Consider the following 72,089-nt stretch of genomic DNA (forward strand, 5'->3'; position numbering starts at 1 on the left):
TTTGGAAGGTGAGGAACCCCAACCCACAAAAATTCACATTATTTTTGCATGCCCCACCCACACCTAGTCTAGGCTAGACTATATCCCGGTGGACAAGACTCAGACGTAATATATGTTAGTAGTGACACCGTCTGACCATTCACCAGTCCAAATGGATTACTCGATTTTCAGGTTTAGTACATGTATTCCAACTTGGCAACTGCCGGTGTTTGCCTTGCGTGATCCAGAGTTCTGTCAAACCCACAGGGTATCCATTACAAATTATGTTGCCATAAATGCAGGTACTATTAGCACTAGAGGCGTTGAATGGGACGCCTTGAAAGGTGACGAGGGACATAGAGAGCTCCCCGTCAACAAGAGGATAACCTTCAAGCTCCTCATTCATGCACACAAAGCTCTTCACAACACCGGCCCAGCATACCTCAACAGAAGACTCAGTTTCTACACCCCCACCCGCCAGCTCCGCTCCGCCAGCCTCTCCCTCGCCACAGTCCCCCACATCCGAAGAACAACCGCCGGCAGCAGATCCTTCTCCCACCTCGCCGCCAAGACCTGGAACACCCTCCTCACCAACCTACGGCAGACCCAAGACCTACTGACCTTCAGAAGACTCCTCAAGACCGGGCTCTTCGATCAGTAGCAGCACCCCTCCCCCCAGCGCCTTGAGACCCTCACGGGTATGTCAATTTGTGATTCTCTAATTGGTAATCGCAAATTGAGAATGCCTTCCCATTCATTCCTATGGGCCTCCTAGCCCATAGGAATGAATGGGAAGGTATTCCTTATTTGCAAATCTCAATTTGCGATTCGCAAATAAGTAATATGTAGGATTCGCAACATTTTTAGCAAATCCTACATACATTGCATTTTGCGCAAAACTATTTTTTGATATAAATGGCCCTTGAACTTGAATAAAATTCCAGGACCGGACGGCCTTCCGGGTGAATTGTACCACACTTATAGTGATCCATCAGCGGAGAAACAGCTACAGGTCTACCAAGAAGCACTGCAGGAAGGAATAATCCTGCATTCGACTTGAGAGGCTGTGATCATAGTTTTTTTTTTTTTTTTACTTTATTTATCAAGTTTTACAGGTTGCATCTCCAGCACAGTAAATCCAAAAAGGTACAATCATACATTATAAGTGCTCTTGCCATAAAAAAATCATCACAGCAATATTATCAAACAGTCAGTTGCATAATAGTTATGAGGATAATATGGTCCCCAACAGTCCCTTGTGTAGTCACTGTGTCGTTGCTTGCCGCATTAGCTTTATTGAACTCCATTAAACTCCCAGAACCCCCCTCCCGTCCCCCCACCCTAACCTTCAACTTCACCCTGTCCCTATATCCCCCTCCTGCCGAGATTTACACCCTCCCCTGTGTGGTCTGTGTTCCTTACATTTAATTCAACAGGAATAATTAAAAACTTTTAACATCGGGTCTCTGCAACTAGTTCCTCATAGTGGGTCACCTGATGTCGTGATGTCTTGGGGTCGAATCTCTTCTCGTCCCAAATCTACCAGTTCCGGGCTATTTTGCGTCAGAGGGGTATCCAATCCCACCAGCTCTTGGATCATGACCCCAGGCCTGGAGAACCTCGGGCAGCTTCCCATCCCTCCTTGTGCGTCTTATATGGTCTTCTTCTGCTAGCGCCCATTCCCTCAAGTCAGTCTTCCATTTCTGCAGCATCTGACCCTGTGGGGACAACCAGTGTATTGCAATGCGGCGTCGAGCCGTAACCAGGCCCAATACCAAAAACCGCCTGCTCACCTTTCATTTGGGGTCCCGAGGGATTAAGCCCAGGAGGCAGGGGCGGGGGTCCAACTCTACTACCCATCCCGACACCTTCACCAAAACCTCCAGGACCGACACCCAGTATGTTTGGAGAACCGGACACACCCACACCATATGCACAAAGTCTGCCATTGGGCTGCGGCATCTCGGGCAGTGTGCATCCCTGGTGTTGTCTATGGTCTGGAGGCGCCTAGGGGAAGGTAGGTCATATGTATAATATTGTACTGAATTAATTTGAATCGGTTGCTAACTGACACCTTCCTCACACTTTCATGAATTTTTTCCCATTCACGGGAAGTGATCTCTTGTGAACACGCCCGCTGCCACCTATCCTCTATTGTCAAGGGCCGCAATTTCTTATCCTCCCTTAAGGCCCTATAAAGGTGAGTTACCAATTTCCGACCCCCTGCCATCGCCAACATTGTGACCAGTATATGGGTGTGTGCCGGGGCCTCCGGGAATGTTGGCCAAAGGTGCCGCGCGGTCGCCGATATTTTTGCGTATTGGAGGAATTGTCCTGGGCGAAGCTCAAAGGAGGTAACCGCCTCCTGATAGGATATAAATTGGTCATTCGGATACAGGTCCGCTAGCATCAGGCACCCTCCCCCTGTCCATTTATCTATGGACATGACCCGCGCAATCCGGGCAAAGGGTGGCAATAGCCACAGATCTAAGTCCGGGGCGAAGGGTTTGCTGTGGAGGAGGCATCGAGTCACCCGATCCCAGACTGCAGCCATCAACCGCGCCAGTGGAGGGGCATGATCCCGCTGTCCCCCCAACCGCCAAAGCATCGTCCCCAGTTGCTCATTTCCATACGTCCCCTCCATTAAGGATTGTTCCCACGAGGGGTCCGTATCCAGCCATGCGATCGCGTGTTGTAGTTGTGAGGCAAAATAATACATCTCCAGGTCGGGAACTTCTAAACCACCAGCTCCCCATCTGCGTTTTAGGACCTCCAAACTCACCCTGCATTTCTTCCCATTCCATAATAGTAGGATGAGTAGAGAGTCCAGCTCTCGAAAAACCCGATGTGGTATCTCATAGAAGGACCCCTGCATAGTGTATAGACAATGTGGGAGGATCACCATTTTATTAGGGCTATCTTTCCCATCAGGGAAAGCTTAAGGGTGTTCCAGAAGGCGATGCTTCCCTTTAGACCTCGGATTATCCGTCCCATGTTATGCTGGAAAAAAGTGGCTGAATTTCAGCTTATCCATACCCCCAGGTAGCGCAGCGTGTCATCCATCCACGGGAGTCCCATTTCTGGGCGCTGAACCCCCTCCCACTCTGCCTGCTCCCCAATCGCATACAACTGGGATTTTGCTTTGTTGACTGCCAAGCCGGAGGCGGCTGTAAACTGCGTTAGTGCGGCCATCAGGAACAGCAGTGAGTGCGTCGGCTGGCGTAGGTAGATCAATGCTTCATCCGCATATAGGGACACCACGTGTTCCGTCGCCCCTACTCGAATGCCCTGGTCTCTAAGTACCGAACGGAGGTGACATGCCAGCGGCTCCATTGCCAGGGCAAAGAGCAGGGGGGGAGAGAGGGCACCTCTGGCGAGTACCCCTCAAAATGGGTATCTCACCTGAGACACATCTGCCCGTGCGGACTCTGGCCACCGGTCTGGTATAGAGCAGTTGAACCCACCTTACGAATCCTTCTCCCAATCCCAGTTTTAAAAGCACCTTCCATAAATAGGGCCAACAAACCGAATCGAATGCTTGTTCGATGTCCAGGAAAACCAGTGTATTCTGCCCAGCCTGACCCTCCAAGGTCTGCATAACGTGGGCCAAGCGGCGGATATTCCGCAAGGTGTTTAGGCCCGGAATAAACCCAGATTGGTCATAATTGACCAGGCGTCGAAGATATGGAAGGATTCTAGAGGCGAGGACCTGACTGATTATTTTTAAATCCACATTTAACATGGATATGGGTCTATAGGATCCTGGGAGGAGGGGGTCCTTCCCCGGTTTGGGGATTATAACTATCTTTGCTGTTCGCATGGAGTCCGGGAGCAAGCCCCGATCGTATGCCTCCGATGCCACTTCCCAGAGCTTCGGGACCAAAACGTTATTGAAATCTTTATAGAGTTCAGCTGCGAGGCCGTCCAACTCTGGGGATTTAGCCGTCTGTAAATGGGCTATCGCTGCACGTATTTCCTCCTCTCGGAGTGGCCCACCTAAGTCCTCTTGACTCTCAGCATCGATACCTGGTAGTTGTACCCCCTCCAGATATAGTTCCATGTCCTCTATGCTAACTAGGGGCTGTGATTCCGAGTATGTTCTAGATAGATGGGATCGGAACACCTCATTGATCGCCTGCTGAGTGTATACTAACTGGCCCAGGTCATCTCTCAACGCCAAAATCGGGTGTGGTTGAGTTTCTGCTCGAATCAAACGTGCCAGGAATCTCCCAGCCTTGTCGTCCTCTGTGTGCCAACGCTTCCTACTGGCAGTCTTGTTAAATTTGTCAGGGGAGGCCCAAGTGTCTCCTAGGTGTTGTCGCGTGGCCTTTGCTCCTTATCAGTGGGAAAGTTTCTCTCTAGTTCTGCCAGACAGTCCTCGTGTCGCCTAAGCTCCCTTTCTAATACCCGCTTGACCCCTACTTCTGTGGAGAGGCAGATACCCTGGACAACCACCTTCATGGCGTCCCATTCAATCGCCCTGGTACTGGCCGACCCCAGTTCACATCTAAATATGCCTCAAGTCCTTGCGACATAGCCTCCCTGTATATGGGATCAGCTAAAGCCTCAATATTAAGCCTCCAGAGTGGGACCTTGGGCCGAGGACCACCCACCAGGTATGTAAGCAAAAGCGGAGAGTGATCCGATAGGTAGCGCGCCAAATAGTGAATGTCCTCCACCCGACCGGTGACCCTGCCCTGGAGAAAGAAATAGTGCAGTCTACTGTGGGTGTTGGCAGTAGGCGTGTAGCACGAGTATACCCGCCTAACCGGGTTACGATGCCTCCAAACATCTAACAGGTCATAGCTACGGAGCATCTGGGTCAGTGCTTCTCTCATTTTAGGCTTCGCGTCTAATTTGGGGGGGCACCTATCTAAATCACCCTCCAGTGCACAATTAAAATCTCCAGCTATAAGGAGCTTCGTGTCAGGGTCAATATCCAACTGTCCCAACACTCGACCTAGGAACTCACCATCATCCACATTCGGGGCGTACACATTCACCAGGCGTACATTACGGCCATCCAGAGTGCCCACCACTATAACAAATCTGCCTTCTGGGTCTATCTTTGAGAAAACAGCTTTAAAAGGGACCCCCGGAGCTACCCAAATAAGGGCCCCCTGGCGAACCCGGAGTAAGAAGTAGCAAAGAACTGACCCCGCCACCTACGCTGGACATATTTAAGGCAGTCCCCCCAGAGGTGCGTTTCCTGAAGGAAAGCAATACTGACATTATAAAGGCGAAGATAGGTGGCCACCCTGATTTGCTTGATCGTATTATTGAGCCCTCTGACATTCCATGTGATGAGCTTATATTTACATGTGTCACCTGTCATGATAGCTGAGTGTGTGACAGAACGACCCCCAGCGGTAGGTCCTCTGAGTCCCTACCACAGTATGACATGACCCCACAGTAGTTGAACCTTTTAGGCATTTCAGAGCACACGACCCTCCGTTAGGTAAACATCCCTGACATTGGAAAACAGGATAATAAAAAGTCTCGGCAGCACCCCTCCCTAACCCCAACATGAAACTGCAGCAACACCCACACTCAGGCGGTAGCATCGCATCTCCCAATCTGGAAGCGGTCGGGAGACCTCGAACCCCGCCCCAAAGAAATACCCCCCTCAGATCCCCCCCTTCAACTTGAAATTAGTGAATTAAACTAGGTTATCACAACAATTGAGTACTTAGTAGTCCTGAAGTGTCCCTTTCCCTTGTAGTTGGATCTTCAGCCGACTGCCTGGTACCACGCAGCCCTGCCCGGCCGAGGCCTAGCTGGTCATTGTGGCACACTACAATGGCCACCTAAGTGGAAGTTGGCACAATAGTAAAGTCGCTGTATAGGAACAGGTTTATCGCCCCCGTCCTCCCATCCTTCCTCTCCCATCACTTCATAAAATCGCCTCCGCGCCACTCTGTCAAACTGCAGTGTCCCCTCCAGATTAAGATAGGAAAATACTCACAGTGTCCAAGACCCTCTGTCTTACATTTGGATCACCTGATGTACCAGTCAATCGTTCTGCACATGTTCAACTGCTGGACTCGTTGCTCCCCCTGAGTCCGACTGGGTTTCCTGTACCAGGCATAAGGGGGAAAATTGGTTCTGGGTTGGGACCGCCGGTAGTTCCGTCTGAAGGGTGCCATCCGGTCCCACCGTGATGCGTCCACTTTCTGCGATGGCTTGTGCCCTCGGAGGTTGATTGCTCTCACCGCGTCGCCGGCTCAGCCGTCGTGCACTTCATCGTCGCTGTTCCTGCCACCCCTGTGTGTGGTCGTTGCCCGCCAGTCCCAGTGCGTCCATCCACCCCTCCGCGTCCGAAGGGTGGTCAAAGAAGTGTGTCCTATCGTCATGTTGCACTCGGAGCCGGGCTGGGAAAAGCAGACTGTACTTGACGGTGTGGGCTCGCATTCGTCTTTTGATCTGCAAAAAGTCATTTCAGAGGTCCTGTACCTTCCTAGTATAGTCTGAGAAGATGTGAATGTCATGGTTTTCGAACCTGGGTGGGCCAGTCCTGCGGATATGTTGAAGAATCAGATCACGGTCCCTAAAATTAAAGAACCGGGTTATTATGGCCCTAGGTGGAGAGCCAAGTTTCGGGGGCGGTCCCAGGGTTCTATGGGCCCTCTCGATTGCGAATAGCTTGGATAAGCGCAGGTTTGGGAAGACTTTGCCTATCCAGTCCTCATGAAACAGGTCTGCCGCCGGGTGTTCTACCCGCTCCGGGAAACCTAAAAAACTGAGATTGTTCCTCCGGGACCGCCCTTCTGCATCCTCTGCCCGTTCCTCTAACCGGGCCGTATGGTCCTGGAGGGCTGCAATCGTGTCCTTCAACTGTTGGACTTCGGTTTGAAGTACCGTTAGATCTCCCTCTGTGGTGGTGACCCTGTCCGCCACCTTTCTAAGGTCCAGGCGCAGGTGGTTGATGTCCATAGCCATTCCATCCATCTTGTTCTCTAGTGCTACCCTGGAGTCGCGGATCGCTGCCAAGATATCTGCTTTGTCTCGTGCCGCCGCCTCAGTGTGGGCCTCCATCCTCTGCCCTATTCCAGGGCGTTCCACCGCAGTGGGCCCCAGGACTGTATACTGGACGATCTTGTTAGCCTGCGCACCCCTCGTTGTCGCTCGGTCCTTCCCCATAATACTGTGTACTCCAAGGGTAGTCCGTCAGGCTTCTCCCGGGGGGTGCCGCCCGGTTCTCACTACCGCTGGAGCGTCAGCAGCACTCCTGGACCCCAACCAGGACTGGGGCGGGGGAGGGAAAATCAGGTTTGCCCCGAAGTGGCCCGATCTCTGTAGTCACCCCCTCCGTCAGCCGTCTTCTCAGTGGTTCAGGGCCCGGCGACCATTATGGGGGGCCTCACCGTCGCGGCCGCCCTCTCCTCGCGTTCCCTCGCCGACGTTATTGTACGGAATCCACCCTACGCCCGGTCTGTTCCACCGCAGGTGCACCAACCAAGTTCATGGGCCCCAATCAGGATGTGGGGGGGGAAACACCCCCAGGGGGCCCAGACTCGTCAAGCACCCCAAGACGACAGACCGCAAGGCCCTTCGGTGGATATGGGGGCCTCCCCGCCTTGGCCGCTCTTACTTGTAGGTCCCTCGCCGGGGTCACTGCGCGGCCTCCGCCGCCCGTTTCGCTCCGCTTGTTTTTTACCCCCTGGGATCCCTGAGGATCACGGCAGTCCCCACAGCACCTCCACGAGGCCCCGGGCCGTTCCTGGTAGGCCGGTTCGCCTCACTGGTGCTCCCCGTTCAAATTTGCTGCCGGACCGGGGAGGGTGGGGGGGAGACCCCCCTGAGTGTCTGCAGGTCCCTCCCCAGCCCCTCTGATGGTAACTGGGGGCTGAGGAGTGCTCCGTATGTGGAGGATTATGCTGCAGGGTCCGCGGTGGCACCTCACACCTCCGCACCGCAGGCCTCTGGAGCGCTCCGGCGGCTGTGCTGTCTGCCTGGGCAACGCGCCCCACCGCAATCCCCAGCGAGGGACGCCCAGCCGCACCGGCAGGTCTCCTGGATCCTGCGACCTCAGAGTGGGGCGGCCGCCATTTGCTGGTAGTGCGGGCAGGTCCGTGATGGGCCGTTGGGTCCCCCGCCACCTCCAGCGTAGTAATCAGTCCCTGGTTGCGGCGGCCTGGGTCCGGGGGGGCTCCTCACCTCAGGAGCATCGTGACGCTCTTGTTACTTCATGTCTTGTTTGGGCACCCCCACCGCACCTCTAGCCTCAGCGAGGGATGCCGTGCCGCGCCGTGCCAGTGGAACTCCCGGCTATGATTACCTTTGGACGAGGCGGCCGCCATTTGCCGTCAGCGCGAGCAGGTCCGCGGCAGGCCGTCGGGTCGCCTGCCTCGTCCGGTGAAGCGGTGAGTCTCAAACTGCGGCATTTCAGGTCCGGGGGGGCTCCTCACCTCGGGAGCACCGTGTTGTTTGCTAAATGTGCCAGGATAGTAAAGGATTTATTTCTTTAGGGCAGGAGCTGGGCTGAAATACGTCTAGCCGGCCATTTTGGTTAAGCCACGCCCTCCGGCTGTGATCATAGTTATACGAAAAACGACAGCTATGCCAGGATATTCTTGGGCACCATGTATGAGTGGCATGACCTTCCTGCAATGCTTGTGGTGAACCACTCCCAAGTGTCAACACTATCCATCCGCAGCACCTCATTAGATCAGATCAGTGCAGTAGGGCTCTGTGGAGGTCCTTGGTGTAAGTCTGTATTAGGGAAATAAAGCTATCTCAAGGGTTCTATAGAAGTGCCATGACCTTCCTGTAGTTCTCAATGATGAACTGCACTGGTTCTGCAGCATGCTGTGGTACCCATGCCTCACTAGGGTGCATTAGGGCAGTACAGTGACGCTCTACCGTGGTACTTAGTGCAAGCAGGCACTTAAGAAGTTAAACCATCACAAGGGTTCTACATAAGGATGTTGTGACCATCCTATGGACCTCCATAGTGAACCGTCACCAAGCTACAGCAGGCAATGGCATCACGGCCGCACTAGACCGCATCAGATCAGTGCAATAAGACTCTGTGGTGGTTCTGGGTGCAAGGCTACATCAGAGAAGTGAACCTACCATTTAAGTAAGTATGTCATGACCTTTCTGCGGACCCTCATGGTGACCCATCAGCAGCTACAACACTCTCAAGCAGCACCTCACTAGGGTTCTTCATGTCCCTGCACTAAGGTTCTGCGGTGATCCCGGGTGTAAGGCTTCATTTGGGAGGTGAGGATATCTCACGGAGTACATACTGTATACATAAGGGTGCCATGATCTTCCTGCAGCCCCCCAGGCAGCAGCATGGTCTGGCAGCATGGCCCCACTAGGCCGCATCAGACTAGTGCAATAAAGCACTGTGTTGGTCCTGGAAGCAAGGATCCTTCAAGAGGTGATGCTATTTTAGTGCCCCGACCTTCCTACTGCCCTCATTGATGTACAGCAGCCAGACTGGCAGCACAGCCTCACTTTACCCCTCAGAGCAGTGCACCGAAAGCCTGCGGTGCTACTCGGGGCAAGGCTGCGCTAGAATGACAAAGAGTCGCACCTCCCTCTGATGTTGGGACCTTCCACTTCTCCACAGCTCCCAGCGGAGGGGGTGGGGGGGGGGGGTTGTTATAGGGTGAGACGTCTCGGTGACGAGGACGCGCAGAGTTCTTGTCTGCGCAGGTGTCAGCTGACGGGGCCCTGCCTCCCCTCTAAGTGCTCAGCAGATGTCTCACTTTCAATTGTCGGTGACAGTATAATGAGCAGCCTTAGCCTGGCAGGTATGGTGGGCGAGTGAGCGCGCGAGCCCAGAACCCGAGGCGGGAAAGTGCCTCGAGACAGCGAGCTAAGCAAGCTTCACGTCAGGAGATACAGTCACACACGGAGTCACAGCGCCCGTCGTACATTCACACACACGGAGGAGAGGGCATTTTTTTAGCCGGCGCGCGAGCCGGGCTGGTCTCGTCGCGAGAGCGGGAGTTTTTTTTGTCAGGCCTCGTGCCTTGGAAGAAGCTGTCGGTGTTCTGTCTGTCAGAGACATTGCTGTGTGGGCACATTAGCCTATAATTTATTCTGCCTCGGGCTAATTCTGAGTGTTTTTGGCTCTTCTAGAGAATTTGACTCCTTCTAAATATAATGTCTTCTAACTTGGTATTTGAATTCCAAACTTTCACACTCTAAGCATGGTGGTTCACTTTCAGGCCTTTATGGGCAAAACATGCCAAGACCCTGCACACTTTTGGTAAAACCTTGGTAGTGGAATCTCTGTAATTACTCTGTGAACTACCTGTCATAGATTTGATTGGTTATCACCTGGATCCACAGTTATCTATTTAAACAGTAGAATACACCTCCCATCAGCCAGTGCTTAATTTCTGAAAAACACTGCCCATAGTTTTTCTTACAGACTCATCTCTGACATTGCCCTGTTTTGATTCCACCCCAAGCCTCTTTCTTCCAGCACTCTACCCCTCCTGTCTCTTGATCTTTCTCATGCAAGTTTTTTTGCCATTCCTTCCTGCCCCCTGCCATTTTGTTTCTATATTTGTTTTCCTCAATTTTTCTCCCTTCTCAGATTTTCCTTCTATTGATCTGTCCAAAGATTAATGGTGAAAAATAAGTTCCAGTCCACCTCAAACATGGATGCTCACAACCTGCAACCACCAGCACAAATAAAAGAATTCTCCCAATAAATGATGAGAATTTTTTTAAAAACATTCTTTTTGACCATGCTGGCAGTAACTAAGCCTATCGCCCCATTTCCACCATCACATCATTGCTTCCTAGTGTTATTGCATTGGCAGGCGACCCTTGGAGAAGTGTGGCTCACTGTTTAGAGGATGCAGACCTGGAAGCAGAGGTCAGCCCGGGACCAGGGTTCAATTCCCATCTCGGCGGGGTCTTGAGTCCTAAAATGTCCATAGACTCGACAATTCTCGCTCCGGTGCCTACTCGATTCATGGGTTCACACTCTGCGACTCTGGGCAATAGCTTGCTTAATCTCCACAACGGCCCCTCGCGGCGGGATGCCTGGCTTTCACCTTGCGGATACCCTGCCGGGGTTATCTCACAGGGGAATACCAGGACGGGTTCCCTAAGCAAGCGCTTAGAAACCGCTTGGTGATTTGCGCTATATAAATTCCTGTACATTTACATTCCGCCGGACCCTGAAGAGAGCTGCATCTGCACTCCTTTGGACTTATTGATTTTAAGCCTATTGACGTGGTGATCTGAAACTTTGGAAGTTGCTGGAATAGAATTTTACTGGTGACTGACTCTTCTCCAGCTCTGCTGGCCTTGTAGAAGCACAAGCCATAAGTTTTTTGCCACCTTTGCTTGGGTATGATCATTTGAATTTCTAGAATTGTAATCCATCTTTTGGCAACTAATGACCCAGAGGGACCCAAACATAACAGGCTGTGAGGTGGCAACAAGCAAACAACCTTCAAGTGCTAGAAACTCCCTAGTCTAAGATTTCTCCTAACTTTAGCCAAGTAATCCAGTTTTTTCTAGATGGTATGTCTATTTAACTACATAAATTTGATGCTTTTAGCGAATGCGTTCAGGCCAGGTGTATACTTCAATAGCGAAGGAGGATAGCCGAGAGGGTCTTCGGGTGCTGGGATGTGCTGGTTCATCCCAGTAGGCATGGTTGGATGTGAAGACATTACCATGTTAGATTTGGAATTTCCCACAGCTGGTACAATCTGCCTGCCCTTCCAATCTATGCGAGATGACGTAATTATAGGAAAGAAAATGGAAGTGAGTAAGTGAGGTCAGATATGAGCAAGAAAGAAAGAGCAACAGAGAAAGGACTTGTTATCATTCTGATGTGAAAAATTTGGACGGTAAAACTGCCCATGCAAATAATGTTACAGCAGCTTGGGCATGGTTTTACCTCCCGAATCTGAGTTTTGTAGGTCAGAATGGGGATAACATGGGGTACTGTTTTTCCACATTGAATGCTTTCTCTTAGTTCGACTATTTTTCTCTGTGCCAGTTCCTCCAATTAATACACTGATGGATATGTTCAGGGTCTGAGTGGTCTATAGGGCAAGCAGGCAGTGCCCAAATGGGCTGGTCTGACAGATACCTGTATGGGCAGGTTTTTTAGTAGTTTGTGGGCCCATTTAATGACTAGATGGGCCGTTTTTTACTGTTGATTTTCCTGATATTACCAAAAACATTGCCTGCAGTAAACACAAAATCCATGCAGTCTTCCATACCTTGCAAAGTACCCGCTTGCTTTTGGTATCTAGGTCTTTTTTTGGTTCCATTCCAATCCTGGATACGTGTATAGAAACCCCAGAGCCTATGTGCAATTTAGAATCCATATTTCGGTGCCAACGCTCTCAGAGCGTGATTTTACATTTACCATCCAACTCGGAATAAGAGGGCAACATTCTCTTCCCAACACCTTTGATGAGTTTAGCTAGACACTGCTGCCTTTTGCTTGTGGCCTATATCCTATTAATTTCCTCTTTATTTTCTTGGGATGCCATCTTATATGTTACAGTGAGACCTTGACACATACTCCAGCAATATCAAACACTTTTAAAACTATGAGTGCAGGCTGGCTATGTAGAGCATGTGACTTATTTGCGAGTTTTCAGGGAACTGGAAGAGTAATTGCTGTGTTCAGTATAGTAGTTATCCTTTTTTATGTTTGTTATATAATGATTCCTGAGTCAATTAATGGTGAATATATTGTATTGTTGCATACATAGAAAGGATGCAACCACTAGGCGGTTAGTGGTATCTATAATACTTTCAGGTATATTTACATACATTCTAGTACCACGAAGTTCAATAAGGACAGTTTTGATTTGATCAAGAAAATATACAAGTCTTTCTTGTTGAAAACTATTTTTAATGCAGCTGAAGAGCTTGTGGTCTTACATTAAGACAGCCTTCATCCTGTTTCAAAGCTTATAGTCTTGAGGTTTTGCAGCCAATACATGTTTCGGCCCGTAATCGGTGCACAGTCCTCGGGCTTTTTTCAAGGCTAAACTGATTTGTAGTTGTGCAAAGTTTGAGAGTCACCATGCTTTCAATCAGGATACATTAAGGAGCTAAACCTTACTGGCATAGTGGTTCCCTTAAAATAAGTCTAGCAGGGCTAATTAGGCCTTATAAGCATGATGGCCCCTTTATAGTAAGGCTAGTTATGGCATAATAAGGGAACATGGTTATACTCTCCGTGAGAGGGGAGGGTAGCATTTGGTATGGGTGTCTTGATTAATAAGTCAGCTACAAGTCATTATGGAGACTGGTTAAATTTTTTATTTTTATTTTAATCAATATGGGATTCAATTTCTGAATGGGAAAAGCTGGACCGGACATGGCCCTCTCTCATTATGGCAACCAATACCGCTCCCTGCCCCTATGGAGAGTTTCCTCCATCACCCAACACAGTAGCTGGCTCCTCTCCTCAGGGTTACAAAGCCAGCACTATGCGGTAACAGCATATTATGGGGTTACTAGCATCCGCATCTTTACTGTAAATGGACCACCTTGGTAACTATTCTTCCTAGACCTACTATTAGGGAACCAGTACACTAATACGCTTCAGCCTCTCTAAAGGATCCCGATCAAAAAGATGGTGTCTCTCAAACTTTGCACAAACTACAAATCAGGTGAGCCTTGAAAACACCCCAAGCCTGTTTGGGGAATACTGGGTGAAATGTGTTGGCTGCTAAACCACAATATTATAAACTTAAAACTGGACAAAGGGTGTCTAGTACAACGTCACAAGATCTTCAACTAGATTAAAGAGCATTCCCCACAAGAAATAACAGTATTATGTTTTGTCACTCAAATCCAAGCCGTAATTAGTGAAATTTGTACTACTGGAGTATGTAATGTTATCCAAAACTATTGTGGTTGCCACTAACGATCTTGTGGTTACAGTCTTTTGATGCACTTTGAATTTACTAGGAGTGATGTCTTACCAGAACGGATACACACTCATGGCAATTATTGACCTTTAATTGTGTAACAGATTACGGCTATTAAGTGTGGAAGGAGGACTTCAGAGTTCTACATATTCCCTTTTTTTTATTGTAGACCTAGTGGAAGGGACTTTGTTTCTGCCTCTTTAAGCTATTGGCTTCTTCTGCTCTGGAATCATCAGTCTTTGGATTGATACTCTGCCAATCACATCTTGGGTCAGTCCACAAGAGTATTTTAGTCTCGCCTTCTTTTTATTGGTTGTTTGGATGTATCCTTCCACCTCCACTGGAATTCAAGAGTGATTATTTTACATCTGAAAACGACTTTCTCTCGTCAAATATTCAATGATTTATCTAATCCATCATTGTATATACAGTGGAATCTTTTTAACGTGGAGGTCGAGTTACTTCTGTACAAAAAAATGGGCATCTTCACTGGCAATAGCCATCACGCAACATGGAAGTCAAGTTACTTCTATAGAAGTGACGGGCGACTTCACCTGTAATACCCACCAAATGACACGCAAGGTGAGAAACTTCCGTACGAATAAATGGGTGCCCTCAATAGCAGTACCCAACAGGTAAATGCTACAAACAGCAGGTAACAATGAAGGTGAATTACTTTTGTAGAAATTAACGGATGGACTCACCTGCAGTAACCATCAGATAACGAGGAAGTTGAGTTGACCCAACTGATGCCTTGCTTAAGATTCGTATTCAAAGTAAACCCTTCAGAACAAATGTTATGCGATCACAACCATCCATGGGCAAACCAAATACATGTTGTAAGTTTGCAGCAATTACAGGTTTGGGATAAGAATTTCACATGATAAACCTCTTTTTCCTAGCTTGCACATGGTTTTGCACTAGATTTTACGAAATGGGAGATCAGGCCATTTTTGTAGATATTTGCTTGAAATCTTACAGGTGTTTGCACTGTTCCCTTAAGCATAGATTATAGGGGAACTGGTGCTCTGCAGCGCAAAGGGATTTTGCACTAAACTCATCAACTTTCAGAGAAATAGAATGAGTTGATCAGCTCTGCCATTTGTGCTACAAAGCATCACCATGTGTCGCTCGTGCAAACTTATTGCAAATCTGGGCCCTTTTGTCGAAAAGATCAAAGTGTGGTGTGCATAGGCAGATAGGATGGATCACATTGTTAGTTTTTTTTGTTTGTTCTGTTGTATTGGCTTTTTGAGAGATTCTACATATTTCAAGCTTAAGTGGTTATCAAGGGAGCATAACATCACAGAGATACCTTTTATATATGTTATGGATCACATTGTTATGCAGCTGAACTGTTTCACAATAAAGAAAACTTGATTCGGCCTAATATCAAAATGGCAAAGCAGAAATAAGGAAAGTAATAAGAATCCGCTGTTATGGGGAGTAGAAAATGACAATTCGTCATAGTCTAATGAAACAGAGCAATCCAAACCTGTGTAAACGAGTAAATAATGCATTTCTAAATGCATTGCTCTTTAGTTGGAAGACACTTCTATAATCCATTAGTGTCTTTGTTTGTTTAACATTTTCTTTTTTATAAGATGGACGCTTTTCTGTTTCTTTTATTTCCTCTATATTAAACAGACATCTCAACAGCAGCTAGTTAACCGCCTGGACTATTATTTTTTTAAACCGGATCTTAAGGTGATGATGGATATGCTATGATTATAGCACTGACCGCAGGCAGAGAGAGAGCACATTTTTGCCTTGATTTTTGATGTGTACTCATTTTAGGAAGTAGCAAACGACGGGGGTGGATAGTAAAAAAGATGTTTGGTTTTGAACACATGGTGGGCTGGAGAGCATATGTTGTAGGATTTGGAGGGCAGCCTACAGGGGGGTGACCATCTTACTCAAGGCCATTAAGGACACCGTCTCCACTCCTGAACTTTTCAGCTATGAATCATTGATTAAAAAGATGTTTGGTTTTGAACACATGGTGGGCTGGAGCACACATGTGGCAGGATTTGGAGGGCAGCCTAGAGGAGGATTACTATCTTACACAATGTCATTACGGACACTGTCTCCATTCCTGAACTTTCCACCTATGAATCATTGTTTTCAGGCCTGTGAACCTAATTAGAAGCAAAAGAGGACTCCAATCCCCGAAAGCACCTTAGGTTCTTACATGAAAGTCTAGGACAGAAAATAGTACGGTAATGGCCCAGAAGTAGGTGATTAGAAGGCGATAAAGGGCATATTTGTGAAGGGATTTGGACAATAAGTCATAGCTAAGCAAATTTTAGGCTGGTATGGAGCCATCTGGAGGGAAAGTGATTTTTGAGTAACCCTGGGCGGTGAACTACGCTCCGCTCGTGGAGTTTGCGGAGTTTCCCGCCTCCGCGGAGTTCTGAAAAACTCTGCTTCGTGTAGCGGAGCGGAGCTTTTTCCCTGGCTTGCGATCGTCAACATCAAGTTGGCGGCCGCGAGCGAGGCAAATTAACCTCCCAGCAAGATTTTTCCTCGTTCGCGATCGTCGACATCAAGTTGGCCAGCGCGAGGGTGGAAAATAAACATCCCAGCAAGATTTCTCAACGCGGGGTGGTCAGGTTTCTCATTGCGACTGGTCGTGTATGTGCGCAATGAGAAACTGCTTGTTTACGTTGAGAAAGCTGCCGCTCGAGTAAAAATCTACTCGAGCGGCAGAAAAGGGAAAGAAGGGACTGCTTGCACTGTGCAAGGTGCAGTTCGCGATGATTGCACAGTGCAGACAAACATCCCCCTGTGCAATCACCGCGAACAGCATTTTTCTATGGAACTCGGCCGCTTGCGGAGCTCCGTGTAGCGCGGCGGAGTTTTTTTGCTACTTCGTAGAGTTCCGCATAGCGCAACTCCGCAAACTACGCCCAGGCTTATTTTTGAGTAGATCTGTGGCATGATCTAGAGTCATGTGTACAGGAAGCGGCATTTGAACACATCTGTTAGCTGGGGTCAGGGTTCTACGGGCATGTTGCGACAGTGAAGCAAACCTTTGGATGGATTTAGAAACCTGTGGACAGAAAGTGGTGCTGAAACTCTTCTGTTGCACGATTTGGAGAGTGCTGAACAATATACGGTATTGCAGCATTCTGCTTGCTGGAATTAGAGCCATGTATGAAGAAAGCAGTATTGCAGAACATCTTTGCTGGAATTTGGTGGTGTGTGCCCGTAATGGCACTAGAGCAAACTGGTAGACGTCTGTAGACAGTAGGCTGCATTAGACCACATTGGTGGCTGGATTTGAAGGCGATTGGGTAGCGGTGGAGCACTTCTGTGACTTGATTTGGAGGTCAGGGGATAGAAAGCACTAATTCTACACTTTTTGTTGGGCAAATTAAGACACTTAGGCATAGGTAGCGGTATAAAATTACATATTTGCCTTAATTTGGAGGCCTGAACACAGGAGCCATTTACATTTGGATTTGTAGGCCTGTGTACAAAAGTGCATTGTGGCTGTATTAGGACGACTGTGGACAGGAAGCAGTATTTGAGGCACATTTGTGGTGGAATTGGAGTCTGTGTACAACAGTGCTACTGGAACATCGTTATGACTGTATTTAGAGGACAGGAAGAGGTATTGCAGCACTACTTCGGATGGATTTATAGACCTGTATTTAACCTCTTCGACGCTGATGACGGAACTGCTCCGTCATCAGCCGCGGTAGCGCTGTGCTTGATGACAGAGCGGTTCCATCATGGCCCGCCCGACGCGCCTGCGCAGCGCTGATTTCGCGCCTGCGCAGTGCGTTCTATTGAGCGGGCGGGGCCATGACGGAACCGCTCCGTCATCAGCACAGCTCACCCAAGGCTGGTGACGGAGCGGTTCCGTCACCAGCGTGTGAGCGCCGCGCGCCCCCCGCCCCCTTAGCGCTGCAGCGGAATAGCCGCCGCAGCGAAGGTGTTATAGACTAGCCTCACAGCATTTGTTTACCTACATTCTTAAGGACTGCATGCAGAAGAGGTAGCAGAGCACATTGTTGTTGTATTTGGAGGCTTGTATATAAGAAGAGGTATTGGAGCAACTGTGTGGCAGTATTTGAATGCCTGTGTACCAACAGGGGTACTGGAGTGTATATGTGTTGTATTTGGAGGCCTCTAGACAAGAAGCAGTGTTTGATAACATTCCAGGCTGTATTTGGAGGCCTTTGTACAGGAGAGGGAGCACATTTCTGGTTGTATTTGGAGCGCCGTGGGCAGGAAGTGGTTCTGAAGATCATTTGTGGTTGTAGTGGGAGGCGTGTATGCAGAAGGAGCACTAGAACATATCTATAGTTGTATTTGTGTACAGTGTATGTGTACAGAAGAGGTATTGGAGAATTTCTTGGCCTAGTTGGGGTCCTGTGGGCAGTAAGCAGGTTAGCAGCCCTTTTTTTTGCCTGGAAGCCTGTGTACATAAAGTGGTATTGGGTGACATTTAAGCTGTATTTGGAGGCCTGGGTACAGAAAGTGGTACTGTTGCGCATTTGTTGTATTTGTGAGTAAGAAGTAGTATAAATGCATAGGTGTGATTGTATTTGAAGAGCTATGGAAAGGAGTGGTATTAATGTTTCATGTATGTTTTTTTGCACATGAATGATGATTGTTGTTGAAGGTCTGTAAATAGAAGGTAGTATTAATGCCCATAGAGGATTCTATTTGGAAGCCTGTGTACGTAAAGTGGTATATATGTACATGTTTGATTGTATTTGAGACCTGTGACACGAAGCGGTATTAATGCACATGTATGGTTGTATTAGAGCCCTGTGGGACAGACCGCAGTATGAATTCACATGTGTGGTAGTATTTGGGGGCTGTGCACAGAGAGCGGTACTTGAGCCCGTTTGTAGTAGTATTTGTAGGCGTGTGGACAAGAAGCAGTATTAATGTACATGTGTGGTAGTATTTGGGGTCTGTGCACAGAGAGTGGTACTTGAGCCCGTTTGTGGTTCTATTTGTAGGCGTGTGGACAGGAAGCGGTATTAATGCCATGTATTGTTGTATTAAAGCCCTGTGGGACAGACCGCAGTATGAATTCACATGTGTGGTAGTATTTGGTGTCTGTGCACTTAGAGTGGTACTAGAGCCCTTTGTGGTTGTATTTGTAGGCGTGTGCACAGGAAGCAGTATTAATGCACATGAGTGGTAGTATTTTGGGGTATGTGCACAGAGAGTGGTACTTGTGCCCGTTTGTGGTTGTATTTGTAGGCGTGTGGACAGGAGGCGGTACTTTCTCCTCCTGTATTTTGCCAGCACGTACTCCAGCAGAGGCAGACGAGCGTCCAGGCTGTTGCTAAACCGAGGCCCCTGTGCTGCGCGCTGCCTGCTCTGCGCACTGCCGCGCGTCCACGCAGGCATGCCTTCCGCTCCAGACTCGCCTCCCCTGGGGGCGAATAATGAAATTCAATCCAGTGTCCCTGGAAGTGAGGAGCTTAATAGCGGGGAACTGCCGGCTAACACGCACGCTCCCACCGTGTCTGCCAGTTGCGAGTCAGACAATTTCCTCGCGAGTTCCTTCCTGAGTGATGTAATTAGGGTGCCTTCTGGAGGCTAATCCTGCTCAGGAGCGTACAGCGCCCCGAGCATGTCTAATGAGCGCCTTCGCGCACCCCCTGTCAAGGCGCAGAGACGGGAGCGGGCGTGACGGAGAGGAGAGAGAGATGCTCCGACCGCCGCTAATATATTCACATTTAACAACCTGTCTACCTGATGATGGGTCTGCGCGCTGTCTGTGGGGCTGCCGCTGACTGAGCTGTTGATGCAAACTGCCTGCGTCTGTCTCCTGGACTGTGCTGTCTATGGCTTGCCTGATCCATCCATCACCTATTGACACAGATGCCTGTCGATGTCTGCCTGTGTCTGTCTCTTGGTCTATGCTGTCTATGGTTTGCCTGTGCATATATACATGCATCCACCCATCTATCCACCCATCCATCCACCACCCACCCGTCCGTCCGTCCGTCCCTCCATCCATCCATCCATCCATCCATCCATCCATCCACCCATCCATCCACCCACCCGTCCGTCCGTCCATCCATCCATCCATCCATCCATCCATCCATCCATCCATCCATCCATCCATCCATCTATCCATCCATCCATCACCTATTGGCATAGATGCCTATCGATGTCTACCTGGGTCTGTCTCCTGGTCTGTGCTATCTATGGCTTGCCTGTGCATGTATGCATGCATCCACTCACTGACCCATCCATCCGCCCATGCTTACCCACCCATCCATCCATCCAGCCATCCATCACCTATTGGCATAGATGCCTATCGATGTCTGCCTGTATCTGTCTCCTGGTCTGTGCTGTCTATGGTTTGCCTGTGCATATATACATGCATCCACCCACTGACCCATCCATCCGCCCATGCTTACCCACCCATCCATCCATCCAGCCATCCATCACCTATTGGCATAGATGCCTATCGATGTCTGCCTGTATCTGTCTCCTGGTCTGTGCTGTCTATGGTTTGCCTGTGCATATATACATGCATCCACCCACCCATCCATCAACCACCCACCCATCCATCCGTCCGTCCGTCTGTCCATCCATCCATCCATCCATCCATCCATCCATCCATCCATCCATCCATCCATCACCTATTGGCATAGATGCCTATCGATGTCTACCTGGCTCTGTCTCCTGGTCTGTGCTGTCTATGGTTTGCCTGTGCATGCATGCATGCATCCACCCACTGACCCATCCATCCGCCCTGCCCACCCACCCATCCATCATTCCATCCATCAGCTATTGACATTGCCTATCGATCTGCCAGTCTGCCTGTCTGTTCCAGAAAGCTTAGTAAGGAGGCAACCATGATTATATACACAAGTGATATGTTCCTGTATTACTTTTAATTTGTTCAGCGCCAAGAGCTGCGTTGGGTGGTAGTGTGCTATGTAAATCAGTTGACAACATAACATGAATATCTGGTTGCCATGAAAACACTGATGGCAAACACAAAGAGGCCTCTGTGTTAACTAGTATTGTTCAGCCGCAGGGGAGAGGACTTCAGCTCTTTAGATCCTGTAGGAGTAGATGTTGGTCTTCTGAGCTCAACGCTCATACAGTCACATGGGAGGTCTTCTGAGCTCTACACTCATACAGTCATATGGGAGGTCTTCAGATCTCTACACTCATACAGACAGTCCTATGGGAGGTCTTCTGAGCTCTACACTCATACAGTCATATGGGAGGTCCTTAGATCTCTACACTCATACAGTCATACGGGAGGTCTTCAGATCTCTACACTCACACAGACAGTCATATGGGAGGTCTTCTGAGCTCTACACTCATACAGTCATACGGGAGGTCTTCAGATCTGTACACTCATACAGTCATATGGGAGGTCCTTAGATCTCTACACTCATACAGTCATACGGGAGGTCTTCAGATCTCCACACTCATACAGTCATATGTGAGGTCCTCAGATCTCTGAACTCATACAGTCATATGGGAGGACTTCAGATCTGTACACTCATACAGTCTTCAGATCTCTACACTCATACAGTCATATGGGAGGTCTTCTGAGCTCTACAGTCATACAGTCATATGGGAGGTCTTCAGATCTGTACACTCATACAGTCATACGGGAGGTCTTCAGATCTGTACAGTCATATGGGAGGTCCTCAGATCCCTACACTCATACAGTCATATGGGAGGTCTTCTGAGCTCTACACTCATACAGTCATATGGGAGGCTTCAGCTCTCTACACTCATACAGTCATATGGGAGGTCTTCAGCTCTCTACACTCATACAGTCATATGGGAGGTCTTCTGAGCTCTACACTCATACAGTCATATGGGAGGTCTTCAGCTCTCTACACTCATACAGTCATATGGGAGGTCTTCTGAGCTCTACACTCATATAGTCATATGGGAGGTCTTCAGATCTGTACACTCATACAGTCACATGGGAGGTCTTCTGACCTCTACATTCATACAGTCATATGGGTGTCTTCAGATCTGTACACTCATACAGTCATATGTGAGGTCCTCAGATCTCTGAACTCATACAGTCATATGGGAGGTCTTCAGATCTGTACACTCATACAGTCATATGGGAGGTCCTCAGATCCCTACACTCATACAGTCACATGGGAGGTCTTCTGACCTCTACATTCATACAGTCATATGGGAGGTCTTCAGATCTGTACACTCATACAGTCATATGGGAGGTCCTCAGATCCTACACTCATACAGTCATATGGGAGGTCCTCAGATCCTACACTCATACAGTCATATGGGAGGTCTTCAGATCTGTACACTCATACAGTCATACGGGAGGTCTTCAGATCTGTACACTCATACAGTCATATGGGAGGTCCTCAGATCCTTCACTCATACAGTCATATGGGAGGTCTTCAGCTCTCTACACTCATACAGTCATATGGGAGGTCTTCTGAGCTCTACATTCATACAGTCACATGGGAGGTCTTCTGAGCTCTACATTCATACAGTCATATGGGAGGTCTTCTGAGCTCTACATTCATACAGTCATATGGGAGGTCTTCAGATCTGTACACTCATACAGTCATGCGGGAGGTCCTCAGATCTCTACACTCATACAGTCATATGGGAGGTCTTCCGATCTGTACACTCATACAGTCATACGGGAGGTCTTCAGATCTGTACACTCATACAGTCATATGGGAGGTCCTCAGATCCCTACACTCATACAGTCACATGGGAGGTCTTCTGACCTCTACATTCATACAGTCATATGGGAGGTCTTCAGATCTGTACACTCATACAGTCATATGGGAGGTCCTCAGATCCTACACTCATACAGTCATATGGGAGGTCCTCAGATCCTACACTCATACAGTCATATGGGAGGTCTTCAGATCTGTACACTCATACAGTCATACGGGAGGTCTTCAGATCTGTACACTCATATAGTCATATGGGAGGTCTTCAGATCTGTACACTCATACAGTCATATGGGAGGTCCTCAGATCCTACACTCATACAGTCATATGGGAGGTCCTCAGATCCTACACTCATACAGTCATATGGGAGGTCTTCAGCTCTCTACACTCATACAGTCATATGGGAGGTCTTCTGAGCTCTACATTCATACAGTCATATGGGAGGTCTTCTGAGCTCTACATTCATACAGTCATATGGGAGGTCTTCAGATCTGTACACTCATACAGTCATGCGGGAGGTCCTCAGATCTCTACACTCATACAGTCATACGGGAGGTCTTCAGATCTGTACACTCATAGTCATATGGGAGGTCTTCTGAGCTCTGCACTCATACAGTCATACGGGAGGTCCTCAGATCTCTACACTCATACAGTCATATGGGAGGTCTTCAGATCTGTACACTCATACAGTCATATGGGAGGTCTTCCGATCTGTACACTCATACAGTCATACGGGAGGTCTTCAGATCTGTACACTCATACAGTCATATGGGAGGTCCTCAGATCCCTACACTCATACAGTCACATGGGAGGTCTTCTGACCTCTACATTCATACAGTCATATGGGAGGTCTTCCGATCTGTACACTCATACAGTCATACGGGAGGTCTTCAGATCTGTACACTCATACAGTCATATGGGAGGTCCTCAGATCCCTACACTCATACAGTCACATGGGAGGTCTTCTGACCTCTACATTCATACAGTCATATGGGAGGTCTTCAGATCTGTACACTCATACAGTCATATGGGAGGTCCTCAGATCCTACACTCATACAGTCATATGGGAGGTCCTCAGATCCTACACTCATACAGTCATATGGGAGGTCTTCAGATCTGTACACTCATACAGTCATATGGGAGGTCCTCAGATCCTACACTCATACAGTCATATGGGAGGTCTTCAGCTCTCTACACTCATACAGTCATATGGGAGGTCTTCTGAGCTCTACATTCATACAGTCACATGGGAGGTCTTCTGAGCTCTACATTCATACAGTCATACGGGAGGTCTTCAGATCTGTACACTCATACAGTCATATGGGAGGTCCTCAGATCCTACACTCATACAGTCATATGGGAGGTCCTCAGATCCTACACTCATACAGTCATATGGGAGGTCTTCAGCTCTCTACACTCATACAGTCATATGGGAGGTCTTCTGAGCTCTACATTCATACAGTCATATGGGAGGTCTTCTGAGCTCTACATTCATACAGTCATATGGGAGGTCTTCAGATCTGTACACTCATACAGTCATATGGGAGGTCCTCAGATCCCTACACTCATACAGTCACATGGGAGGTCTTCTGACCTCTACATTCATACAGTCATATGGGAGGTCTTCAGATCTGTACACTCATACAGTCATATGGGAGGTCCTCAGATCCTACACTCATACAGTCATATGGGAGGTCCTCAGATCCTACACTCATACAGTCATATGGGAGGTCTTCAGATCTGTACACTCATACAGTCATACGGGAGGTCTTCAGATCTGTACACTCATACAGTCATATGGGAGGTCTTCAGATCTGTACACTCATACAGTCATATGGGAGGTCCTCAGATCCTACACTCATACAGTCATATGGGAGGTCCTCAGATCCTACACTCATACAGTCATATGGGAGGTCTTCTGAGCTCTACATTCATACAGTCATATGGGAGGTCTTCTGAGCTCTACATTCATACAGTCATATGGGAGGTCTTCAGATCTGTACACTCATACAGTCATGCGGGAGGTCCTCAGATCTCTACACTCATACAGTCATACGGGAGGTCTTCAGATCTGTACACTCATAGTCATATGGGAGGTCTTCTGAGCTCTGCACTCATACAGTCATACGGGAGGTCCTCAGATCTCTACACTCATACAGTCATATGGGAGGTCTTCAGATCTGTACACTCATACAGTCATATGGGAGGTCTTCCGATCTGTACACTCATACAGTCATACGGGAGGTCTTCAGATCTGTACACTCATACAGTCATATGGGAGGTCCTCAGATCCCTACACTCATACAGTCACATGGGAGGTCTTCTGACCTCTACATTCATACAGTCATATGGGAGGTCTTCCGATCTGTACACTCATACAGTCATACGGGAGGTCTTCAGATCTGTACACTCATACAGTCATATGGGAGGTCCTCAGATCCCTACACTCATACAGTCACATGGGAGGTCTTCTGACCTCTACATTCATACAGTCATATGGGAGGTCTTCAGATCTGTACACTCATACAGTCATATGGGAGGTCCTCAGATCCTACACTCATACAGTCATATGGGAGGTCCTCAGATCCTACACTCATACAGTCATATGGGAGGTCTTCAGATCTGTACACTCATACAGTCATATGGGAGGTCCTCAGATCCTACACTCATACAGTCATATGGGAGGTCTTCAGCTCTCTACACTCATACAGTCATATGGGAGGTCTTCTGAGCTCTACATTCATACAGTCACATGGGAGGTCTTCTGAGCTCTACATTCATACAGTCATACGGGAGGTCTTCAGATCTGTACACTCATACAGTCATATGGGAGGTCCTCAGATCCTACACTCATACAGTCATATGGGAGGTCTTCAGCTCTCTACACTCATACAGTCATATGGGAGGTCTTCTGAGCTCTACATTCATACAGTCATATGGGAGGTCTTCTGAGCTCTACATTCATACAGTCATATGGGAGGTCTTCAGATCTGTACACTCATACAGTCATATGGGAGGTCTTCTGAGCTCTACACTCATACAGTCATACGGGAGGTCCTCAGATCTCTACACTCATACAGTCATATGGGAGGTCTTCTGAGCTCTACACTCATACAGTCATATGGGAGGTCTTCAGCTCTTTTGATTCGTCCCAGGGATAATGAGAGTTCATTCCGTTCTTTAAGCTGTAGATACAGTATTTATTCGGATCGATATATTCTTTGCAGCACTAGGGAGGTCTTCAGTCCATCAGACTCTGCAGGAATGAGAGTCTTTAGTTTGTATATACTTTGCAGCACTGGTGAAGGTCCTTAGCCAATTGGACCCTGGACAAACAAGCATCTTTAATTTGTGCATTCTTTGAAGGACTAGGGCAGGTCTTCAGACCCTGGGTCTATAAAGGAAGGAGGGTCTTAAGTTTGTGCATTCTTCGCAGCACTGGGGGACGTCTTCAGATTGTCGCGAACAGCGTCTTCAGATCTTTAAATTTATCTCAGCCCTACGAGAGGTCTTCAGATTGTTGGGGTCTGCTGAAATGAAGATCTTCAGATTCTTTTATCCTTTGCAGGGCGGGTTGCAGCAGATCTTCAGATCAGATGCGGGTGGGAAGACAGTACCACAGGGTCCTCTACAGGGGCCTTAACACATTGGAGGATGTGGCATCTCACACCAGTGAATACCGGTCCAAATGTAAAGCTAAGCCTTTGCAAAGAATGACCTGATGGTCACAAAGCCCCTTTGAATCCAGACTAAGCAGCCATTTGAGAAGCATTTTCAAAAGCCTCTAGCAAGTCTGAATGGAAGTAGTTACAGATAGATAGCAAATATTTCCCCCAGGTCAATTGGCTTGGCGCTTCTTCCAAGACAGAACCCAGATGTCCGGTGTCCCCACAGGGTCCAGGTCTTGGCTGTGTGTTTGCTGAATTCACTGTGATGTCATAGATGCATGGGATGTTCAATGTGAGTGAAAGCTGTTTGGATCCTTGTGGTCAAAAACCGTAATTATTAGGGTACTAACTTTACTACTCCTCAACTGAGAAAAATCCTAACTTTAAGACTTTCGGTATGCACAAAAGGCATTTAGGAGTCCTAAAGTTAGGACTCCTAACTTCTGCGAATACCGAAATGAGTAAGTGCCTCCTGTGAATACCAAAATGAGTAAGTGCCTTCTGCGAATACCAAAATGGTCGTATGTTTAGGATTTTGTCTTAAATTAGTTCTGTGAATCGGGCCCATAGTGTGTAGCCTACATCCCGTAAAATGAAAAATCGTAAATCCTGCAAGGACACAGCCTAGTATACCGAGAGAGCTTAGAGAGAGGCTTGCAATAGTTGATGACAACATTGGTTAATCATCTACTCACATTTTTTTTGGCCCAGTAACAAATACTTTTAGGGGTGTTGTGCTTTTTCTCCAGATGCCATTGGTGGTGGGGGACCTGAACAGTTTCAAAGGTGATCTATCTGCACTCCAGTGATCTAGTCACTGCAACTGATACTTGTCCATGCTGGCCTTTCCTCCAAACAGCACACCGGACTGTCATTGGTGTCAGTTTATAAAGATAAAGACACACATATCCATCAACTCAATTACAATCGAAGAGGCTTGCCCAGTGCAATTTTCACTTTTTTACCCATGGGTTCAAATACAAGAGGCTCAGACATCTCACTCACCTACTGGCAGCAGATGGAATGCCCAGGTTAAAATTAGGCCCTGAAACATGGGAAAACACTGAATGGCGCAGGAGCACTCATTCTGCATTATCAATACTTCTAGGTGTGGGAATACTGATGAGGCAGTTCTGCACCAGTTGTAAATATGGCCTTGATTATTTGAAACATTTTCTATGTTTTATTTTGTCTCTAACTAAGGTCTGCTCTTATCTCTTTAGAGGCTTCCCTGACAAGAACAATGTCCCAATTCAAGTCAATGTCAGGAGATTCTGAGCCAATCAGAGAGATTCTTAGAGGGCTTATCTTTAATTTGTTTGTCCTTTGTTGTGTTTTATTGCACTTTGAGTCCACCTAGTCCTTGTGGCCTCCTATACCTTCATGATGAGTGGCCCACTAATTCCAGTGGGCCCTGTAAGGAGAGCCCCCACGCCCATCTAAATTATGACTTTAGCAGGTGCATCTCGGATCAGAGATATCTCACCTGAAGATTTCACCTACTGCAAGCAGTGAACATCTCCAGGGGGAATACAAAGGAAAACATGTGAGACTCTGTACGGTAAGTTCCATTTCTGTATGTCATTCCACAAAAACTCATGATCCCTGTAATTCCCCCTCTCTGAAATTATCGGGACCTCATAACACTAAATCACAGTGTTGGAATTTAAGGGTATTTTTTTATACGCCACTTGCAGTAAGGTTCTTGGTATCATTGCCTTTGTGGATCATGGTAGGTTGAAGGCTCGAGAGTGCTTGACAGCTATTGTTCACAACACTGGTCCCAGTGTACACAGGTATCTATTTGGACCTCTATCCCATGGAGTGTGTCCCTTAATGGATACAGTATACTGCAGAACACACTTCTAGCACAGTGGCGGCTCCTCCGTTAAGATGGAGGAGTGTCGCCCCACTACTCAAAAGGAAAACTAAAATGATAATAACGTATCATTATTATCATTTTAGTGTTCAGTGCCTCTCGGGGTGGGGTGGGTGGGGGGGGCTGGGCTGAGCAGGGAGAGGAGTGGTTGGCACTTCTTAAGTGCCCATGACTGCTTAGCCGGTTGTCTTGAGCTAGCCTAACAGTCATGCACACTTTGCATCTTCCCCATCAGGCTGCATTAGACAGCCTGGTGAGGAACATGCAAAGGCTCCCTGTCCCCAACTGAGCGCCGATCCATAGCGTTCAGACCAATCAACACGTTGCAGCATTGTGATTGGCTCAGGGGAGCCTGGGAGCCCGGGTGCTTTCTCCTGCTTCCTGCTGCTGAACTGAGACAGGAAGAAGAGGACGGAGGAGAGGCGGCGGCCGGCGAGCACAGGTCCGGTAGGAGCTGCTACTGTTGCTGACAAGGCAGATGCCCTGTGGAAGGGATGCCCAAGACGGAGTGAGGAGTCTCTCTTAGACGCTCCAGGAGTTAGCACCTCCACGAGCAATATTTGCGACGGGTACTGATCAGTAACATGGGAATCGGTTTCCTCTGCATGCTCACAGAATTGCCAATTATTTTTTCTTCAGGTTTTGATTTTCAGGTGGTCGGGCAGTTGAACAGTAAGTGTTACCCTTCGTGGGGGGTGTGAGATAATATATCTAGTTCGGGTATCGCAATTATCATTCACAATAAATACTCTGTCCTTCCGAGCACTCAAAAGTCAATAATACAAAATCAGTATAAAAGAAGTATCTTCCTTCAGTTATAGGTTCGGTCGGCACAGTTTCCATGGTTTATTAATTCCAACTGTTGTCTCCCTGGCTATGTACTACCGTGCTGTGTTTCTTTTATCATATGATCTACTGAATAATTAGCTGTGTTCTTTATATTTTATGATGCATCTATAACTATGTGTCGTCTGTAAACATCATATGGATCCGATTTATACATAACAGTACTTGTTGTGTTTACCTTATATCCGTTTACATTTTTATTATGACCTTCATTCTGTATGAACTTTGTGATTGTAGGGCATTGAATATGTATATACCTTGATTATTGTACTGTTGTTAACAATGGACTATTGAGAACTGTGTCTAGGGATGTAATGTTGACTCTATCTTATTTTTCTTTAGGAGTTGACAACATTTCTTGTTATGTTTACTTTATATTTATTTATTTACCTTATTATTAAGACATTTATTCTGTATGAACTTTGTGATTGTAGGGCATTGAATATGTATATACATTGGATTATTGTACTGATGTTAATAATGGATTATTGAGGACTATGTCTAGGGGTGTATTGTTGACTCTATCTTATTTATTTTAGGAGTTGACTAATTTTCCTGCTATCGTCTCCCTCTTACTACTCTTCCACTAATAATACTTATCTATACAGGGGGCACTACTGATTGTGAATTACGCGTTCAATGATTTGTAACTTGTGGTCGCGGTGGACCAATAAGGGTGTGTTTGAGGCAAACAGTTACATATTGTAGTCCGTGCACTCCTACAGACAGAGCGGGCATCTGTACTATATGGCAGATTTCTGATTAGACTGACTTATATGTTGCTCCATTTACCTGCTTCGATAATTATTCAGAGTAGAGGACATGTGTGGCCAAGACTATGGTCTTGACAGTACTGGGACGGTATACATTTACCTGTAATTGACGATATCCCAGAGTGCTTATTTTGAGATAACCAGCGTCCCCTTACTTTACTTATAATTGACGATAGCCTTGTCTGCTTGCACATAGCCTGGTAGCGTAGGTTCGATTTATGTCCTTTTGTTTATTGTAGATTTTGCTTTCTTACTCCGATGGGATTTTGTTGGTATGCACAGGATACGAACGATTGATTTTGGTTTGATGTCAACATTGATGTGTTTATGCAAGATGTTGTGAGAGTGGATAGTTTGTGGTAGTCTGACGTGTGTTACTGTTTACTACGTGACGTTATTGGACAAGGGAACTACAGAACGAGACTTGCATCTGTAGTATTACGGATCTCGCGGGAATTAGTGTTGGGACGCTGTGTGTACTTAGTCAGTGTCCCTTTCTAATACATAAAGGGGCTGTTATTGAGACTTGGTATAATTACAGGCATCTCTGGGGACTGTATAAATAATTTTGAGTACTAGGAGAAGCGTTATGAGTTTTATTGTAATTCTGACCATTCCAACATGGCGCCCTCGTAGAAAGCGTATAAACAGCCATTCAAAGATGGCGCATACGCAGGACGCCGGATTTACTAGCGAGATGTTGCTATGGAGTCGAGGTGAGTATACAGCACGCAGGGTCTCTGATACAAGGTTTTTTCTTATGTCGTAGCCGTTTACATAGAGTGTTTGATGTTACAGATCACGTACACGTGGAGTAGCGAGTGGATAATTGGGTGTTGTTCGAGTTGAAAACTGTAATTCGAGCACAGCGTGGACAACTGGAGGTGAGTGTGACACTGATATAGAGCGCAGTATTGACAGGAACAAACGCCAAATAGATGTTGTAATATGACACTACTTGGTAATTTATAGGGATTTCTCGTGGACTTTTGGTTGTGGAGCACAGAGGACTGAATCTAATTTTCGGATTCTTACTGAAGATTGTACATTAGGTGAGCAACTTTATTTACAGTTGTAGACTCTGATATTGACTTTATAATTAGCCGCATAGCAGGTTGCTAGCTTTGTTAGGTAGGTGGTGCCCGTCTTCTCGTATTTAACTAGTGTTACTTATTATATATTATGGTGTAATGGGACATTGGGACATTGTTGGATGTGTCCATGGCAGATACACTAGCCTATGTGTAGACCAGTTATTGTTAGCTAACTTTGCAGTGTCTTGTTTAATAGAGGTGTTGATTACACGTCTTTCTACTTATGTCTTTGCAGTTACTTTTGTTTGACTGGGATATACATTATCTATGATTTGAACTTGCAATGTGATGAAACATTGTAGCACTTTTTGGGTGATTTCTTGTTGGGGAACTTGGCTGGCTCTTCCTCTCTATTCTGTGTGCACTGGTTGGCTTGTGGGTGTATACTCATCCCTTATTTTACTGTAATGATTTCTAGTCTAGAACAGTACTGTGGATGTTGTGTAAATATTGTTAGGTGTTGCTGTTTTCTTATATGTTGTTATTTGGGTTGCAGCCCTGAAGAAGTCTATTGCCTTGTACTGGCAAGACGAAACACGTGTTGACTGTGCATATTGCTTGTGAATTGGAATACATACTTCTATGGCATTGGAACTGAATTTCCTTTCAACAATTGGAATTAATAAACCTTGGAAACTGTGCCGACCGAACCTATAACTGAAGGAAGATACTTCTTTTATACTGATTTTGTATTATTGACTTTTGAGTGCTCGGAAGGACGTTCTTGTTCTAATTAATATCCCACCTGTGGGGATATACTTGGGGTTGTGGTAACCAACCCCGGATCTTCCTGGAGCACCATCTGTGAACACTTCACTTTGATACATTTCCCTGAATTGCTGTGTGCCTGTTTTTGCCTTAACTGGTTACCAATTCTTGTATATAAACACTCTGTCCTAGTGGTGTCATTCAGTTAAAACACAATACGCCATTATTTATATTAAGATGGCAACCTCAATAACTTTAATATGTCCGATAGCATAATTTTTCATTTGAACACGAATATAGGTACTAATGAGATTCTATTTTCTTCCAATAACTGTCAAGCCAGGATAGTGTTTTAAGGCCATGTCTGTGCTATTGCCAAGTGCAGCATCTGTGTTTGAGTGGTCTCGCCAGCACAGTTTGACACCTGCTTCAGTCTGTATCACTGGGGTATATATGGCTTGTACCATTCAGCTCTGGAAGAATGGGACAATATTTACATAATTCAGTGGCCTCCGGCTGGAGGGAGAAGAGGCAGTTGGCAGGGAAGACACATGTACCTTTGAGGTGGTGCAACCTCTCGGCAGGGGACTCACGCCCTGGTGCATTCCTGTCCCTAGAGCCTGGAGGGCACATCATTCAGATGAACCTAGTGGCTCCCACGGTCATCCACATCCCCACACCTAGAGCCCACCCTAATGGTTCTGAGTACTTAAAGTGTCATATCTTCACTCAGCACTCTGCTCCCAGATCCCACAGGGCAAGGCCTACTTCTACACGCAGTAGGTTCTCCCCTTCCGGTAAAGCTGCTAGGTACTGAGTGTTTGCAAATCAAAACAAATCTTGCAAGCTGGATGGCAAACCCTACCGTGTTATGAAATGTTTTGATTTGCAAACACCAGAGTGCAAGTCTGGTTTATTTTGTTGAAAATTGGATTTCGACAGGTGTGTACGTGCATGGACTGGCGGTTGGTGTGTCTTTGCCCCCCACGTGCCATGCCATCCATACTTTTATTCTAGAGTGCAGGATGTTAAACTGGCTAGGATATTTCTGAACCTTGCATGCAGAAGAATGACCCATGGCTCCACCAGCACTCATTTTTGGAGAACGCCATCTATTTTTCTCATCAGACTTTGACCTAGAGGAAGAGAGAGAAAAACAAAAAGGAGAGGAGGAAGGAGGTAGAGAAATTTGAAAAAACCATGACAAAGGGAAAAAGCAGAATCATACAAGAGTGCGATAAAGAGGCAGGGAGTGCCTGGTGGTGAATGAAAGAGCAGTGGAGAGGAATCAAGATCACACACACTTGTTATTCAGCATTCTGACATCCAATAGCGCCAACCACGGCTGTCTGAGGAAAACATTGGGCCTTATTCTTTACAAATTAAGCAATACTACCATGCCCGGACTGGCCGTTGCGGGCTCAGGGCAATCCCCTGGTGCGCCGCACGGGTGGGGGCCGGTTTTGGGCCCCTCGGGCCATTTTTGCTACAGGACGTTTTTTGCAGCATAGCTGTAAAAATGGCCCTGTAACAAAATCGTCCAAAAACCGGCCCTGGCAAAGAGCACGGTCACACCCCCAACCCCCCCTCCGGGGAGGAGGGGCCGGCCGAGCACTTTGCCAGGGCTGGTTTCGGTTCCCAGTCCAGCCCTGAATACTACCGCAGCAACACATTTCAAATTACCTCAGCCAATCAGATTACAGCTCACTAAACGGCTCTAATGTAATGCAAATTGAGTACCTCAAAAGGTAGCAATCTCATACACTGTGTAATGACCAACAGAGTATAAACTTTACGGTTTGTGGCTTAGCTCCAACAATTTATGTACCTGGACATGCCCGATGGAAAACTTATCTTCTGGACAAATCAGATTTGGATTTACTTTCGTTAAAATGTGGCTCACAAATCAGTTCTATGGGTCCCACAGTCGAGGTGTCTCTATTAATTCTTTTTTTGAATGTCTCAAAATTCCTGAACATATTTATATTCAAAGGGGTTACATTCCTGTTCATGCTCTTGGTTCATGTGAGGTTGGGCGTAAATCTGCTCGTCAGTTGCCGCTATAGCAGAGTAAAAGTGTCAATCAGAGTTTGAATGGAGTTTTCAACTTTTTGGGTCCGCACATATAACTCTCGTCCCCTGTGATTCGTGCAAAGGTGGGAATGAAGAATTAGAGGTAAATGTTCTATGTCTCTTCCTTTGGCCATGCCATCTGCCTTCTTGCCCTGCCTCTATAGACTTTTATACCACATCTGCCTACTGTCTCGCCTCTACAGCCTTTTACCTTCATCTGCCTGCTCCTCCTGCCTCTACAGCCTTTTACCCTTCATCTGTTTGCTCGACCTGCCTCTAAATGCTTTTATGAACCGTCTGCTTGCTCTTCCTGCCCATGGATATCGATTCACCACAATGCCAGGGGTAGCGGAAGTGACGTCACATGCATTTTGACCCACACTGATGATGCCACAGGAAGTGACATCTAAAGTCCTTTGACTTTTTGCCATTACAGGAAGTGACTTCATGTTATCTTTGGACCACGTAACATAACAAGAAGTGACAGTGCAGTGTTTTGACTCAGTGCCATTAAAGGAAGTGACGTAAATGACATTTGGGCAGACACACCAAACAAAAAGTATGGAACATCTCAAATCCTATCGAAAATGCTTCAACATACATTGTTGGTATCAGACAATATTTTCAGATACAGGGTTGAGGTATGCAACATGGTTTAAAAATCTTTTAAACATTGTATAAGGATGGAAAATATGCTGTTGAAATCACCCAATATCACATTAGTGTTTAGTAATGGGAAGGTCAATGGGCATATAATAATTAGCACAAGTTTACTTTGCCATTTGTTTTAGAAATTAGGAATACCATTGAATGAAAGTTCAGTCTTGGAAAGTAGGTCACAGTGATATTCAATTCAGGTCATTTTCTCCCAGAAACCTTCCTTTCCTCGACGTGGTATACATCTTTTTCCACGTGAATAGCCATTGCACCTTTTGAGTTTTACTGTAACTAGTTTCTTCTACAAATGAAAAGGAACATCACCAGTAGAGTGCTTGTGTCAGTCAATAATATGCTGGTTCCCTATTTAGTGTACCGACAATATTTTATAGTGTTAAGAAAAGGTGGGACCAAGAATGAGTGGGAGGGTGTTGGCTTCAGATTTAGGCGTTGACTAGCAGGTAGAAAGGCTGATGTTAATCATACAGAGATATTGGCAACCACGCGAATGATGCATGCATATTGAGAAGAGACAAGTGAGTGTCAATTAGTACTTTGATGGCTGGAAATCAAAACACTGACCGATATAGCTATTATGAAGCTGCTGCTTGGCTTCTTCCAAAAGGAGACTGAGGAGATGGTACATTATTGCCTGGGTGACAGTTAACAAAGAGAGCAAGAGTTCAGGTGTTCCCAGATCGAATATTGTCTGCTGCCATAAGTAGCCATGGTTCTGATTTTTATTTGGCCTCCTGATGCGAATAGAATGACCTGAGGGTATATAGGTACTTAACTAGGATTAAATCAAGGAGGTGGCTAACAGGGCAGCATATATGGCTTACATAGATCTGAAAAGGATACTGATGTCTATAAAGAATAGTTGCTGTATTTATGCTTAGCAGTTTGAAGAGAAAAAAGATTCCGAACACCACAAGTTTGGCTTGGCCGGCAGGAAATCGAGAGGAGACCTCAAGTGCTTGACAGCCTGGTCGGTGCTGCCTTCATGTACCTGCATAGGGTATTGACTTCGGCAATCACTGACTTAGGTGGTCATTCAGCATACGCTTCAAGTTGCAAACAGACTGGCTGGAGAACATTTGTTGTTTGCTCTGCATTCATTGTTGACAATATAGCTCATTGAGTTCAACTCCTGCTGCAGAAATCTGTGTTCTATCTACAGTCATAGGTTCAAACTCCAGTGACTCTCCTCAGCCTCACATCCTTTAGAAGTCAATGAAATCTCAATCATTGAGTTGGGTAACAAAAAATACAAGCACTACCTCAGCTGCAAGGAGTTTTCTTGTGGTCTATAAGTATTCGAAAATAGCAAGGACCCCCTGATAGTTCCAATTCCTAGGACAGGGTAATAGGTATTTGCACAATTTACATGTAATGAATGAATAAATAATAAAAGATATATATATTTTTACATTTTTTATCCTTTTCTGTTAAGTGTAGTTACATTGACTAGAGACACATATTTAGCATTTGCTTTTTATCTGTAATTTTTAATTGCCTAGGAAGCTACTTTTCATTGTGGTCTATAAGTGCCTGTTAAAGCAGGGTGTTATGTAAAGAGATGAAGTACGGTAGTGAAGGTATTGCCAGGTATCTCAGAGGTACACACAACTTTATATTCACAGAAATCCTCATCAGTTGCTGGAAACTATATACTGAACGTACTGTACACCGTATATACTGTAACTGCCTGATTAAAGATAATTACAGTGTAGACCAGCAATAGAGCATTGTATCATGTTCAAATGGTTACTCTTTTACTTACTTTTACTACTGCTATTAGCCTTTAACAAATTTATATCCAACACGCTGATCACCACAATATGGTAAACTGGAATTACACGAGTATGGAATGTAGGGGGTAGAAGAAATGCACACCATCAGAATAAAAAAAGTGCCCCTTATACATACATAATCAGGACCGGATAAGAAATCCCCATAGACTAATGGATTCATTGTTGAGATCTGTGTGTAAGTTGACATTGACAGGTTTGAATACTGATGGGTCTACTTAGACTTTCATTCTTCTGAGGTCAATATATGAGTAAAATTAAGTTGAGTAATAATAGTAAACATCTGTTGTCAATGTTGAAAGGCCAGAACACTAGTAAATAGCACATCATACAATTGTATTAATTAATTGTAGTTGTCGGTATACAGCAAGCTGCCTCATAGGTTCATGCCCACATAAAGGCAGACTAGGTCATGGTATTTCTTTGCAGGTTGCAATATGCAAGTTATTTCTGGTTACATTACCCCAGTCACACTGGACTGGCACTGTGCTTATAAATATAAATATAACGAAAACAAAAGTAACAAAGGACATGCATGGCAAGATTTGGGATAAGCCAAGAGAAAAAAATAATTTCTCAATTGAACAGCAGAGTTTTCATAACTGCAGCATGCTAAAATAAACCTTTTTTTGCTAAAAACATGGGAGATCTCCGGTTTAAATCAGGAATGGGATTCATTAAGTGAAACAGATGGCAGGTATGGATTTTAAAATAGAAGCATCATGAGAATAATGAGTGTACTGTGCTTTTGTTAACTCTTCTCTCAGACAGTTGTTTTTTAATTAAATGAAGGTAAAGATCTAAATTGACTCTTCAAACCTCTGTCTAAGTAGCTGTTTTTTATTTGCACTAGGTAATCTTTAAAGAGAGGCATTTTTAATTATATTTTGTTATAGTTTTTATTAAAAGGAATCCTACGGTGCAGTATATGCCTATGTGCCTGAGGTTCAACACAATGAAATACGAATTTTTAAAGCAGCAATCTACAACCTTAATAAAAACAGTTTTTGTTCACAGGTAAAAATACAAAAAAAGCAAAAAACAAACTATCATGTGACCCACGCTTTCTTTAGTAGCAAAGCACACGCCAGTTTGTATTTCTTTGGAACGTTCAGTGATCTTGCAAGTGCCTTTTTTCTGTCAGTAGCACTGGACTGGGTGTCAGCGACCTCCCTCTGCTGTGAGATCCCATGGACCAGACTGGGAACCAAAAGCTGCCCTGGAAAGTTTTGTCATATAATCCTCCATGCTGCATGGAACAAGCAATCCTACCACTGAATGGAGTTTAAGGAGGGGTCTGACACGAGACTTTGTAACAAATGGCATCATTTAGAACACACATAGAAGATCTAAGTTATCAATAAGCTCTCAATAAGGACTACAAGAATGTTTGAACATTAGGGAGGAAGGGTCAAACACTGAGAAGGAACACATGCTCCAACGAGGTAGTAGCACAGGCCCAGCAGCTCAAGTACAGGGCAGAATGAGGCACACCATATGACCTTGAGGCAGCCAAAGCCCCAAACCATCACCATAAACACGGTAAAAGGTGTAGCTAGATGGCTGCTCTAAGGGGCAGATTTACAAGCCCCTTGCACCGGTATTGCGTCAATTTTTTTTACGCAACTGGGGCACAAACAATGCGGCCAATTTACAATGTGACACATATCGGGAGATGTATCACGTTGTAAAGCCCTGCGTCACATTATACCTGCACCAGGTATAATGAATGTAGGGTGAGTGTTCCCACGCAAAAAGCCATGTAGAACTGAGGAAGTGAAATGTACAACATTTCACTGCATCACTCTACTCCTTCACTGCGTCAAAATCCCTAAGCCTGCTCAGACCAGGCATAAAGAATGACACAGGGTTTTTTGTATGAGACTCACCTACCTGTTATGGCACATTGCTGGAGTTGCTTCACTTTCATGAGCAACTTTAGCGATGCATCACATTTGTGCCAACAGATGCGTCAGTATTTCTAACGCCTCTGTTAATCCTTGAGCCATGAAACACAGTATTGTAAATACAGCGCATCCATGGTGGCGCAAGGACATTTGGCACTAGCGCAAAGAAACTAACACATCTATGCAGATGCGTCAGTTCCTTGTAGATTTGCCCCTAAGTATGCTATGATTTTACGAAATTTACAAAGCAGAAGTGAGTGGGTGGCTCAAATTAAGGTAATTGAAACACATTTCAGGCATGCAAAACAGCTCCTCGAGTGAACACAGGCTGCTTTCACATCGTCTATCTTTCCATGCAGGCACAAATTACACCAAATCAGCCAATTCATAATAGTGCAATCTATCAAATAATGGTTCCCTCTGAGGTTGTCCAAACAGACAAATAGCCATAAAACACAACAACCCTGTTTAAACCCACTACTATCAAGACTATATAATATCCAAGAGCAGTGCAGAAATACTCCTTCCAAACATTGCAAGCCCATACCAGTGGCAGATGTGTACTATACAAATATCAATGCAATAAGAGGGCAGTGGAGCTAGAGCTGTTGGTGATGGAAGTATTGCCAGACCATGAGCAACAGGGTACTTAAGAGGAAATTGCTTCCTTACACTTTGCGTCACATTGCATCTTTACAAACGTTACCTCCCCACTCCATAAATAGTTTGAGAACTAATAGGACAGAATAAATGAGAGTAAAGGAGAAATGTGGGACAGAGCCAGCGAGAGGAGAATGTGAGTGGAACATCTGGAAGCAGATAATGAAGGAAAAAAATAGGAACAGAAAACCCTAGAGAAGAAATGAGGGGGTCAGAAGTGACACAGTGAAAGAAGGTAAGGAAGATTAAATGAGGAAGCTGCAGAAGGACGATATATGAAGGAAAAGAAAAGGAAGAAAGAAAAATTCAGAAAGTAGGTATGAACAAGGGACAAATAGAGTGATTGCAAGAAACAATGATAGACTAAGAAGAAGAGGAGGAGAATCAGTGAAATATAAATAATGATTGGGAACAGCAAGCTCAAAAAAAGATAAGCAGTGAGTGAGACTGAAAAAACAATGGAGTGAACAAACTTTGAGACAAACGTTCCAGAAAGTAGAACATATGGACAAATGAGGAGTGGAGAGCAACATAGAACGGAATGGTAAAAGAAAGAATGGGGTTGGGAGACAGGAGTGAAAGGAGATGAGTTAAAAGAAAGGAAGTGTGTATGGTGACAGAAACAGAAAGCATGACAAATCATGGATAAACAAAGAAAGAAGAAGGGATAAGAAACAGAATGGAGGTAAGATCTGTGAGAATGCAAGAGAGAAAATGGGAGAATGACTAAAGAGCCAGAAAGAAAACAGAGAGGAAGGAGAAAGAAAATGCGCAGTGACGCTTGAGAGGGGCTGAATATATGGGCTATAGAAGTTGAGAGTGAAAGGCAGATGGAAAGGGTGAGACAGAATGCTATAATATCACACCCTCTCAGATTCTGCAAATCTAATGTTTTTGCATCTCTGGACCCTTGTAAAATGAAACTAAAGGACATGTGTACTTCATTTGGAGAGTGGGACTCGAATTTTCCCCCAAAGAAGAATTATGTTGCTTGAGGTGTTGAAGAGTGTTTAAGGTCTGGAAGGGAGGGGGCATTCTTTTTATCTGAGGCAGATGCACCTATTCTCTCAACCAGCTTCCAAGCTTTCAGCTTCCTTATTTGTAACATCCATATTGCAGACGGAGGGCAGCAGTGTCACTGCCACATTCTGTGATGCCCAAAACGTTCAATTGGGAAATTATAATTCTCCATTTCACCGATAGCTCTGAGAGGGCTGATAGTTAGCCAGAGTGCAATACTTCAAGAGAAACAATCCTGCAAATACTTTTTCAGCATTTAGTAGCAAAACAAATGCACATAGTGAATGTGCACAAAAGTCATCTTACTGAAGCTGATTCCCAGATAAAATCAATACATGTTTATGAAGGTCTTTAATAACAGACTACAGGAGGTAGCCCATATACCCTAAGGAGACTAGGGCAAACATCTGTTACATACAACAATGTCTTGAAAGGGTGTCAATAGGAGGTCAATTATAAATAGCACAATTAATTGCTGGGAGATAAATCAGGAAGGAGAGAAAACCAGGGAGAAGAGATTATTTGCAATACAAATTGTATTGGTGATTTTACATATTTGACATATTAAACTTCATATGACCAAATGTATGGAAGGGTTGCACTACGTTACATTGAATGCCATGTAACATGTTGGATACTGTGCACAAGTGCTCGTGAAGGATTGTGATGGAGCAAGTGACACGTGAAGTGGTATGTACAGCGATGGTGATGGGCGCAACGAAGAACAAGTGAGGATTACAATTATACAGAGTAAGGATAACCGAACAGTAAATGATAATGAATACAAAAATAATCAAGTGGTGTATCCTTTGGGATTCCGCTGTATAAGCCGACGGCTTTTCGGACTGTAGGGTTGTAGGCCACCATCAGGACCAGGTTACGATAATTTAAATGGCAGTGGCAAGGGGACGCACTGTCATAAGTCCAGGAAGGGCAGGATCCGGGGCATTGGAGAATTTGCCAAGGTGAAGTTATGAGGGACGGAGTGAAGGTCCCAAATGATTGAGGAGGGCGCTCTGTTGCATTCAATAGGGAGGGAACCACGGCTGCTGGTGGAGAAACTTGGGGTCAGCTTGGCACATGACAGGGACGTATCAGGATGCCGGCAATAGTCAGGTCTTTAAGCAGTCACTGATGGTCTGGGCTGTATAGAAATTACTGCATTCTGAGGCAAAACCTTGCCCTGCATGAGTCGTATGTTTCAAAACTTTAGTAGAACAGGATGGGTACTGTGCTTCCCTGCAGGCACTCAGAGCTGTCGGGGGTGAGTGAGAAGAGAGAGGGACAGTAAATGCCCTAATGCACCACAATCTCTATGGCTCAGACCCTGAACTGGAAAACTGTTGCTAAGCCTGAGCGCTGCAACCTCTTTTTAAACTAAAAAGATACATTCTTATCAAGCTCCCTTCGTCAAACATGTTGTTTTAAAGTATAGTGCTGGGTCAAGTGTGTCTAGCTGTATGCCCTGCACAAAGGCTATGAACACGAGACTGAACAAAGTGAATGTGTGTGCTATAGCCTTGCTGTGACACACACCAAGAGCCTAGCCTTTACACAATAGGGTCCAAATCAGTATGCTCCACCAACCAGATGGACTGGAAGTATCCTTCGAGATCAACGAGTTTGGACGGGCTGGATTATCATTTGTGTACTTGCGACCCTCTAACCCACTTCCTTATTCATGACCAAAAGACAACAACCGTTTTAGTTACCTTGTGATTTCATACCACCATTTACATTCCTTCCAATTCTCCTACATAAAGCATTTCTTCAGTCCACCTGCACGTACAATAAGCCTTAATCCGTTGAGTGCGATTATACAGGGGGGTAGGGGTACCTAAAAGGGACATGGCCAAAGAAGCATAATCAGGGATCCTTTCCAACCACCATGGTCCCTGTAATTTAAGGCATGGCTAAATATATGTGAACTAGAATCCTGTACTTCACACAGTGGGTGGCCTGTCCAATATTTGGGGGTTCTCTGTGAGTCTGCTGCCATTGCACCCAGACATATGACAACAATGGACCTAGGCCTAGAACAAGCCTGTTGCCAATGGTTGTTATCAATATTCAAATAAAGAGGAACAACATATTTGCTGTGAAAATGTTTCAATTCTGAAAAAAGATCTATGCATTAAGCATTATTAAGGTCTGTGGAAGGAGTAGTGGTCTTTGGAGTTTCTCGGTCATTATTATTTTCCCCAAATACAATTTTCCTCTGCAGTCCCTCAATTGTTGCCTTTTCCTCCCCTCATCTTTTTGAAATCCTTTATCTCAATTTCTCACACATTAGCTCTTTCCTTTTCGGCAGTGTCTTTTTACACTCTCCTTCTCATGGTACTTACTTTCATCTCTTCCACTTTTCCATTCTCCAGGCAGACAACCCACGCACTCACCTGCTGGCATAGCATTTTCTTTTCCTTTGATGTTGTCCATATCTCTACAGTTATATACCTCTTGTACACACTTTCCCAGATTTACAATTGGCTTACATGTGCCCATCAGTCTGTGCACTCTTCAGAGAGGCCAAGGATTGGATGTGTATGTAGCCTTTATGATCCAATGACAGACAAATTGACAAACTTGAATTGGATTCATGCTGCTCAATGACTCTCACCCAGACATCTGAAGATGACTCGGTTCAAAGTATGCACTATACAGAAGGCATATATTGCATAACATGCAGCTACTGAAACCTAGTCAGAGAAAGCAAATGCTTTTAGAAAATGCAAGGAGAAGTAAAACGTGAAATGTGAAGAGGGACTGCCTCTTTGCTCTTAATCACCTTGTTATAGTCACTGTGGGGAAATTAATTAGTGCTTATGCCTATCAAGTTCAGGATATGAAGATAGGGCTTGAAATGGAACCTGAGGCCCATTTCAAAACTGTACCACTTAAGTCCTGCAAGAAGGAATGGAGGGCTGTATAAAGGGACATTATGGAGTGTAACATGTTCCTTACATTCACAGCTAAGCCCCCGCACTGTGTGCAGCGTGATCTCGGATTCTAAACTGGGACAGGCATGCTTTTAGACATATGGGGCTACTTGTTGTGTGCATGCTTAAATATTGCTTTAAAAAGAAGCATGCTAACTCATACTCAAAATGAATCTATCTAAACACTAATTACATTATTTCATATTTTCTTAGCTAGCAATACTGTCTTGTTCTTGGATTGTGGCAACATGAGACAAGAACACCCACCCCATATAAATGTGTATTTTGACTTCCAAACATTAAACCTGCAGCATGTAAAACACTCAGACATTACTTTAAGGGCATTTCTAACAATCGGGATACTGAAAATTGTGAGGTTTCAATTCAACTTTAATCTGAAGCAGGGACTTTATTCAGTTCTATAGGTTTTTCCTCCCTCGCGGCTTACCTATGTGCACATTAGCAGCATGGCGTGGCCTCCAGGGCTGGATGCAGGGACCCTTCTTAAGAGCCAGAATGGGACACACACACCACATCAACATCACCACCGTGCTCCAACTCTAAAAGCACTGCAAATGATAAGCAAGGCCTGAGATAGCACAGCAGATCCCCATCTCACTTCACTAACAGTAATTTGTAATAGTGCCCGAGCTGAAGATGCTCTGGTGGCCTCCTCGCCCGTGGAGGCACATGCGCACATGTAAGTGCATGGTGCAAGCGCACCCCACAGAGCTGCCATGCTCATGTTGGCGCAGCCTCCTGCCCCCAAGTTTGAGGCAATCCCATGTAACAATTACATTTATGGCAAAGGAGCCAAATAATGCATATTATTTTTTTGAGGCCAATACACTTACCCAATGTCCTAGTAATTGTTAATTGGGCTCAGGGGTCGCAAGGAAAGCACCAGGGGTCACAATGGGTTTCTGAAGGGTCGCAGTTTCGACCCCTGGTGACCCCTAATTGACGTCCATGATCCTGCCTCCACATGCTTTTATGCCCCACTCACGTGCTTATCCTGCCTATACAGCCTTTTCCTTTGGGCCTCTTCTGCCTGCTCATATTCCTTCTAGAGTATTTTAGGTACCATCCTCCTGCTTGTCCTGTCTTTATTGTTGCATCAGCCTTTTCTGTCTGCTCATCCTCCTTCTACAGCCTTTTGTGGCCCATCGGCATGGTGAACTTGCTTCTACTGCCTTTTCTGTCCCAGCTAGCTGCCTGTTCATGTTGCCTCAACAACCTTGGAAGTCCCATCTGCTTGCTCGTTCTGCCTCTACAGACTTGTCTACCCTATCTGCTTGCTGATCCTGCCTCTTCAGTCTTTTCTGCCCTATTTGCCTTCTTATCTTGCCTGTACAGCAGTCTTTCACAAACTGTAGGTAACGACCCACTGGTAGAGCCCAGGAGTTTAGTCCAAGCATTAATAAAGAATCCTTTAAATTCTGTATTTATCTTGACACAATTGCTGCGCTTTAAAGATAGAGGTCAAATGTCAGACTATGTCTTCTGACAAATTTCTGCCCCTTTTTATAACATGGGGATTGTTGTTTACAAACTTCTCTCACTTTCCAGTCAAAGAAAGAAAGTGAATTATGTGACAATCTTGCTGAGGTATAGGGAGACTGAAAGGAAAAGATGTAGGTTGTTATTTTTTGTAACATGTAAAAAAAAATGTTTTAATACCTATAAAATGTGAACTGTACATATTCAGAAGTTACGAGAGCAAACATGAAGCAATTTGTTTTGTAATTCTGAAGTGGATGGATCAAAAATTTGAATAGGATCAAAACAAATAAAGACAGTTTATTTGGTGATGCACAAATCATACATATTCACTGAAACCTGATTTCCACAAATTATCATTGTGTGTAATATAGTTTTATCAGAAAAATTGTATTTCTTTGCAAATTTAGTGGACATTTGAATAGGCAATGTGTTGTCTCTAAATGACAGTGAGCGACCACACAATGCTTTACTTACACTAAAAGAACGGCCAACTTATGCCCATTAAAGCTAGCTGGGTGCAGAAGTTTGTCGTTCTAGAAATCGGATTTGAGGTTCTAAAATGTTTGGGTAGCACTGCTCTGCAGTCTTTTTTGGCCCATCTGCCTGCTCATCTTGCCTCTGCAGACTTTTCTGTCTCATCTCCTGCTTATCTTGCCTCTACACCCCTCAGGGCACTTCCCAGGAACTTTCTTGGCAACATTACTGGCTTTTGACAACTCCCTACGCCTATCTAGCTGCCCATGGAGTTTGTTTGTTTAGTTTCTGGCCCCTTTTTAAGGGCGTCTACGAGTTTTTAAAAAATGTGTGTATTAGGAAGAAGTTAAAGAACTGATCCTCAAGTACGTGCATTACATTTAGCTTCTTTTAAGAAAAAATATCTTCTTCAGCTGGCCCATGTTCCTCTGTAATTGTGGTGTTCACCTCTTGCCCCCATGTGGCTCCATTTTTTTTCTTTTCGTATGGAGTTTGAAAACCATAAACTCTGACTTGTGGCAAGTGTGGTGGCTATCAGGCTAAGAAGGGCAGGTCTTCCAGGCTGGTTTATACAAATTTCACTTTTAATAATATTTTCCACATCTTGCCCAATCTGTAAAAAGCTTTCCGGATCTATTTTAGGTTCATGTATACGTTTTCCCAGAAAGTTCTGTACAGAATCGTTGAACAGAGTAATGTAATGGTCGTTCAAATTGCATTTTTCACGGACACAATTATGACAACAAAATCGCTAGTGCTAATTATGTCAAACTCACTGAAAAATCTTTTTTTAATTGATGTTCTGGTTATTACAAACAGGAAGTACTAATAAAGGTAATAAGATATTCAATTATTCCCTTACAAAACCTCAGTTGAAGGAACAATGAGGCTATGAACGAAAACCTACAAACCACTGAATTTCTCCAGTCACACATTTTCTGTTCAATTCAGTCTGCTCTAGGATCGTTTCGGCTCAAACTAGTCCCCCATGGCAAGAACTGTGTAAAATTTCACACCAGATACATTTATAACGTTTTGTAAATTTTGAGTTACACAAAATATTCAAAATTAAAATATTTTAGATGCACGATCGACCTGAACACATTTTGCAGGGCTAAACAATGAGCACACCGTCGTCAATGATGGCCATTCTAGTGTCCCCTGTGTACAAAGAAAATAAAGAACTGGATGGATGGATGGGTGGATGGATGGGTGGATGGATGGATGGGTGGATGGATGAATGGATGGCTGGGTGGCTGGTTGGGTGGGTAGGTGGGTAGGTAGGTAGGTAGGTCGGTTTGTCGGTCGATCGATAGATCGATAGATCGATAGATCGACAGACAAACCGACCGACAGACTGAGAGATCACATTTATTTTCAATGCCATGACATGCATATATGTAAGTGGCCCAATAATGTTTTAAAGAGCAATTGTATTAATAAACACACATTCACAAATCTGTTACAACAGTGCAAAGGTCAAATTCAAGTTTATTGCGAGAGGGCAGCAAAAAGTTACATGAGAAAATGTTTTTACTGCCTCACAGACTACATGTAACAAATACTTTACACGGCGAAACAAATCTTCTAATAGTCAGGTTATCTCCTGGGTGTGATTTTACTTTGCTGCACAAACTTAATCCTGGCATCCTGGTCTGGGTTAAATACATTTGTTGAAACAAATATACGTGGAAAAATGGCTTGGCATAAGCCAGATATCCTGTTGCACAGAGTAAATAGTATGTTATTTAATACCATTGTTGAGGGATGGGTGATTCACTCGAGGCTTCACTACACCTGAGTCAGGGCCCCTCCCCACACTCAACCACAAATAATAAATAGCATATTGCACTCAGTACATATGCATATATACTATATACTATATACTATATACAGTTGTTCTACACTCAAGGAGCTGGATTCATTGGTGTTTTTTTAATCACCCTATACTCAAGTTGACACACTTCAGTTACTCTGTCCTTGTTCATGACTGAAGACACCCTTTTGAATTAGCTTTAAATACCCTTACCGCACTGTGCATGCGTGAACTACAACATAGGAGAAATACTGTGTAGGACATGAACCAATACAATTACAGAACAACCAGTATTTCAAAACTCATCTTTTAATTTGTGGTCAATATAATATCCTTATTTTTAGTCCCCAATCAAAAATGTAATTCAATTAAGTAACAATGTGCAGTTAATTAAAGTAGGCCATTAACCAATATCATAATTTCACAATAATAGTTTAGACAGGGTCAGAGGTGTCCCCGTCCCCGGTTTGTCTTCTCCATGCCATTAGTAATACTGAACCTCTTGTGATATCATGCCATGTTTAAGTAACCATTGTCTGTATTCTCACATCTATTGTTTGTGAGTAACATTAGATGCAAAAATATATCTTTAAGAAATCCAAGTGGTCCTTCAGAGTACATATTATACAACCCGAGGGGCTTTTGGGCAACAGGCTTCATCCATTGGTTGGTTAAACTATAATTCATATTTTTCTTCCGCCTACCACAGTATACAGCATGGGGGAATGGGTCAGACCACTGAACCATCTGGCACCCTTCACATCGAATGACTGTACAATGCCGCTGAACATTTATATCCTGCAAAAAATATTTTCAACTCTTCAGCGAAAACGCTGGTTCAAAGTGTGCTCTTTTATTTATTTTATATTTAGACATTAAATGGCAGGTATTTCTTTGGCTTGTATTGCCTGCACTACCCAGTTAGATTGGGGATTGTTAAGTAGATTCATCATTCAAAAATCGGCTCGCAAAGGGCCAGATTCTGCGAATCTGGCCCTTTGCGAGTGCAATTTTTGCATTTGGGATTCATCATCCCAAATGCAAAAATCGCTATTTGCGAAATCGCATATTTGCGAGGAAATGCATTTAAGGAATCTCTATTTGAGATTCCTTAAATGCAATTCATTAACCAATTTTAAATTGCGAATTCGCAATTTTTGGCCGCTATTTACCACGAAGTCTGACTTCGTGGTAAATAGCGAAAAAATTGAAAAAAGCACTTTAGTGCATTTTTCTCAATTGCATGTTACACACACACATGTCCTTTGGACATGTGTGTGCGCAACACCTGTGTAAATTTGCATTTCAGGGGTGCTACAGGGTGTCCTTTGGACACCCCTGGCACCCTTGAATTTGCATCCTTATTTGCGATTACAATTAGCTAATCGCAAATAAGGAAGCTGTAGGAATCGCAATAAATATTGCGATTCCTACATGAGTCCCGTTTTGCGAGTCTGTAATAGCGATTCCTTATGAATCGCTATTAAAGACTCGCAAAACGGGTCTTTGATGAATCTAGCTGATATTTTCCACCTGCTTTTCCTTGCTGATATAAAGTGTTTAGGGAACATTGCAATATTGTAGCTGCCTCTGATTTGAGAGCTTGGTTGTGATTTATTCTCTTCTCCAGCACAATAATAACACTAATAAAATTCATGGAGCAGCTGGAGGACTCCTTATTTAAAACCACCATTATAGTGAACAGTCACATTAGTGAATGTTTTTTATGTTTACTTTTTTATATTGCAAACATACAGTAGCCATGTTTAGGTAGCAGCATATTTTTTTTAATTTGTTTTCATTTTTGTGGCATATCCTTGCAATTGTTTTTTAAATTAACCATTGCACCAGCCTGCCGAAGCTATACCTATTGGCTTTGCCAATGCTTGTCTTTCATTTGCTCCTTTTTCCTTGCATTCGGCCACAAATGTGCTACGGAGCACAAGGTGATGAATAAATACAGGTTGCAGTTCTTCAGCTGTCTTCTCTCTACATTGATTTTTCAAAAATACATTTTTAATGGCCCAAATCAAATTTCGGACGTTTTAGTGAAGATTGCACAACGCGAGCCAAATAGATAGGCAATTAATAGACCCCATTGCCAATGGAATTCTGGCTCCATCCTTGGCAGGAAGTTGCAGGTGCTCTTGAGCTGTGCTTGCAAAATCTCTTGTAAACCAAAAATAATAATAAAAAAGGTTATAACGGGCTTATAGCCCAGACATTCCTTACCATTGGTTGGCTCGGGCATCACTCTTGTTTCTTTGCTTCTCATTGGTCACAGCACCTCCGCGGCTTCCTTCTTTGGCTTCGTGTGTGTCCCTACCACGGAGCATGGAACAAGCACCGCATCCTGTATGTGGACAGTGTGCTTCCACTTGCCGTAGGCTCTTAGGAGTACACATTTACATTTTTTTTTAACATATAACATGCCTCTGCAGTCCATCTCCCTTCCCCCACTGTTACTGCTTACTGCACAGTACAGGCTGCTGTACGATGTCGTCATTGCTCTTTTGTCCTTCTTCCATCATTTTTGTAAAGCGCTCTGATATTCTTCGGGATCTTGTTCGCACTATATAAAACTATAAATAAAATAAATAAATAAAACATAGCTTAAAGGGAAAACAATGGCTATGTCAACTCTGGCCGCATCACAGAGGTTTTCTTTTTTACTTTAAGCCATGTTGCACAGCAGTTCTTGCTGCGTGCAATATGTCTAAAAACAGATTGACATAGTCAATGGGTCTCACATAGGTAAAACCTATTGGCTTTGTCAATGCTTGTAATCTCTGTCAGTTTTTTTCCTCTCTCCTCCTTTCTTTCTTTATCAACCCACCTACCTATTTCTTTGATGACTTCCTCAGTGATGGGGGTGGGAGGGAGGCAATGCTTTCCGTACCAGTGGAGTATTTTTAAATGTATGCGGCACTTATTTAGACTGCACAGCTGGCTTTTTAAGTGCAGTAGTCCCCTCTGTAGTTATTCCTAATTTCCCATCACCTGGTAATTATGACTGCTCTTTTGGGACCTCAGAGTTGCTGGTATTATAGCTGCGTTGATAGGGTTTCTGCTAGGTCCCAAACCACAGCAGGTCTTCCTAATATGGGTTGTTCCCTTGGTGCAGTCCAATAGAATGTTCCTCTCCAAGACCCCTCTGGGTAGCAGTTGTCGAGGAGAGGGAGAGTGGGTGAGAGAGATGTGCATTTAAGGCACATTCATGGTTGATAGTGCGCTTTACAAATACACATGAGATAACAAGGCATAATACTAACACAGGTATAAAGTAGAGGGCAAAACATCACCGAGCAGGCATAACATAGTGGTAAAATATCACTAACAGAACATAGAGGGAAAACTTTGATACCACATACATAAAACCAGAGGGAATACTGGTGACACACAGACATATTGTAGATGGGAAATATCACTAGGCAGTCATAATGTAGAGGGAAAACATCTCTAACACTAATATATCCTAGAGAGAAACATCTCTATGCAGGCATAGCACATAGAGCATATAGAGCAAAAATCTCTAAAACGAATACAGCAAAGATGGAAATATTGCTAACAGAAATTTCATAGAGGGGAAAACTTCGCTAACAGAGACATAACCTTGAGGGTAAATATCGCTAACAGAGACACAAGGCAAAGAGAAAACATCGCTTAATAAGACACAACATAGAGTGACAATATTGCTAACACAGACACAACGTAAAGATAATAGATCACTAACACAGACACGAGGTTGAGGGAAAACATTGGAAACACTAAATAACATCATGAGAAAACATCAGAAACACAGACATTTGGGCTCATCCTGAAGTGGGTAGAAATTGTATAACCTGGCACAAATGTATTATTTGCACCAAGGTTTTGCTTTGTGCCCATCAATGAATTAGCATAAACAGCGATTTTTGCTTTGGCAATTTCGTCCAGTTTTTCCCTGAAGGAAATTTCACGAACAAAAAAGTGCATTGGGGGATATGGACTGGTAATCTCGCATCTGAGATGCTGCGTTTGAGTTTGGTGTTGTGGATGCGGAAGTACTGCACTTTCCATAATGAGGCTGTTACAAAGAGGCCTAAAAACAATTTTATATCCTATGTTAGTAACTTGACAATTAGTAATGTTTCACTCAGCCTCTTCCTGCACATTACCAAATGAGCTGAGCAGAATTCTATTTTGCACTTTGCTTGAGAGACTTTCTTACATGCAGGGGTTAAATCATTTCTGGAGTTCTTGCCTCAACTGCATTGTTATTTTCTATATGAGGCCTCAAAAGTCTGCGCTTTCAGCCTTGCATCGATTTCATGAAGCATTATTGACCAAAGAAGGTCTGCGATGCAACTTATCTGACTTCCCTTACTTCATAAGGAGGGGAAAGGCAGTGGCGGCTCCTACACTAAGGTGGAGGTGAGTCGCCTCACTGCTCCGCCGCAAGAAACTTAAAATGATTATAACTTGCATTATTCTCATTTTAAATTTCCTTCTGATGCGGCAGCTTTCTGGGCAGGTGGGGCTGCTCCGAAGACAGAGGAGCAGAGAGGAGTGGTTTGCCCACTCCTAAGTACCCATGACTGTTTGGTCAGCCCTCTCGGGCCTCCCAAAACCGCCATGCTCATTTCCCATTTTCTCCATGCAGGTTGCATTACAGCCTGCATGGAAAACATGCCCAGGCCTCCATTCCCTGGCTGAGCACCGATCCATGACGCTCATACCAATCACAACGCTGCATTGCAGTGTTGTGATTGGCTATTGGGAGCCTGGGAGCCAGGCGCTTCCTACTTTTTCCTGTATTCTGTTTGAACCGGAGTCAGGAAGGAGAGGCCAGAGGAGAGGTGACGGCCTGGCAACTGCCACAGGTAAGTGTTGTTCCCCTTCCCCTGCCTTACCACCGAGTCCGGTAGCAGCCGCTACTGGGTAAAGGAGATTGGCTATTGCTATTAATCTGCTCCAAGGTCAATAATGACCCTGTATTAATATGTCAATGCAAGGATTTCCTCCTTCGTTGGTGGCAGGTTTGTAGATCAGAGTGACAAGGGTGGTCTTGTAAGAAGGATGAAAGAGTGGACATGCAATCGCTCTCAAATGAATGATAGTGTATAAAGTGAACAGCCACGCAATGATGGAACAGGCTGTTTATTAGAAGGTACTGCGGAGCAGGCTGAACAACTGGGTGATGGAATAGAGGTAGCAGCACGCAGAGGTTGTGAATGGACGGGTTGCACAGGAAGAAGGGTTGCAATTGATGCATGCATGGAGGGTGTGTTGTGTAGTTCCTGTATAACCTATACAGGATCTGCACGCTTGGATAACATAAACTGTGGGATTGGTGGCAGACTGATTCCGTGCACCCCCTACCAGGTATGTTACCCTGTCTGTATCAGCTAGCTCACAGTGCCACTAGAATCTCCTCTTATTGGGGAGAGAAGAGTTCTTGGCAACCTCAGAATACGACAACCCTGATCCCTCAGAATCGTGGAAGCAATATTGTCTCAGAGATACACAGAATGAACATGATTTATTGAACAGTTGTTATTCTAGTGTTGAATAGATGAGCTGCAACAACCATTAGACAGTAGTAGATATATATTATTAGAAGTGCTATGAAAGTAAAAGGAAAGTATAGTTCTACCATTTTGCAGTAAGCATCAATATATGCAAGCATATAAAACACATGATGAAGAGTGCATACTCCTACAATGCCTCCCTAACTATATGTACTTAAATGTACCTAGCATCTGTGTAAGTGTTATGCCAAGAATCCCTCTAGGATCTGAGAATGGGAGAGTTTGGGACCCTATCCTGGTCTCGAGTTGGACACCCCGCGAGGGATGTTAGACCACTGCGAGCTAGAGCATCTGCATACAGGAACCTCAGCGTCTCTGGTCAGTGTGTCAGCCGGGAAGTCTCGGTTTCCTCTGTCCTTCTAAGCAAGATGTGATGTATATATACCCATAGGTCTCCCCAGGGGTCCTACCTTGCTGTGTTACTGTGTTGGCCTAAAGGATGACGTCGGGCCTGAACTTTATACAGAGATATTATACAGGAGATGATAGTCCTGCTGTGTTTCAAAGAACCCTCATGCATAATGTATGTGATTTGAACTAGAAAAAACCCCGCATTCTGAATGCAGTGTCGTATCTAGGTAAAAGGTCAGTCACTAAGAACCGTTATGCATGTAATGTAGGGAAGAATATAGGTGAAAGGTTGCAACGTTACCTGCGCCTATATAGGGTACCTATATGGAATATAACACCCACTCCTCTTCCGACTGGATGACATATGTAACTTATTACCGTACTACTAGCCTAACTAGATATAGGTATGCTCAAAGTTCATAAAACATTTGTTTTGCTAAAATGTTTAAAAACTTCTAAAATAGTTCTAAAAAACTTACAAATGTTAAAAGAAAATGTTTTGCAAGCCATAGCTCTAAAATGTCTGTATTTGTAGTCCGAACCACGATAAGCATTAGAAAGCCATGTACGCCCAATAAATGAAAGGAATGTCAATTTTGTTTTTGAGTTTGTTTTAAAATAGGGCGAATTTTTTCCAGCACACGGCCAGCCAAATGAGTCAATTGTTTATGTGTCCTGTCTGGTAGACGCAACATTTTTGTTGCTTGTTTCTGCAGTAGATGGCCCCTGTAGCACCTCGCAAAGTACGTCAATTCATCACTAGATGATGGTCCACTCTGTCCGCAGCTGGTGCTGGGGTAGCCTGTGCGCCGTCCAAAGCCTGGGTGTCAGTGGAGGAGCCGGTCCGTACCAGCAGGTGCAATTACTACCTGCGGTGGCTCAAGAAATATGCCATCAACATTGGAATACGCTGAGGACACTTCAGAACATTACCGGGTCCAGTAGAGCATTCACGTCCGGTTGCGCACATGGTGGGAGTGTCAAACAAAGGTCTAACGCGCATTCTTCTCTGCAAAACAGGCATCGGAGGACAGGTAAGATGCAGCCCATCCAGACTGGTTGAAATGACAAGAACTAAGCTGCACTTAGGTCTCTGAGGCGGGGCATGCCTAGATGTTGTACCATGCGGTCACGGTATTTACGCTCCATGAGTATTTTTTCCATCTTCTTGGTGACTGGGACGTCCACTGCATAGCAGATAGAAAACAATCAGGATACCTGCTGTCAGAAACAGGATTAGTGGAAGTCCTCCAAAGATGCTTCCGAATACGGAGTGTATGAAGTTTGGTATAACTTCAAGTACCATCTGAAAGGCGCCCAGAAGTCCAGAACCTATATTCTTAAATAGGTGGACTATGCCTGTCGTATCAGACATGTTAAAGATACAATTTACCATTTGTGCGAAATGGAAAGGGCAGTTTGTATGGATGAGCACATGTATCTCTGCCGAAGACCTTGCGATCTGGAGATCAAAATTCTCTTGTGCGGAGGTTAAGGGCACAGACTTCTGTAAAAACATGGCTTTCATTCAGCGTGGTGTATCAAACCGTATTAACGAAACATTCAGTGAAAGCCATAATGGCGCCTCCCAGACTGTATGTGTCAGTGGAAACAATACTTGTATACAACAAGTAACCCTGGAGCTCACAGTTACCAGATGTGCAATGCCCAAGAGCATTCCACAGCAGCCTTGACTGTTCAGCATCAAGTAACTCCCGTCTGAAAGTATCCTGAATGCTGGAGTAATCACTGCAGCTGGGGCACCTCTTAAATGACAGGACAAGTTCACTACAGAACCATTACAAGCCCCATGGTGCATTACATCCTGACATATGAGTGATCCAATCAAGGCGTTCTCAAAGTTTTTACCTCATAAATATTTTCCAATCCCCACTCTGGCATCAAAATCTGTATGGTAATTCCCATATATTCCTTAAAATATGGAAGCTTTTGTGTAAATGTTTTTGAACTGCCTTTTGGCGGTGTTGGACAATGTTCCCACTGGTGGTATGTGAACATATTCTACGATTAGCAGATTTGTGCAAAAAGTAATGACCAAAATGTTGACAACAATACATCGTTTCGAAATCTGATGTGCTTTTCAATGTTTCACTATTAGAAAATGCTGCAGATTTTTCTAAATCGGACAACATGTTATTCACAGTTTCAAAATCCCAATCATCGGAAAATGTATTTGAGGTAATGATATCACTCAACGAGATTTTAAATAAATGAGGAATTTTTAAAAGTTCGGTCGGGCCAAATATATCGAAATCAACCTTGTCCCAAACTATACCATCAGGTATAGGAACTGTTGTAATGTTCACTGATGGCAAGTCTCTTTGTTCACGATGAGAAGATTGATGTGGTTTTAAAATTAAATTCACCTTTTGGGCTGCAGAGCTTTGTCAAAGGTTTTTTCCATTAACAAGCATGCTAAAAACTATTACTAAGCCTACCCAGAAAAGAAAGAAAAGTATCCCAGTGATTACCCATAGTTCTACCCAAGGTGACACAAGGTAAGTCTTTTTAAGAAAGTTCTGAAAGTCTTTAACTTGCTGCTTGCGTGATTGTTGGGCTGGCATCATTTCAGATGCACTTGGATCCAAAGAAAATTTATCAAAGTTTATGAAATAGCCAGAAGCAGTTTGATCAATTTTTGGTATTGCATCAGGATTTGTGGAAATCGTAGTTTGCTCTTGTTGAGGCATGTTGATGTAGACATATGTATTTGGTCGAATTGAAATTTGTCTTTCATTTTGATTCTAAATTTGAACTTCAGGTTCAAGAGGAAAGAGTTCCATAGCATTATTGCATAGTCCTTCATTCCGTACAGGGGACTCTTCGAACGTGATGGATCTTTCCATTTGAACTTCTTGAATTGTAGCGAGAGGAGGGCGTCTGCTACTTTGGAGTCACGTGGCCTAATACTCAGTATCGGCCACATAGTGTGGTTTGATTAAGTCAATTGAGACATATCGTTTCTCCTTTCTACCTGCAAGAGGCGGTAGAAGTACAGTTCTTGTTCCTTCAACTGCTAGAACCTGTACAGGCTTTCTGTAGGATGGCCCAAATTCTTTCTTGTCCGCTATTTTCTCTCTGACCAGATCCCCGACTTTTGGGATCCAGACAGGTCTTGCCGTGACTTATTTGACTTCCCCAGTGGCGGTCTACTTCAGGTGGACATTAATTTGTTGTGTCCTGGATTCATTTAGATCCTGTAAAACAGCCAAACGATTATGGATGTCAAAAGGTATTTCATCCACCACTGCGCCTTCACAATTAAGATCAGGTACCCACATTCTTATCCCAAATAGGGCCTCTTATGGAGTGCTCCCCCTAGAGAACTTCTTGACATGTTGTTCAAAGATCGCTACACTCCATACAGATGTTTTAGCCAGCTCTCACCAGTGCCTAATACTCTAGCTGTTAAAGACTGCTTTAAGTCTCGGTTTTTCCTCTCCCCTACTAAATTTCCCTTGGGATGGTATGTAGAGGAGTACCGCAATACTACACCCAATCCTCGCATGGCCTCGTTGTAAGCACGAGAGCTAAACGCAGGGCCCTGGTCAGAATGTAATGTGCCAATTGCGTATGCCCCTATGAAGACTCGCAATTCTTTTATAACAGTTCAAGCGTCAGTTGAGATTTGGGGCCACACCCATAGGAATATTGAGGAGAAATCCACTGCAACCATGATATACCTGTAAGCCCCATCTGTTTGTAAGGGGGCCGCAGTGGTCCAAGTAAACACACGCTAGTTGTTTATCAGATATTAATAATGGTTTCTGCACAGGACGTGTTACGGTGGAACCCTTCATCTGCTGGCAGATGTTGCATTTCAAGACATAGGGCCAGATGTAGGAGCCTAAATACCGGTCGGTAACGGCCGATTTCGGCCGTTACCGACCGGTATTTAAGAATCGGCATGTAGGGGCATTTATTTTACAGATTCGGTAAATTTACCGAATCGGTAAATTTACCGAATCTGTAAAATACCGAATCGGTAATTTTACCGATTCGGTAAATCCAAATGTAGGTGGGACTCTTCTGAGTCCCAAAGGCCATACAGATTCGGTATTTTACCACCCAATTCAAATGGGTGGTAAAATACCGAATCCAGGTGTGTATGCACATGTGTGCATGCACACCTATGCCTATGCCATGTGGCAGACAGACATGCCCTAAGGGCATGTCTGTCTGTCACATGGCACACATGCCCGATTCTATAAATACCGATTTTTACAGATTCGGTAATTCAATTACCGAATCTTCCTACATCTCCTACCTTCATATTTACCGATTCATAAATACCGAATCGGTAAAATTCGGTATTTATGAATCGGTAAATAGGCTTTTCCTACATCTGGCCCATAGTCTTTAGTCTGCTTTGTTAATCCAGGACCACCAATAGCGTTGTTTCAATAAAGAAACAGTTGCCATAACTCCTACATGCGCAGAACCTATCCCTTCGTGTGCTGCTAGTATTAAACATAACCTACGATCCATGTTTGGAATTACTCTGTCCCCAACTCCAGGAATCCAAGTAAATGGAATGTTATTGACATCTAACTTGTCAGCGTACTTGGGTGGAAACCTTTTTAGTACTGCTTTGCTGTTTTTGCGTGAAGCAATGACAGCCACCATAATCTCACCGTCTATTCTCGTTTTAGAACGAGTGATTGCAGCTACGGAAGCCGTGCGTACAGCCAACTTTGTGGCTTCATCAGCCAATTAATTCCCTTCAACGTGAACGCCATCACGCTGATGACTAGGTGTAAGTATCACGTGACTTCTCTGTAGTTCGGTTTTCAACTCCACTACCTGTTCTCTTAGCATTTTATGCTTAATTGTGCCACCTTTTTCATCTTTTATCCCGTTTTGAACCCAGTGCTGCAAGTATTCATTATATGACTGCACACAGTAAAAGGAATCGCACACAATTAGTGTGGGGAATTCTCGAGCTGTATTTACCAGTGCCGGTATCAAGGCTTTTAACTCTACAAGCTGTGCCGTGCAGTATCCTACAGATTGCGTTTTTGTGCAACTTGGATGGAACTTTCCATCCCGAATGCGACCTTTAACGATTGCACATGCTGCGGTATATTGTTGCTTACTTTCTATGGCCGGTTGAGCAGATCCGTCAGTGTAAATAATATATTCATACTGTTCTAGAGGCATTATTTAGTTTGGTAGAGGATATTATTGTTCGTATTGCAGGAATGCTTGTGTCTTTAAATTTGGATTGTACCTGTATTCTACATCTGTTGCAGTGAGACAATTAGCCCATTGTATCCATCTCGGATGTAAGGTGTTAGCATTAGGAATGCTTGCTTTTGTTGCAGCCTTTAAAGTTGGAACCGGAGTCACTACTATAATTCGTTTCCCCTGAGCCAGTGCTCTTTCTCTCACTACAGCAGTCTGTACTGCTGTTAGAATCTTTTCTGTAGATGCGAAGCAAATCTCAGCATTTGTGTACAAATGTGATTTGGATGCAATTGGTTCTATTTCACCTTCATTATATGTCGGATAGGTGTACCTAGATTGACCCGCAATTATTCGGATCACCAGGTTGTGTACATTTACGCGGGTCTGTAAGTGTTTGGAAGCTATCATGCCAGCTTGTAAGAAACAAAGTGTATCTGTGTGTTCTGTGTCCATTGTCTTACTGAAAAATCAGGTTTTATTAAATTGTAGAAAGGTTTTACTCTTTCTGCGTAATCTAAAATGTGTGTTCTACTAAAATGTAAGAATCCCAGGATTGATTGTACATTTTTTTATGATTTTGAAGGTTGGAGCAGCACGCATTTTTACAAAAAATTTGCTGCCAGGCTTTTCACAGCACTTGAAAGCTCATATCCTAAAAACAGGACACTGAGGTGAACAATTTTTGATTTTTTTAAAGTTGAATTTGTAGCCCTCAGAGGCAAATCCCAAAATTATGGTATTCACTCTGTTGTTTAAGTGCTCCTCTAGGTCATCGTCCGTCAGATAAATATCATCCACATAGGACAATGCCTCTTCATCCAAATTTTGAAGTAACTCAGGGGCATATTACCAAGCAATAGCGATAATTATCGCTATTGCTTGGTTAGAGACAAAATTTTACCGCTGAGCTGCGGCGATTTTTATCGCAGATAAACCTTGGTATTACCAAGGTTTATCGCAAATGCGATAAAAAACGGCCGCAATGCATGAATATCGCTGAAAAGTCAGCGATATTCATGCATTACCGAGCTAATGCTCTTAGCCATGTTATCCACCTCCCATTGGATAACATTGCTAAGAACTGCTCAGGGCAGGTGTTAGCTTTTGGAGATATTCGCGCTTAGCGTGAATTTCTCCAAAAGTTGGTAATAGGAGATAGCGATGTTAGCGACTGTTTCCAGTCGCTAACATCTTGGCACGCCCACTTTGCATGTCATTAGTGATAAATATCACTGACATGCAAAGTGGGGCCCAAGATGGTCGCTATCTCCTACTAGCTGTTGCTAACTGGTGTTAGCGACAGCTAGGTAATAGGGAGATAATTTTATCTCCGCTTTCTTGGCTTTTAAAGCCAAAAAAGCGGAGATAAACCCCCTTGATAATATGCCCCTCAGTTACTCTGGCCGAAAACAACCCCGGGCTGTTCTTAATCCCTTGGGGGAGTTGACGAAATTGCAGGTGAGACCCTAGCACTGTATAGCAGTAAGAAAATCCATTTGAGATATCAAGTGTTGTTTTATATTTTTTCCGCACAATGGTATTCATTAATGCGGGACTGTGTGCATTTTGGACCGCAAATGTCTTAGCGCAAGTGTTTAAATGTCTGTAATCTAAAACTAAATTAAATGAATTGTCAGGTTTCATGACCGGAAACAAAGGATTATTCATTGATGAGGTGCAATTTTCGATCACCCCTTGGTATTCAAGTTGATCTAGGATCTCCCTGACCTGTTTTTTAGCTTCTTGCTTTATTGCATACTGCCTCTGTGCAGTTGGAGTATTTTTTTAAATTATGTAGTGCGTTGAATCCTCATCTCATTCAACATGGTTTTGTATAATGCTGTAGCCTGGGCTTCCGCCCACTCCTGCACATATGTGTGTTGTAAGTGCCTGGGAATAGGGTCTAAGAATGCTGGTAGAATTACTGTTTCCACTTTAAGGCAAACCATGACGAATGTTGGCGGCCAATCTCGTCCAGCTAACAAAATGTTATAGCTAAACGTCAGGTTCTCCCAAAAGAGACCTCTCACTGTTCTACATTTGTCTCTCTCCATCTGGAGCGCTATTTCATATACTTTATGTGGAACACTTACCCTAGTATTGGGTGTTTCTATCGTGATATAATATTCAAGTCCGCTATCACCAGAAATTCGATCTTGTTCTGGTGAGCTATTGTTACTTCTGCCGCACTGTCTAGCATCTTCAGAGCCCATTCACCCCGTTCAGTAGTCGAGTCCTCAGAATTCTGGGCATGTCTGATCTTTAGACCTGCAACCTTTTTCTTTTTGAACTGTGGTTTTTGCTTTGGTTTCTCTTCTTTTTAAGAAGTGTAATCTTGAGCATGGTTCTTGTCTCTGGACTTTGTACACTCTTCTTGTCTGTCTGACCGTCCTTCCCTCTCGGAGTTTTTCAATGAACCCTGAAAGGAACGAGCGGAATGTGTATCAGTATCCTAGGTTTCCTAATTGTATCCCTATTCCTAAGGTTGTGCCTCTTTTCAGAGGGCTCCTGTGGAGGAGAACTACCTCTGGATTGAGATCTGATTCCTTTAAAGTTTTGTTGTTTTATATTGCCCTACTTCTTTTTAGTTGAAGCAGGTGTCTGATTGGAAGTGTCCTTTTCAGGACTGCCCATTAGTTGTGGTTTTAAGGATTTCCCACCCAAACTGTCTCAGCCTAATTCTGCATACGAAGTTTCAATTATTTTAGGTAGTTCAGTTTGTGTTCCTGTTCTAAAGGACTGAACTCTCTTATTCGTTGGTGGATAGCCACTGAAGCTGCTTCCCCCTTAATATTAACTAATATTATGGCTGATACCTGGACATAGTTACCTAGTAACTTCACCCCTAAGTTCATAGCAGGCTCTGCTCCGTACGCATTTTGTACTTGTCTCAATACATCTGGTATCACTGCTAATGACTGGATACCATGAGTTCTGGTATAAATGGCAGCAAAGACTGTACCCCAAGTAGTACAATCTTCTACTTGTTATGTTATCCCTATGGGCAAGCAGATTGTTAGCAATCTGTGTTCTTCATACGGGGTAGTATTCTAGAATACTGCCTCTAGCTGCGTTATTTTCTGAGCTACGCAGAAGGGTATTTATTCACGTTTTGTGGGCATTTTGCCCATCACTGCGTGTAATGTTTGTGGCGTGATGTTAGTTGCTGTACCTTGAGCTTGAGTTCCATTTGTTGCAACTATTGCTGGTTGGACTGTAAATGTCCTTATGACGAATTGCATCAAGTTTCTGTATATTTTTATCACATCTTTGTGTTGTGGGAGTAAGTCTCCTACTGGCATTGGTTCAATGTCAGGATGTGGTGTGTAGGACACTAATATTGGCCATGTTGCCCCTTCTCTTCTGAGCGGGAAGAGTCTCACTCTTCTTCTTATGTGGGGTAGAACACCTTTAAACCAGTATAAGTTTTCCTGGTATGTGAGCGGAACCTCAATGTCCTCAAACAGACACTATTCCCCTGGTGCATCTCCTTCTGTGTAGGAGTGAAATTTTTGTGTCCTGGCATTTGCTGCTGGGAATATAACGCACAAATAAAATACCTCTGTTCTGTATGATTCGTGTGCCTCAATCACAAAAACTACTATACCACCCCTAGGTTTTAAACCATGGTCTAGCAGTTTCAGGGTGACTCTATTTCTGAATGTATCTGAAATTTGTATTGCGTCTGCATCTTCCTACCCGGCTGAGAGGTTTAGATCTACTACTGGGCTATTTCTGGTCTCAGTTATTTTGTAAAGAAGATGTTTTCCAAGGAAACTAAGATAAGGTGTTTGTGCACAATTTAGTAACAGTGTGTCCTTCAAGCTTGATTAACCAACAGCTAATAAACAGGATTTTTCAACTACTCCGCTGTGGCAGTGTTTGTGCCTTCCCACTCCAGACGTCTCTGGTGTTTTATGAGTCAGGGTCTCTGAAAATAGCACGACTGAACTACTCAGATTCTGCTGTTAAATAAGTACCCAACCAAAGGTGGCGCCAGGTCATGTAGTTCCTAATTAACCTATACAGGATCTGCGCATTTGGATAACATAAAATGTGGGATTGGTGGCAGACTGATTCCGTGCACCCCCACCAGGTATGTTAGCCTGTCTGTATCAGCTAGCTCACAGTGCCACTAGAATCTCCTCTTATGGCGGTGGGTCTTTTGAGGCTCCGCAGCGGTTTTTCCGCATCCTCCGGGCCGGCGGTGGCTTCCGCCGGCCCGGAGGATGTGGAAAAACCGCTATCATAATCGGTCCCTTAGTTTGTCTCAGAGATACACAGAATAAACATACTGGGTGTTTTGTCAATAAGAATTTATTGAACAGCTGTTACTCTAGTGTAGAATAGATGAGCTGCAACAACCATTAGACAGTAGCAGAGATATATGATTAGAAGTACTATGAAAGTAAAAGGATGGTATAGTTCTACCATTTTGCAGTAATTATGAATATATACAAGCCAATAAAACACATGTTGAAGAGTGCGTACTCCTATGATGCCTCCCTAACTAGGTTACCTAAATATACCTAGCATCTGTGTAAGTGGTATGCCAAAAATCCCTCTAGGATGTAGTCAACCCCATTACCTGAGAATGGGAGAGTATGGGACCCCATCCTGGTCTAAAGTTGGACACCCCGCGAGTGATCTTAGACCACTGCGAGCTGGAGCGTCTGCATGCTGGAACCTCAGCGTCTCTGGTCAGTGTGTCAGCCGGGAAGTCTCAGTCTCCTCTGTCCTTCTAAGCAAGATGTGATGTATATATACCCATAGTCTCCCCAAGGGTCCTACCTTGCTGTGTTACTGTGTCGGCTTAAAGGATGACGTCGGGCCTGAACTTTATACAGAGATATTATACAGGAGATGGTAGTCCTGCTGTACTTCCAAGAAACCTCATGCATAATGTATGAGATTCGAACGAGGGGAAACCCGGGTTCTGAATGCAGTGTCGTATATAGGTAAAAGGTCAGTCCCTAAGAACCGTTATGTATGTATTGTAGGGAAGAATATAGGTAAAAGGTTGCAATGTTACCTGTGCCTATATAGGGTACCTATACGAAATATAACAGGTGGTGGATGGAGATAATGAGCGGTTCTCTTCAGATGGCTCCGGTGGCCTGAAGGCTGTGCTGCAACATGGTGTTGCGTGAGCAGGAGGACCCTTAGTTCTGACCTAAGGTGGGTAATGGTAGAGTGCATAGTACCTGTTTTGCAGTCAATCTCATGTCATAGTAAAATTCCTACCTTGTTTTCTCCCTGCAGTCTCCTTTAAGGAGGCGAGTACATATTGCAATTGCTTTGGTTTGTACACATGATGTTCCCACTAGCTTTCAACTCTTGGCTACTGACAGGGAAAAATACTGTGAAAGGAGTATTACCACAGGCAAAAGAGGTGCAAACAGTGCTTTCTCATTTTATTCTTCATTACTTTCCACAGCTGTTGTAATCAGGTGTAAAAACACATGGACAACAAGCGAGAATGTTAACTTCACTGAAGTCTTGAGTTGTTAAAGTTAACCAGTTTATCTTCCAGCTTTAGGTCCCCCTACTTAGGCAATTTGTATACTATTCAACAACCATCAAATTGGGAAGCTTTACATACATGTGCACTATATAAAGTCATTCATACATCTATCCACCTACCGAATCCATCTCAGAAGCAAGATTGTATACCTCACGCTGTATAATGCAAAGTATATTCTAATGTAGAGGGGGTTGTTTGTCTTTGCAGTCTTTAGTTCCTCTAAGAGTTCATGTAGTGTTAAATTACCTTTTGCAGTGGGGTATGATTGACTAATAAATGAAAGTGTCAGTGCGGGAGAAAATCACTAAGGGCCTGATTACGACTTTGGCGGTACGCCTACGGAGCGCCACACCATCGTTCCGCGGGAGGACAGCCAACCCCACCCTCACTCCACTTGCCCGATTTTTACTGTAATCCTTGGCGGGAGGATGTTCTGTGGCAGTCCCATAGACATACGCTACAAAAGTAAAGGATAGTAAAAAAGAAATGCTGCCATCTAAACATGGAAGCCATAAGCTTGCAATAAAATGTTTTTTTTTTTAAAACATTAAACAAAATTAATAGAACAGTACTTGAGCTTCACAGTAGGAGGAAGTACTTAGAAAAATGAACAATTATATATATTCTCATATAAATATGTGTCTATATATATATATTCCCAACAATAGTCGCATACTCTGCCGAACAACTTGTGGGTTGGTGCCTCCTTTGCGACTGTGGCTCTCACGAAAAACATTCACCACCAAACTCCCATGCCAGGAAATCACAGAGCACTCTGCGGCTCACATTCTTCACTTTAATTTTGGCAGACGCGTATCAGCAATCATACCTTTATCAATGTCATTGTACATCTATTTCTCATTGTACCACATTTAAAACACTCCTGTCCTCACTTCATTGGACAGGAAGAAGTGCTGTGAGGGAAGATGGACCGCATTTTACTGGACCATATCTGCTTCTCAGTCCGCCATCATAACATGCAAAGTTCTTCCATTGTCTCTCAGTGAGTGTGCGTGAATACTTGTAAAATCCATTACAGTAATGATTGTCGCTTTGTAGAGACGAGTTGTTCAGGACTAAAATACATGCTGTTGCATGTCAAGTATTTCACTCACCAATGTGGGCTTATTGAAGACTCTGCCCTGCCCTGCTCTGCCGTGCTCTGACCAACAACAGGTATGTATCCGTAGGAGCTTTGTTTAGTATCTTGCTTCCATTCATTTTAGCAATGATGACCTAGTTCACTGGACACAGCATTCTGGTGGTAAGCGGCGGTTCTGGCAGACGCACACAGAAACACCTCCCAACAATTGCCACAGGCGCGGCCGAACACCTTGCAGGCGGTTGCCTCTGTTGTGACTGCAGCCTTCACAAAAAACATTCACCACTAAATTCCCATGGCAGGAAACTATGGAGCACTCTGAGGTTCACAGTCTTCACTTTTATTTTGGCAGATGCATTTCAGCAATTATGCCTAGAATGTAGTATTTTCAACTACAATGTCACTTCTTTGACCATTGTTTTTTCAGTGAATACACACACACACACACACACACACACACACACATATCTATCTATCTATCTATCTATCTATCTATCTATCTATCTATCTATCTATCTATCTATCTATCTATCTATCTATCTATCTATCTATCTATCTATTTATCTATCTATCTATCTATCTATCTATCTATCTATCTATCTATCTATCTATCTATCTATCTATATATATTCACTCAAAAAACTATAAGTTTTAGTGGTGTTATAGTTAGCTGGACATTTTACTCATACAAAACCATTGAAATTGCTCCTATATAGTTAGTTGTACTAACTATATTTCGCGCACCCGCAATCCACTGCTGATGATGTCACATATTAGATCATTCATGACATGGTCAGTGACATCACTGATGACATCTCAAATGACATCACTGATGACATCACTGATGACATCATCCAGTGAATGTGGTTTGCTTCGTTTTTTAAATATGCATTATATATATAGCAATTTGCATTGAAGAATAAGTGGATATATATAAATAAATATTTGGATGGAGGATTTGAGGATTTAGTAGCAGTGTAATTGACTGTTTACTTGACCAATTTATAATGTCTCACTAAATATAGTGGATAGTGACTAAACTGTGTGAATATCTGTATCACTTTGTCAGTTGTTGTGTAAACTGATTCTACAGTTGGTTACTAGCTATGTGAAAGTCTATATTAGTTATTGATTAGTTAACTGAGTATTTGTATGGGAGTGTGAAAGTGTGTGTGGTTCGGTGGGGGGTGTGTGACTGTCCAAAGATGTGTGAATAGTTGATTCAGTAGATATATGAAGTTAAAACTACATGTTCTAACAGTTGTTTGGGTGAGTGAATATCTTTATGGGTGTGGTGATGAGCAAATATATTTCTCAATGGTACAGGTCCAACAAACTAGAAAAATAAAAGGCATTGTATGTGTCAGTTGTTGTATATAAATAAGTATACATAAGACACAATGATTGTGTGAGTGACTGTATGGATAACTGTATACTTGTAATAATAATTTTATAATTCACTAAGTATGACTTACTATCTAAATGAATAGAAGAAGTGGTGTTTGTATAAGTGTTTTGCTAAGTAAATATGTAAGTATGATCCATTGTTTTCATAAGTGAGTAGGATGACTTCATATGTGAATAGGATGCGTGCTGTTGTTTAATGTCGATATAGATGTATAAGTATTTTTGATAGTGTTCTATTGTTCATTGACAGCATGTATGAGTGAATCCATAGGTAAGTGATTAGATGTGTGTATACATCTATGAATCACTGAGTGTATTTTTAGATACTTGTATTGCTGTGACAATGGATTTAAATATGATACTCTGTATTTTACAAAGAGTGATGAAAAATTGTACTAGTGTATGAAGAGGTGTATGTGATTGTCACGTGGATGATGTCATCAGTGATGTCATCAGTGATGTCATTTGAGATGTCATCAGTGATGTCACTGACCATGTCATGAATGATCTAATATGTGACATCATCAGCAGTGGATTGCGGGTGCGCGAAATATAGTTAGTACTACTAACTATATAGGAGCAATTTCAATGGTTTTGTATGAGTAAAATGTCCAGCTAACTATAACACCACTAAAACTTATAGTTTTTTGAGTGAATTTCAAAGGCTCCTTAAAAGCTAATTCCTAACTATATAACTCCTGAAACCTATGGTTTTTTCAGTGAATTTCAAAGTTTTTTTTAATGCTAATTCCTGACTATACAAGGCCTGAAACCTATGGTTTTTTCAGTGAATTTGCAAGGTTTGTTAAATGCTAATTCCTAACTATATAAGGCCTGAAACCTATGGTTTTTTCAGTGAATTTCAAAGTTTTTTTAAATGCTAATTCCTAACTATATAAGGCCTGAAACCTATGTTTTTTTCAGTGAATTTGCAAGTTTTTTTTAAATGCTAATTCCTAACTATATAAGGCCTGAAACCTATGGTTTTTTCAGTGAATTTCAAAGGTTTTTTTAAATGCTAATTCCTAACTATATAAGGCCTGAAACCTATGGTTTTTTCTGTGAATTCGCAAGGTTTTTTAAAAGCTAATTCCTAACTATATAAGGCCTGAAACCTATGGTTTTTTCATTGAATTCGCAAGGTTTTTTAAATGCTAATTCTATAAGCGGATAACGTTTTTATATATTAAAACGTTTTTTAAATCTCAAATGCCTGCTTTGCTAACTGAGTTTTTAAGCACAGGCTCTTTTGTCTCTGGTGGCCATCTTGGGAGACTGCATATCAGAATTTTTTTAATGGAATATAAGAGGATTTGAGAAGTCACTCAAAATGTGCCCTAATTTTTCTTTCTTCAGCACTAATCATAATTTCTATGGCAAAATGAACCCCCTCATTTTGTTCCTTTGCAAATTAAATGTTTTAAGTGTTAACACTTTATTCCAATCAAGATGACTTCAGGTGTGCCATACTTTTGTCATAAGTAAGACTGTTAGCGCTCTAGTTGTTCTTTAGAACACTCTAGGACATTCTGTCATTGGGCTATAGTTGGGCTACATCTGGCTGATATTTGGGCTACATTTGTTTTTTTTTGTCTCTGGTGGCCATTTTTGGGCTACATTGGGCTACATTGGGCTACGTTGGGCTACATTGGGCTACATTTGGACTCTAACATATATATATATAGCCCAATGTAGCCCAATATATATTTTTTCAAAGTTAATTTTCGTAAAAACCACTGGAGCACATATCTTGAGACATAGCAAAGGCACATCTTTAGAACACTCTGGGACATTCTGTCATTGGGCTATAGTTGGGCTACATCTGGCTGATATTTGGGCTACATTTGTTTTTTTTTGTCTCTGGTGGCCATCTTTGGGCTACATTGGGCTACATTGGGCTACATTGGGCTACATTTGGGCTCTGACATATATATAGCCCAATATATATTTTTTCAAAGTTAATTTTCGTAAAAACCACTGGAGCACATATCTTGAGACATAGCAAATGCACATCGGACTACCAGTCCCTACAATTTTGCCAAGTTTGGTGGAAAACCATTCAGCCGTTCGGGCTAAAAGTGAGTCCAACCGCCCTATGGAAATTAACATGGGGAAAACACGTTTTGGGACCCCCTTTTATCTCGGCCCCCGCTTGACGAATCCCCCCCAAACGTTCAGGGAAAGACCGGAGCGCCACGAGGCAAAGTTAAGGAAAATTTCAGGAAGATTCCTCAACCGGCGCCAAAGTTATTCCCAATAGAATGTTGCAATTTCCCTATGGAAAACAATCCTAACTATATATACCTACTGGCTATCGCCAGTAGGTAATATATATATATATATACATATATATATATATACATATATATACATATATATATATATATATATATATATATATATATATATATATATATATCTCCACAGAAAGTAAACACACACTCAGGACACATTCATATGTGCAGAAAAGTTCTTTATAGCTCATATACTCTCATTACGCGTTTCGACCTTCTCGCGGACTTGATCACATGAGGTACAGCAGATATTGCTGGTGTTTACACATAGTGCTACAGAAATAAACAAAGGAAATTAACCCCTTCCGTGCGGGGCTGTTTCTCCCGCTGTGCTGGGGGACGGGGGCGCGTACAGCGCCCCGGTGCTCATGACAAGGTCAGCTGGTCATGAGCTATGGCGCTCGGTGCTCATGATGAGCTGAGCTCGTCATGGCCACACCCATTCCCATGGAACGTTCAGCACAGCAGGGGAATGTTATATGTTATGTTATGTTATGTTATGTTATAAGCTGTTTTGTAACGTGCTCAATTACTACCGGAGTATCCTGGCGCGGTATACCGCTGGGAAACCCATCCTGGCTTTCCCTGTGGGATGGTCCCTACTGGGAGTCCCCAAGGTGAAGCCAGGCATCCCCGGCGTTGATGGGGCCGTTGTGGAGATTAGGCAAGCTAATGCCCAGCGTTGCCAAGTGGGACCCCTGGTTAGAGTAGGCACCGAGGCGAGAATTATCGAGTCCGCTGACCCTGGTCCACGACCCTGCCGCGTCGGGAAATGAACCCTGGTCCCGGGCCGACTCCTGCTTCCGGGTCTGCCGCCTCTAACCAGTGAGCCACACCACTCCACAATCAGCATAGTGCGCGAGCGTTCCACGGAACGGGCGCGGTCATGACGAGCTCAGCTCGTCATGAGCACCGGAGCGCCGTAGCTCATGATGAGCTGACCTCGTCATGAGCACCCACGGTGTTAAAAAATATTTGGTCATAAAAACGGTGGCCAGGATGAAAGCTCACAGTCATAAAGAGTGTAGTATTAAGTTCATAATACACGCAGAATACAATGCCAAGCTGCCAGTGCTTATTATACCTATAGATGTACCTCAAGTTCATCATTATAATTAATCCCCCCAGGATTCAATGGTAAAGCAAGAGAGGAGATATTGTTTGAACATAGTTTTTACTGAAAGTGTCTGGCTACTGGGTAGTTGGCTTCCCCTTTGTTGATGGCTCTGAGGTGTTCGATGACTCTTTTCTTGACCATATGAATGGCGCATATGAGTGGGCATTGTAAAGCCTGCAAGAGCTGTACCATGTGGAAGGAATACTCTAACCCCAGACGAGGTCATACACGAAATATCAACCAATTCCTCACCTGTAGTACAGCCTTCACGATATACATACTGGAATGTCCTTGCCATCTAAGGAATGTGGGAAGCACTATTCATATGGCTAAGAAGAGTGCTCGAACACTTCAGAGCCATCAACAAAGGGGACCCCAACTAATAAGTAGCCAGACACTTTCAGGAGAAACCCTTTTCTGACAGCTCATTTCTCTCTTTGCCATTGAACACATCTCGACAATTGCACATGCTGGTCACATATTCCTGCTACCTGTACACTCTTGTGTGAGACTTCTATACCCTGTTAAGACACCCACATGTCAGAGTTCCATCCTTTTTACGCTTGCTGAGACAACGCGCATGCGTTCTCAGCAAGACTTAAGTAAGGGCTCCCAAAGTCTGCTGGCGGATCGGGTACAGTGCATGTGCGCCGGGAGCGCGCACCATTTGTCCGCCTGCAACCTTTGGCAGGACCTTCGCGGCCCCTATGATGTTCTCAGTGAGCCGCGTGGCCACTGAGAACATCAAAGCGGCCGCGAAAGTGCTCACCATTTGCCACCCCCTCCCTAATCCCACATCTCTTGTTTAGTGCCTCTATCTCATGCTGCCACAAGTCCAGCAGATGGCAGCACTGTATACCTTTTTACAACAGAAAAGAGGGTTGACATAGCATTGAGGCTGTTTAAAATTCCATGGCGCATCCTCGTGTGATACTGTCGTCTTTCATAACTGTCCACCCAAAAACAGAAACACTACTCAAAATTACCCACACCGTTTAACTCTTAAAACACCGAGCTCACGCGACACCATTATTTCCCATGCTGTTCTAAGTTTGTAAAGCCTGCTATATATTCTATTCGCGTTTAGACACCACCTTACTGGTGTTTTATAGTGATTGGGCTGTGGTGTGGCGTGCAGCTACGTCTCATAAGATGCTTGTAAACTGACATGTTATCATTTCTGATAAATTGTGTTTTTTCCGGGCCCGCGCACACATGTCTATGCATATCTAGCTGTTATGTAGATGTATGCTTCTCTGACTTTCATGTTTCCATGGAGACGACTATTTGTTCTTGTATATTTATAGGTCATGTTAATAGCCGGAGGAATTTTCGGGTTCCAGGAAGGGTGGGAGGGGAGAGGCACTCTGCAGGTAGCACGTCATGTAAAAACTCTTTGTTTTCTCGATTCATGTTGTACGTATTGTGCGCGTTGAGACCCGCCCCTTGCGGTGATTTGGAGTGCACTGGGGCTACTGCACTCAATGTAAGATAATGTAGCGCCTAAATAAGGAAGCGCCTTCATTGTGTTTTGTATCACTCTCTTCCGCCAGCACACATCTCCAGTCGTCTGCGTGTTCGGGTCCCCCATCCCTTCTTGGTCTGCACCCCCCTCAGCTGCGTTCACTGGCATTCCCCTGTGCCCCAGACATCCCATATCTTCCCAAATTCCTGGGGCATCCCCAGCCTTTGTACACCAGTTTTTCCAGGGCCCGACACCTCTACATTTCCTTTGCCCAGCCGTGCACTCTTGGTCTATCAGTATTTCACCATTTCCACACAATTTCTCTTTTGGCCAGTAGGTATCCCAAGTCACACACACGCAACCAAACACACACACAACCACACACACACACAACACACACAACCCCACACAAACAACCCCCCCACACACACAACCCCCCCACACACACAACCCCCCACACACACACAACCCCATGCACACAACCCCACAACACACCGCCCACACACACAATGCCCCCCCACACACACAACCCCCACACACATACAACCCCACACACAACCCCCACACACATACAACCCCACACACAACCCCACACACACACAACCCCACACACATAACCCCACACACACAATACCCACACACACACAACCGCCCACACACACAACCCCATACACACATTGCTCACACACACACACAACCCCACACACACACAACCCAACACACAACCCCACACACACACAACCCCACACACACACACAACCCCACACATACAACCCCACACACACAACCCCCCCACACACAACCCCACACACACAACCCCACACACACAACCCCCCACACACAACCCCACACACACAACCTCCCACACACACAACCCCCCACACACACAACCCCCCCCACACACACACACACAACCCCCCACACACACAACCTCTCCACACACACAACTCCACACACACACAACCCCACACACAACCCCCCCCACACATACAACCGCACACACAACCCCACAAACACAACCACACTCACACACACAACCCCACACACACAAACCCCCCACACACAACCCCACACACATAACCCCCCACACACAACCCCACACACACACAACCCCCCACACACAACCCCCCACACACACATAACCCCCCCACACACACAACCCCACACACACACAACCCCACACACAACCCCACACACAACCCCATACACACACACAACGCCCACACACACACACACAATCCCCCCACACACACACACAACCACACACACACACAACTCCACACACACACAGACAACCCCACAAACACACACAACCCAACACACACACAACCCCACACACAACCACACAACAACCACACACACACAACACCCTCACTCTATCTATCACCATCACTCTATCTATCGCCCTCACTCTATCTATCTGTCTATCTATCTATTGTCCTCACTCTATCAATCACCTTCTATCTATCTATCTATCTATCTATCTATCTATCTATCTATCTATCTATCTATCTATCTATCTATCTATCTATCTATCTATCTATCTATCTATCTATCTATCTATCTATCTATCTATCTATCTAACTATCTATCTATCTATCGCTCTATCTATCTATCTATCTATCTATCGCCCTCACTCTATCTATCTATCTATCACCCTCATTCTATCTTTCTATCGACTTCATTTTATCT

The sequence above is a fragment of the Lissotriton helveticus genome, chromosome 5_1 (assembly GCF_964261635.1).
Source record: "Lissotriton helveticus chromosome 5_1, aLisHel1.1, whole genome shotgun sequence".
Taxonomy (NCBI): Eukaryota; Metazoa; Chordata; class Amphibia; order Caudata; family Salamandridae; genus Lissotriton; species Lissotriton helveticus.